The sequence below is a fragment of the Zalophus californianus genome, chromosome 6, assembly GCF_009762305.2.
Source record: "Zalophus californianus isolate mZalCal1 chromosome 6, mZalCal1.pri.v2, whole genome shotgun sequence".
Classification (NCBI taxonomy): Eukaryota; Metazoa; Chordata; class Mammalia; order Carnivora; family Otariidae; genus Zalophus; species Zalophus californianus.
Genome location: NC_045600.1, coordinates 108665389 through 108736573, shown reverse-complemented (window position 1 = coordinate 108736573; position 71185 = coordinate 108665389). Strand labels below are relative to the sequence as shown.

General features: G+C 50.2%; 1 protein-coding gene and 2 long non-coding RNA genes across 3 annotated transcripts; all 3 read right to left on the bottom strand.

Moving 5' to 3' along the window:
• Positions 1-2634: 2634 nt before the first annotated feature.
• Positions 2635-4378, bottom strand: LOC113908594. The gene is made up of 3 exons (XR_003515538.1): positions 4287-4378; positions 3396-3532; positions 2635-2929 (listed from the first exon to the last, which is right to left on the bottom strand). It is a non-coding gene; the product is annotated as an uncharacterized LOC113908594 (long non-coding RNA).
• A 20625-nt stretch (positions 4379-25003) lies between these two features.
• LOC113910061 lies at positions 25004-32760 on the bottom strand. The gene is made up of 3 exons (XR_003515898.2): positions 32650-32760; positions 30851-31067; positions 25004-26957 (listed from the first exon to the last, which is right to left on the bottom strand). It is a non-coding gene; the product is annotated as an uncharacterized LOC113910061 (long non-coding RNA).
• A 4043-nt stretch (positions 32761-36803) lies between these two features.
• On the bottom strand, positions 36804-70107 carry NOX5 (NADPH oxidase 5). Its single transcript, XM_027569161.2, is given in 18 exon segments — positions 36804-36935; positions 37941-37985; positions 37987-38108; positions 42998-43085; positions 44901-45043; positions 47239-47398; positions 48958-49208; positions 50079-50130; positions 50132-50211; positions 50349-50517; positions 51800-51834; positions 51837-52005; positions 52007-52040; positions 60082-60125; positions 60127-60287; positions 64452-64599; positions 66432-66555; positions 70058-70107. Coding segments are annotated over 18 exon segments (2007 nt in total).
• Between the last annotated feature and the right edge of the window lie 1078 nt (positions 70108-71185).

The following is a 71185-nucleotide window of genomic DNA, read 5'->3' as shown; positions in this document are numbered from 1 at the left end:
CTCATTCAGCAAATGTTTATTGAGCACCTACTACGTGCCAGGCGCTCTCTTAGGCGTGGGGCATACGGCAGTGAACAAACAGGAGAATCTCTGCCCTCCTGGATCTTACATTCTAGAAGGGACAGGAGAGGCAGGCAATAAGCAGTGAACATAATAAGGAAATCATAGAGACTATTAGAAGGTGACCAGGGCTCTTTCTACCAACCAAGGCTAATGCTAAATAATTCCCTGTGATCCTGAGAATTAAGTATTGGGTAAAAAGCTAAAGAGAAAAGGAATGTGTGTGGGTGTGTCTGTGGGTGTGTGTGTTGGGGTGCAGAAGGAAGGTCAGTTAACAGTGTGGACATGGGTGCATTTTGTTCCTATGAAAATGGACATGAGACCACCTTACCCCTTCCTTCTTCTGGGTGTCCATCTCCCCACCACTGCTGGCTCTCGCTTTGCTAGGAAGCACCCCCCCATGCATCTACATTTCCCTCCTCATTCCCCATAGAAAATCTCCCACCCTGGGTGCCCATCGCAGCATGGTGCCCAGGTGAGCTTGGGTTTGGCCTGCCTAGCGTTCATTCCCCTTTCTTCCAAAAACAACATCCCAAGTTTTATTTGGAGACCACTCCCTCCCCCATTAGCTGCGGCCTTGGTAGGACTGTCACTCACAGCTCCGCCCTCCCCCAGCCAACAGATGCCTCTGGCCCCAGGCCCTCCTGGACCTGAGCCCCAAATGGAGTGACAGGAAGGTTTTAAAACCGAAGTCTGTTCATTCTGATGAAATGACTGTCCATTCCTTCCTGCTCCCAGGCCCTCAAAGCCCCCCTGTCCGTGTCCTTTCCAGTCATGTGTCTCACTTGTCCTTTCTTCCTGGAGCTGCTCCACCATCCTTCTGTACATCCCTTCTTGTTTACCACCCTGGGGCTTGGTCTCGGTTGCTTGCAGCCAGAGATCCCGCCCGGGGCTGACCGTGGCTGGCTGCCCCAGTACAAGCGGATATGGCTGCAGACCAGTGCTCTTGGTTGCAGCTGGGGAGCCTGGGGCTGGAAGCCCATGCCTTTGGGCCTCGATTTCCTCGCCAGTAAAATGAGGACAATAATAGCCGGGTCCCCACCAGACGGGGAGGCGTGTGCCTGTGAAAGCGCCGGGCGGCCCCATCCCTCCGGTGCTCTGCCTGACCTCTCAGGCAAGTCCGGGAGGAGATGGAGTGAAGTGGCTGCAGCGGGTCCCCACACAGGTTGCTATGGGAACCCCAGCCACATGTGCAGCGTCCTGGGGGGCGCCCGCAGCTTTTGAGCCTTTTGGAGCAAAAAGGCCCAGCTGTTCCCATCGCCCTGGGTCCCAGCTCGGCTCAGTTCACAGGACTCGGAACAGAGCAGCTGTTCAGCTTGGGGAGACGGGAGGAGGATGGGGACTCCAGGCAGCTCTCAGCTTCAGTCTCAGGGGAGGCTGGTCCGGAGGAGGAGCCGCACTGGGCTCCGAAGTCTCAGACTGCACACAAGCCTTAAGAAGCCATGTCGTTGATCCATCCCGCCGCGAGCCATCAAGTGAGTCAGTTCTGGGAGCCCGCACTCAACTGAGGGGGCAGTGAGGGGGACGAGGATCAGAAAACAGTCGTGGGAAGGACTCGGCGGAAATAAAAATAGAAACTGGCCACAGCAAGCTCGGCTATTATTTATGGAGCGCCCACCCCGCGTTAGCCGCTCAGCCTACTTCTCTCCATACGGCCCGAGAGCCGCACGGTGGACGGCCAGGCGCCCTCAGCACACTCTTTTCACCGGCTGGGGGCGGAGCCACCGCGCATGCCCGAGATCACCTAGCCAGGGTGATCCCCCAGCTAGGGTGATCGGACCCGCTCACAGGCCAATTCCCTCGCTCGCTCCCACCCAGAAACTCGCTGAGCACCCCGTACATTTGGGGCAGGGTACCGGCCATGCTTGGAGTTGCGCGGGAGAAGCCCAGGCGCACGCAGATGACGGTGACGCTGGTGAGGCCAAGGAAAAGGCCTGTGAAAGCAGTGGGGCAGGACGGTGGCGGTGCCTTGAACGGCAGGGTGAAGTGGGCAGATGTGGCTGACCTGGGCCTGGGAGGGTGGCCGAGTGGTGGTCCAGCAACGGAACCGAGGGAAGCCGGGAGGAGGGCACGGTGCGTGGGGCGCGGGGCGCGGGCGCCAGGGTGCAGCACGGTGCATGCGGGGCAGCTTCCCGCAGGAGCCCCTCAGCTGGGGCGCCAGCTCATGCCAGGGGCGAAAGGCAGATCGCAAAGGGCCTGATGTGGGATGCCCGATGATTTGAACTACGGCTGGTGGGAAAGGGGAGGCCTCGGAGGGGTTTTAAAGCAGTGATGTGATCAGATCCGCCTGATGCCCAGACACCCCCTGCTCTTGTGTGTCCAATGAACCAGAGTGGGCCAGAATAGAAGAGGGTGGGGATCCAGCCGGGACACCGTTGCTGCTGTCCAGTGGCCCAGGCAGGGACTCAAGGGAACTAGGGCTGTGGTAGGTGGGGAAGAGGGACAGTCAGGTGCCACATTCAGAGATGGAACCAAGAGAGCCCCGGTGGCAAAAAGCTGAGGACTAAATTATGTTCTTTGCCAGAACCCTCTGGGCGTGTCTCTGGGGTGTTTGTGTTTGTGTGTGTCTGTTGACATACCTGCCGGGGGTATGCATGCCTGCCAACACGTGCACGTGAGCCTGCTCTCCGGATGCGCGCTGGGGCCATGCACGCAAGGGACCGCGTGTGTGACTTCTCTGTGCTCTCAGGCACGTCAGCGTGACTGTACCTGTGAAGTCCGTTGTGCTCTGGGCTCAGGGCAGGATTCTGTATGCCAGGCGTCCCCAGGGACTCAAGTTTTACAGGCTCCCACTGCTAACCTGAGCTGCATCTTCCATCCCCATTTGATGCTGCCACATGAACCCCAAGGCAGTTCTTCAAAGGGAGCACTGGGGGTGGAATAAAGAAGGCAAACATCAGGGTTAAAATTGTAAACTAACCCTGCTCCTGCTCCAGCCCTGGCCCAGGGACCTTCCCCTATAGACAGGCTTTGATTGCACAACTGCCTTTTCCCCAGGCCAGGATAAGGGCCTTCTGGGAACAGAGTGATGGGCAGGGCTGGTGGAGGGAGAGAGCTGCCGCTCCCACCCAGCAGGTCCCCTCGCCTGTGTGCAAGAGCCTGCCAGTGGGGACTGAACAGAGGAGCGCTCCCTCCTTCCTTCCTGTCCTCCTCTTTCCTGTCTCCTCCCCGCCCCTCCCCTCCCCTCCCCTTGGCTTCCCTTCCCTCCCTGAACAACATTTCCAGAAGACTCCAAGGCTTCACACTGACTCCCATCTGGGTACTTTTTCTGGTATTTAGTGATGGTGCGATGGTGGGCAAGGGCTCCCCCCATTTTAAAAGGTAGCCACTCTCACCTCACAGAGTTGTTAGAGTTATGTAAATGCAGGCACAAATGAACAGCACGGTGCCAGGCTCCCCAGAAGAATGCAACAAATGGTAGCCATCCATTTGTACAGTGGATCAATAAGGCATCTCCCCATCAAAATGGCTCCTACCGGTAGCAGACACGGGCAGATAAACAAATAGTGCAATGAGAGATTTATAAAAGGCGGGGTGCTATGGTGCTTGAAGGGGGCTCAGAAGAGTAAGGGCCACTCTTCCTAGGAAAGGTACAGGATTGGGGAGAGCTTCCTGGAAGAGGTGACTCCTGAGTCATAAAGGCTAGCTGGATTTCACCCAGTGAGGCCCAGGGGAGGGCGTGCAGGCCGAGGAGAGGATTTTGCTGAGATGTGGAGGGTGCCTCCAGGTCTCTTGGTCTGTGTGGGAAGCTGGCCACAGGCTGAAATGCCAGGCAGGTCTGTGAGTCATGAGTGCCTCTGGGAGAATTTCACCAGGAGTGCTGGGCTGAGGGGCCTCAGGAAAACCTTTCTAGGCCATAACACTGTTTTCACTCAGGTGGTGGGCAGCCTGTGTGGCTGCCCCCATGCCCCTTCCCAGATCTGCTGGAAGGGCTGTGGCAGGTGGCCTTCAGCAGTCAGCTGCTGCAGGGCTGCCTTGGGCAGGAGAGGGGAGCCGCTCCCCAGCTCCCACCCCTTCCCCCGCAGCCTAAGGCCACGGGCGTTTAAGGGTCAGGCCGTTGCAGCCCCAGTCAGGACAACTCTGAGGGGCTGCCCTAGCTCCAGGACTTCCCCGAGAGGTCAGCTGCGGCTGCCCAGCTGCACGGTGACCTCTCCCTCGCCCCCCCTCCCATTGCTGTGGATTCCGGGGGCCTCCCTAACCCATGATCTGCTGCTAACACCACTCACCTCCATCTGAGTCTGCTGCCCAGCCTTTGGCCCGAATGTTGTCTTTGCATCCTTCTTTCCTCCACCCGCCTCTTTGTCCAGTAACCTTCTTTTCTGTTGAAGGAACACATGCATACAGAAAGGTGCAGAACGTACCAAATGATGGACAACTCAAATCCTTGCGAAGTGAACGTGGCCTGTAATGTGTTGTCCGGCCCCGCCGGAGTCCCTTTGTGCCTCTCTCCTTCCCAAAGGCCACCACTGTCCCGGCTTCCAACACCGGAGGTAGATTTCAAGTTTGCTTGTTCTTGAACTTGAAATTAACGGAATCACATGTGCTCTTACGTGGCTGGCTTCTTGCAGGCACTGTTACGTGTGTGAGATCCATGGTGTTGCCGGTGCCAGTAGCTGGTTCATCCCCCCTGCTGCTCACATTCCCCAGGTCTACATTGCCATACTTCGTTTACTCATTCACTGCCTGGAGTATTTGGGTAGTTTCCAGTTTGTGACTATTACAAATAACTCTACGGTGGACATTAGTGTCCCTGACTCTCGTGTTTTATGAACAGATTTCTGTTAGGTATACACCCAGGCTCAGGATTTCGGGGGTAGGTATGAGTATGTTCATCCTTAGTGACACTCATGAACTGTTTTCCAAAGGGGCTATAGTGCCTTACTCTTGCCCCAGCAGGGTGTGAGGGTTCCCGTTACTCCACATCCTCACCAAAACTTGATATTACCTGTCTTTTTAATTTCCACTGTGGCGTATAGTTGTCATTTCAGTTTCCTTGATGGCTAATGAGGTCGAGCATCTTTTCATGCTTATTGGCCATTTGGACACCCTCCTTTGTGAAATGGCTGTTCTAAGTCTTTTGCTTATACAGTTACTGGTTTGGGGTTTTTTGGGGTTTTTTGCCTTATTGATTCATAGGAGCTCTTTATATAGTCTGTACATAAGTCTTCTGTCAGATCCCCATGTCCCTTTTTTTTTTTTTTTGAAGATTCTGTTTATTTGTCAGAGAGAGAGAGAGCACAGCAGGGGGAGCGGCAGGCAGAGGGAGAAGCAGGCTCCCTGCGGACTAGGGAGCCCAATGCAGGGCTCAATCCCAGGACCCTGGGATCATGACCTGAGCCGAAGCCAGACGCTTAACCGATTCACCCGGGTGTCCCTCCCCATGTCCCTTGAGAGTCAAATATTCCCAAGAGAGGGGTAAGGGGATGGGGTGCGGGGAAGGAGGGGGAGGAGGAGGGGTGAGGCCCAGCATCAGCAACACCTGAGTGGTACCAAATTTCTTTCTCCCCTCTCTGGGCCTGGAAAGCCCTTCCAGAAAGGAGGCCTCCTCGGTGAGGCTGCATTTCCCTTCCTCCTACCAGTCTTGTTTCAGCTGGGAGAAGCTGACATACAAAAGAGGAGTCATGGAAGAGCCAGCAGCAAAGAGCTGGAATTTCCACTGTAGGGGAGAGGGTCCAGGGGAAGAGTTAGACCTCTCCCCTCCTTTTGGGTCTGCACAAGTGGTGAGCGTCTACTGGGCGGAGGAGATGGGAAGGACAGCAGGAGCTCCCAGGCTCAGGCAGCCTGGAAGGAGCCCCCTTCCAGAGAGATCAGCCCTGAGCCCAGGAGGCATGGGAGCCCAAGGGGATTAGAGAAGGAGATGAGAAGGAAAAACCAGGGGGCCAGAAGGTCTTGGGGAGAGATGTGTCCCCCCACTGTACAGGATTCTATCTTCTTCGTCCCCAGATGCCTGGTCCTGAGCACAGGTGGTGCTGTGTGCTGGCCCAGGAGAAAATAAGGGATGGTGGAACTTTCTGAGAAGAAGCTCTGGGAGGGGAGGGCCTGGGGGTGCTCATTCGTGTGTGTTGAATGAATGAAGTTCACAATGCGATGTAAACAGTAACAGCACCACTTCTTGAGCATCTCCCATTTGCCAGGCACGTTTCCTTACTAGCAGCTCGCGTGGTACAATGAGCACCTCCAGTCTGCCACTGGGGATAAATAACTTGCCCAAGGTCACTAGGCTGGAATTCCTACCCAGGCCTGCCAGACTCTGAAGTCTCTGTGCTTCCGCCTAAGCCACGCAGCTTCTTACTAGGTGAGCCGAGAGGGCAGTTTACCAAGGTGTTCCCAGTTCCCACCTGTTCCGTTCCTGGTGCAGCACAGAGAGCTTGGAGGCTGGTGGGCGGGGCTCTGGGAAAAGGGGCGGGGGTAACGGGGAAATCACAGCCTCTCCTCTCAGGGGGCCCAGGATCTCTCTTAGGCCTGCCTACCTCCCTCCACCCTCCTCCCTCCCTCCCTCCCTCCTCCTTCCTCCCTCCCTCCCTCTCTTCCCCCCTCCTCCCTCTCTCCCCCCTTCCTTCCCCTCTCTCCCCTTCCTCCCTCTCCCTCCCCCCTCCTCCCTCTCCCTCCCTCCCTTCTTCCTCCCTCCCTCCTTCTCCCCCTCCTCCTTCCTTCCTCCCTCCTCCCTCCCTTCCCTCTCTCCCTCCCTTCCACAAACACTTACTGAGCCCTACTGTATGCTAGGCCCTGTGCAAGGGCCAAAGTGAAGAAAGCAGGCATAAGACCCTGCCTTTGTGCAGCTTACGCTCCAGGGGTGAAGACTGGAGACAGTCATTCATCAGATGACTGTGTCATCACAGACGGAGGTGGGGGTGGCTGGATTCACATGTGTTTTGCTCCTCCTGCTGCAGATGTTCTCCCAGCAGGGGAGGGAGCCCAGTGTCTGTGAGTTCTATTCCCAGAGGCCTCTGTGTTGCTGGGTGAGCCAGCCCTAGGCTGCTGTTGCCAAGCACTCAGAAGACATCCCTCCCCTTCCTGGCTTTTGTTTTGTGAAAACACATTTTCAGGGGAATTATGCTGCATTGTCTGAGAGGGGAGGGCTTGGAGGGGGTGAGGTGGAAGCAGCTGGAGTAGAGAATTGGGTGTTTTTCCCAATCTTCAGAAAAGGGTCAGGCTTGGCCCTGGGGAGGGTGCTCTGGGGGACCTTAGAAGGGACTTGTCAGCCTACCTGTCCCACAAGTTCCCAACCCTGGCAGAGATGTAAATAATCCCTCATCCCACAAATGCTTAGCAGGGACATCGTGGAGCTTCCAATCTTCAGGGTCTAGGAAATCGTGCACTGCCTTACCTGGGGTGTCCAGAGCATACCGGAGACTGGCGCAGCTAGCCTGAAGGGCCCATATTCCATAAGGCTCCCGAGACCCTTGCTTGAGTGGGGAGGAGCCTCAGTGTCAGCTGAGGTGGGGTTTCCCACCCTCCCGACCACCCAACCCCCATTCCTCACCTGGATCTCCCCAGTTCATGTTCAAACTCCTGGCCTCCAAACTTTCATATTTTTGTCTGACTCCAGTGTTGACCTCAAGCCAGAATCCATATCTGCTTTTCTAGCATCTTTCCCCAAACCTGGGGCCTAGACCGGGGGCGACACTGTGGGAGGAGGCGGGGAGGATACTCTTCATGGGGAATTTATAAGGATTAAATGAGATAATCCACGTACAGCATTTCGTACAGTGCCTGGTACAAGGAAAGTGCCTGATGAACATTAGCTATTGTTATTAACGACCTCTCCAAACAGAGCAGAAAGTGGAACACAGGCTCAGAGGCGTGTAGGAGCATGGCACATTCAGATCATTCAATGACAAACCACTGGTGCGGTACCGGGCTCGTGGGACACTATCAGATATAGGAAAGTGACCCAGGATCTAGAACACGTATGTGATCACAGGCACCATGCCAAGGGGTTTGCGATTTCTTCCTGCACGCCATCGGAAGTACTGGTGTTTTATAAGCAGGAATGTGTATTTTCGAGAGCCCACTGGGCCACAGCGTGGAAGGTGGATCTGAGTGGGGAGAGACTCAAGGAGCTGCCGTTACATGCCATTGACCCTGGTTTATGAGGAAGGCACCTCGGCATCTGAGTGGCAACATAAGGAGAAAGGGAGTCTAACCTATTTTCCAGCGGCATCTTATTTTTTGTGAGTAAGCAACTATAGAATGTTAATTGTAGTCAAGGAAGTGATACAGCAGGAGAGAAAACAAAACAACAGACACCAGTAGAGAGATTGCAAGTGTGACTTTGTAGGTGACAATGATTCGGGGACACAGAAGCATCAAAGTTTCTGAAATCCTGACACCTTCCCTCCCATCCCATGTTCCACCCACTGACCTGAGACCTCCTCTTCAGCTTGTGCATTAATCAGGACTCCGTATTGCAAGCAGCAAAACAAACAAAGCCTTTGGTCAGAGGGGTTTAAACAGTAAAGAGAAGTTATTGACTTGCATAACTGAAAAGCCTAGAGGGGTTTGCCTTCAGGTGAAGCTTGATCTAGTGGCTCAAACAATGTCACCTAAGAACTGGTGGCTTGGGCGCCTGGGTGGCTCAGTTGGTTAAGCGACTGCCTTCGGCTCAGGTCATGATCCTGGAGTCCCGGGATTGAGTCCCGCATCGGGCTCCCTGCTCAGCAGGGAGTCTGCTTCTCCCTCTGACCCTCCTCCCTCTCATGTGCTCTCTCTCTCATTCTCTCCCTCAAATAAATAAAAAAAAAATCTTAAAAAAAAAAAAAGAACTGGTGGCTCTCTGTCCTGCTATCTAGATAATCTCCAGCCACCCCAGGCTTTCCCCTCACAATTATGAATGGCTACACCGGTACCTTACTTCACATCCTAACTACTCTTTCCAAAGGGTGGGAGTGGGGGGGGGGCGGGTCTCTGTTCTGGTAGAAGAATTCCTCTTTCTAAGAATAGCTGCGCTGTCCACCCCTCACTGACATCCACGTCTCCCTGCTTCCCATTGGCCTTGAGAGCTTATATGGCCCTCCCTAAACCAAGCCTGGTGGGGCCTGGGAGACACACTGCCTAAGGACTGGCCCTGCTCACTCAAACCCTAGGAAAGAATGACACAAGAGGAAGGCTGGGGGCACCTGAGTGGCTCAGCCAGTTAAGCATCTGACTTCCGGTCAGGTCATGATCTCAGAGTCCTGGGATCGAGCCCCGAGTCTGGCTCTGCGCTCAGCGCAGAGTCTGATTGTCCCTCTCCCTCTACTTCTCCCCCTGCTCATGTGCATGCTCTCTCTCTCAAGTAAATACATAAAATCTTTAAAAAGTGGGGTATGGACATGGGCCACCATGACATTGTTTCTCCATGTGCCCTTACCCTCTGGGACCACTCCTCCTAGACTTTGGGGCTCCTCCTCTTTTCCCCATCCTTAATGCATAGGGTCCTCGCAGGGCTGTCTTTGTTCTTCTCTCTCCTGAGCTGTCACCCTCTGCCCCTCCCCCACCCACCCATGTGTTGCCTCCTGCACCCACACTGCCGGTCCAGGGGTCACTCCTGCACCATGACGCCACAGGTCCAACCACCTAATGGCCTCTCACCCTCAGAGGTGCTGCTGGGGCCTGAAACCCCACATATCTAACACCTAACTCATCCTCACCCCCACCCTCCAAACCACAAGCCCCCAAAACTGCTTCCCTCCGTCTTCCCACCATCACCACTGAGCTGGAAACCCGGTCAGCCTTGACCCTCCCCGGCTCTGTCCCCCAGATGTAACCAAGCCCTGACTATAAATGGCTCTGGAATCCATCTACCTCTTTCTAGCCCCACTGCCCGTTCAGGGTAGGCGCTCAGGAAGTAAGGGGTGACTGACGGTTTCTATTTTAGCCAAGGCCCCACGCCGTGCTCTGCACAACCTCCTCTCTGCTCCTGTGACCACCCAAGTGGCCTTGCGGGGAGGGCAGGGTCTGTCTCGTCGTCACTCCTGCCTGACCAGAGCCCGGGACGGTGCCCGGTGCTTCAAGATCTCCCCAGAACGGTGTGCACTGAACGGATGAACGAACGGATGAGAGAGAAGAGAAGGGGGTGCTTCCTGGGGGGAAGAGGCAGCATCTCTGAAGGCCTGGGAAAGCAGGGGTGCTCGGGCTGCCTGTGTGGGCCTTGCTGCGGCTGTCAGGCGGGGGGCTGCCCAGCGCCCGGCGGTGGGACTGTACAGAACCTTCTGCGTGAGGCAGCCAGTGGAGTGGAGAATTCTGAAGATGCCGTGGATCTGCAGATCCTGCGATTCCCTTGGGCTCCGGACCGTTAGCCACTCTCAGCATCCCGAGCAGCTAAAAGTTGAATTGCTCCATTTCTTGTTTGAATCCCTCAGAAAACTAGCCCATCGAGGCAGGGGCTCTGGGAATAAAGCATGCTTGTTCAACCCTCGCCCTGGTCACCGGGCCATGGCATGTGGGTTAATGACACCTAGGAGTTCAGCAACTGCAGTGACAATAAAATGTGCACCAGGGAGAAGGCAACATGGACCCGCGTGGCTGTAAAAAGCTCGCACACTTGAAGAACCTTCTGTGCCTTGGCAGAGACAGCCCGCTGGTGGCAGACGCACAGATGTGGAGACAGACATGTGGCTTCGGGACTCTGGTTTTCTCTCTGAGGTCTCTGTCCTTTTGTAGACAAAAGCTCACTCTGCCCTCGCTCCTGCTGGACAGGGCCCTCCTTCAGCCCCTGACAGGCTTGGAAAGAAAGGCAAGGAAGGAGAACCCTTGGTTTCGTGGTGCTCCTGCCTGGGCCAGTCGCTGTGCTGGGCACCTCGCAAGCCTCATCTTATCCTGCATTCACAGGAACCCTGAAAACAAACATCCTCACCTTCCTCATGTTTCCAGACGAGAAGGCAAAGGCCCAGAGAGGTCCCCTGACTTGTCAGAGGCTGAATGGGGGGTGAGCGGCGAAACTGGGACCTGCATGCAGAGGTGTTCTTCCCACAGACTAGTCGCCAGGCTGACTCCACAACCGTGTTTAGATTGTAGGGTCTCTGTAAGCTGCATCACAGATGTCAGCCGCACAGGGGACTGCGGGTGTTCATACTTCCTTTGGCTCTGGCTCCGAGGAGAAGCCTGAGTAGTAAAACTTACACAGCGCCCTAGTGTTTCATGTTTGCAAGACAGTAAGACGCATGCACCAGGAGAGACTCTCTGCCTGATTTCGCCATGTGGGGCTCACCTTTCATTATGCTGCTTAAAACGAACTTCCTTTCTTCCTCCCTTTCTTTTCTTTCTTTTTCTCTTTCCATCTTTTTCTCTTTCTTTTTCTTTCTCTCTTTCTCTCTCTTTCTCTCTCTCTCCCTCCCTCCTTTCCTGCTTTTTTCCTTTCTTTCTTCTTTTCTTCCTTTCTTTTAATATGGAGAGGTTCCAAGAAGATAATCAAAAGTAAGTCTTTAAGCTTCCCGGTCAGATTAGCCTTTGCTGACACTAAAAAAAAAAAAAAAAAATCTATTGGGGCGCCTGGGTGGTGGCTCAGTTGGTTGAGCCTCTGACTCTTGGTTTTGGCTCAGGTCATGATCTCAAGGTCGTGAGACTGAGCCCTGTGTCAGACTCTGCGCTGGGCACGGAGCCTGCTTAAGATTTTCTCTCTCTCTCTCCCTCTGCCCACCACTGTCCCCATCTCTCTCTCTCAAAAAAAAACAAAAACAAAAACAAAAACAAAAAACCATTAACTAAACTGATTGTGGTAATCACTTCACAAATATATGTATCAGATCTTCATGTTGTACACTTAAAATGTATATAATATCTGACAATTATACCTCAATAAAACTGGGGGGAAAATCGAAGTATAAATTTTAAAAATTCAAACAGCAGGAAAACTTGCAAAATTAAGTACCACCCCCTTCTCTCCCTGTCCCAAAGTCCATCTTTGCTAACATTTTCTTGTGATTCCTTCAGGAAAAAGGAACATGAACAAATAAGACTCCATTTTGTGTGGAACGTGAGCGGGGTTACATGATACCCCCAAGATGTTCTGCACCTTGTTCTTTTTCACTCAGTAACACATCTGAGAGAATCTTCTCCCCTCTTTAGCACCAGGCCATCCACCTTCTTTTCCAGAACACATGGTGTTCATTTTCTTTGTTCATTTGAAAACCTGGTTTGGGGTCTTTTCCTTATCAAACACTTATAACTTATAGAAATCAGTTTTTGGTCAATTTTATGTGTTACAAATACATTTTCCCATTTTTCACTGTATAATCTCACATAAATGCTAACATTTGTTTCTAGAGGTAGCTCAAACGATTGCTTCACAAGGACCACGGGGAGGGCAGGAGGGGGCTGTATTTGTTTTCTACGGCTGCCATAAGACATTACCCCAAATGTAGTGGCTTAAAACCAGTTGAATTCACTGTCTGCGGTTGGCAGTCTAAAGTGGGTCATCGGGGCTCCTGGAGGCTCGGGGGGAAAACCCATCTCCTTGCCTCTTCTAGCTTCTGGGGCCCACCTTAATTTGCAGCTGCTTCCTCCATCCCCAAAACCAGCAGCATAGAATCTTCTCTCCTCCCCGGTTCGTTTCCATCCTTCCATCTCTTCTATTTGAGCCTACTGCTTCCTTTTATAAGGATCCCTGGGCTTACATTGGGCCCATCCGGACAATCCAAGATGACCTCCCCATCTCAAAATCTGTAATCACATTGGCAAAGACCCCTTTGCCATGTAAGGTGACATAGTCCCCAGTTCTAGGGATCAGGACATGGACATCTTTTGGCAGGCCGTTATTCAGGGAAGGGAGGAGGGGTGGGCAGAAGAGGTTGGTAGTATTGTCCCAAAGCATAGCCACCCCTCCTCCATCTCTGGCATTCTGGAACTTTCTACATGCACTGTGACCCAAGCCTCACTGCAGACCTCTTCTTCCAGCCCCACCTAAAAGGTGACTTCCTTGTTCTTCAAGGGCTGTCACATGACCATGTTTGTTTCTTACTCATTCCTGTCCCTCCCCCCCCCACCCCAATGGGGAATAGGGGCAGCTTCTGGACTCAAGGTCTTGTGCTAAGAAATTAACTCTTAACTCCTTGCCCGGCTGTATGCACCGGGAAGCCAAGGGCCAAGTCTTCAGCTCTTGTTTTGTACCCAAAATGCCTGGCCTGGCACCACCTGCCATCAGAGAGAAAAGGGAGGAAGAAAAACTGGAAGAGAGGGAGGGAGCTGCTTCTCTCAGCCCAGCGGGCCTCCTGCACAGTCCTGCACAAAGGCTCCCTCTCTCTTCCCTGAGGGCCTCTGCTCACCTGGGGCTCAGCTTGACTTCCCTCTCCCCTTGGGGGCCTGGAGTTTTCTAAGAGCCACCTGGGAGCAAAGACTCTGCGGGAGGACCGTGCCCTAGTTTCCATCTAGCTATCGTTGCCCTGTTTGCTCTCCAGCAGAACACTGGGGCCATCGCAAGGGCAACAGGGACACTTGGTATGAAGTCAGACCTCTTTCGGGGTCCCGCTGGGGGTGGAGGGGGGAGGAGGGCAAGGGGCGGTTTCTGGCATAGGGAAGGAGTTCAGATACTGTGTCTTGTTCAGGTACTTCCTCTCAGAGCCAGGGGGATGGACCGGATGGCCTCTTGGGGTCACTACCAGGGGATATGCGCTGACACACCCATAACCACTGTGTCCCCACCCCTGCAAACCCACCTGGGCCTCCTTCTCTGAAACCTCCAGACTTGAGACTTCCCTGGACAAATGGCCATGGACTTTTTTTCCCTCCTGATTTTAAAAATAGCACATACCTCTTATTATTAAAAAAAAAAAAATTGACAATTTCAGAAAAACAAAGCAGCTGCAAAGTTCAATACCCGTAATCCAGATATCCGGAAGGAACCATGGTTGACATTTTAGCTCTTTCCTTCCGATCTTACTCTGCGCATATATTTGCAATTCCTGTGAGAGGCTTCTTTCTAGAGTCTTCAGGGGAGGGGGTGCCTGGAGATTAACTGACTCCCTCCAGGTACCCCCAGTCGGGGGACGCTGTTCATGCCCCACCCTGCTTGATGTCTTTCTCCCTCTCCTCCCTTCCTGTTGCCCTGCTGACTGCTCATCTTTTCCTGCTCACCCCCTTCTGGGAATGGCCTCTCTTCCTGAAACAAGGAACTCTTGAATCCACTCCTGTGCCTCCCACATTCCATCCTCAGGCTCCGAATGACCGTGGCTTCTTCTCTACTGCCTCCAGAGGCTCCTACTCTAGAAGACAGTAGGTCTCTGCATGACGCACGCAGGGGATGAGGGAGGAACCCTGTTCTCCGGAGCGCAGGGATGGAGGGTAGGGGGTGGAGGGGTCCTTCTCCCAAACTGTAGCTGCTTCGCCCAACGACACGTCTACAATACAAGGTATCTTACTACCCCAAGACTAATTTCTTCCAGGAAAAAAGTCCCACAACCATACAAATAATATTTGACACACATAAGAAATTAATATTCTTCCTATTACTCTACTCGTAACTCTATTTCCTGTGAGCAAACACGCTGACCTTATTAGCCCAAATGAACATTTACCTCTTCTCTGTCAAGGTTAGATGACAAGATATCCTTCATTAACTTGACAAAAAAAGCATATTGCTTTAATTGCCTGGAAAGGAAATTGGGGGTGGGTATAGGGTGGTGGGGAGGGCGGGGGTGAAAAGTCTCTTTTCAGCCTATCACACACATATTTTTTTTAACATAGTTGAAATTATACAATTTTCTATCCTGCTTTTTTCACAATATGATAAACATCCTCCCAAGTTTTAAAAAATTCCCTAAAAACCCTGTCTTATATAAGCACCATTTTAAATGATTGTGTAACATCCCATTGTAGAACACAGCCTGGGATCTTTAGGGTTAGAAAGTCAACGTCCCAGGATTACTCTTGCTAAAGTAAATCCTTAAGAGCCCTAATAACTAGCTGGGGAATTGTTGGAGACTTTCGAAAGAAATCACTAATAGGGATCAGCTTACGTTAAATTGGAAATGTTGTTTTAGGATATCAAAGCTGTGTGCAGAAAGCATTGAGGCCAGACCTGCTGGAACCGTGTGAGCTGGGTCAAGAAACATATCCTAGGAGGAGCCAAGGTAAAGTATTTAAAAAAAAAAAAAAAAGATAAAAGACAAAAAAACCAAACCAGATACAAAAGGCACCCTACCTGGGTGTTTGTGTCAGTAGCCATCAATCGGTCCCCAGGGAGTAGAAGCAATGACATTTCGTCTTGGACACAGGCAGACAGCTGTATTCCTGGATGGGAATGAACAGAACAGCAGGGCAGCAAATGCCTAATTTTGAGCTCTGACCAGCGACCAGGTAGCTCTCAGTTCTCAACCCTGATTGAACATTAAGGGAAAACACAAAGGAAATGTCCAGGACTTAACTCATAATGATTAAAGAAAAAAAATCAGATTTTATTTTATTTTAGTCCGTGGAAAGCTCTCTGTTCGGCTTGCACACTTGAGATACTCTAGAAAGCCTCTCTGAAGGCGGGCGGTGGACTCCATGACCTCCAGTAGGTGGCGCATCTACCTCCACCAAGACTTGGCAGGAAATGCTGGGAGAGCAACAATTTTAGAGCCTTTTGTGCCCAGGTGTTTTAATTTTGCAAACCCTATTTTCAGGTCTCATCGTTAGGGAGACTTGGTTAGTAGGACCGGAATTGGGGGGATGACAAGGAATTCAGCTTCTGACCGCCTTAGGGTCTTCTCAGACATTTCCAGCAGTCCTGAGTTTTGTCCAGATATCTGCAGGGGACCTTCCAGGAAAGCAGTGGGCTGCTCACCGCCCCATTAGGACTTCTCTATGGCCTTCCCCGAGGGCCCAGTCCCAGCAGATGCAGCCCAGAACTGGGTGGAAAGCTGTGGAAGAGGAAGCTGTGTTCTATCACAAGCAGCTTCCGGCAGCAAGCCCTGAAACGGTCCCTCTCCACCTAAGCCATGTCCCCTGCCCGCAGTCAGATGTCCCATCAGCTGGTAGGAACCATCCACACTACCTCCTAATGCTGTCCTGGATCCATTTCTCTTCCTCCCCAACACCAGCTCCCCGATGCGGGAACCATCTCCTCCCTGGTCTACTGACCTCTGATCTTTCTGCCTTCCAGTCTGTTCCACAGGCCACAGCCAACGTGATCTTCGTCGTCTGAGAACTTCGGTTTCCAAGAGGGTGTCAAGTTGGCAATGCCCCTTTCTTTTACTGGCAACCATCTAAATCCATAGAGGAGTTGAGAAATAAAAGCACAAACTCCATTTTTGTAAAAGTAAAACCTAAGACACAAAATGGGTGGAAGAGTTGACCCAGAACAATGGCTCTTCCACAGAGGTGCTCGTAGGAGGAAGTGGTGTGGGGGCACCGGGCTGTAGAGTCTCAAGGACAGCTTGCAAAACATTCATCTAGAAGGTCAGGGGCACACCTGGGGGAGCAATGGAGAAAGCCTTCATTTGCAAGAGCAGGAAGCGGGTGCACACGCTGGTGGTGTCGGTTCCGCTGGGCCGGGGCTAACCATATTTGTAAGAAGTAGTCTGTCTCTGTGGCAAGAGGGGAGGAGAGACTTGGCCCTGGGAAGAGCCTCACCGTTGGTGAAGAGAATTCAAAGCTAAGAGCCCTTATATTGACCCCGGTCAACAGGAAAATTGAGCCCACCTGGAAGACAACCTTGGCCGCTCTCTGGCAGGAGGCCCAAGGGAAGGAAAAGAAAAAATCACCGACTTCATTCTTAAAGTCTAAAATCGGAAGGAGTAAAAGGGACGATAAATTCTGCTGAAAACTCAGCGAGAGACGGGAAGAGGAGGAAGGGTCCACAAATTACACAGAAATAAAGGGTCAGCGGGGAAACGAGACGTGAAGGAAGAAGACAAACTGTTTGTAGGCGCAATCAATCCTTCTGAAGGGCACCCAGGAGACTGATCATGTGCTTTGCCCCGAGGGAGGAGATGGGTGGGTGGGAGGAGGGCCGAGCTGGAAGGGAGAGTTTTCCCTTCACTCTCTTTTAAAATGTTGACTTGCATGAACATATTAGCTCTTCAGAAAGCATTCTAATCGGGCAATCCCCACAAGCCCTCAGCACGCAGGCACATTCACCACTCTGATTATGGTATTTACTCTTCTCCCTCAAAACCCTTGAAAGGCTCTCCTTTGCCGGTAGGATAAAGAGTGCACATCGCCAGATGGCTTAGTAGCGGGGCGATCATAGAATTTATTGCCCCACAGGGCAGTTTTGAGGTTGACAGGGAGTGCTACGTGTGTGACCCGAGGCCAAGGTCACCTACCTATGTGGCGGTCATGACCTGACCCTTGCTGCCCTCTCCCGCCTCACCCCTCAGCTCCCGCAAGCCCCGGGCAGGAGGGGGGATCCCTAAGCCTAGCCACGCTCCAGACCTCTCCACACAGGCTGCCCTGTATTCTCCCTCCTTCCCCCCTCTCCCCCCATTCTCTCTCCTTCCCACGCAGCCCCCCCCCGCCCCATCTTATTCTGCCCAACGCCCTTTGGGTCTGAATGTACCTCTCAACACTCACACATTTTACCACTTCTAAAAATGCATATTTCCCCCTCTACCTGTGCACATCTGAAATTAGCATAGGTCTTACCACCATTTCATCAGCAGCGTTTTTCCCGGAGGACCGTAAATTAATGGCACATCTTACAACAGAAGGCATCTTAGATTTGATGTCACATGTTGTCACTGTGGACTGTAACTGACTAGTTCCATGGCTAGCTTCCCACTAACTGGGACATCTTTGAGGGCAGTCCCGTGGGTGATTTTTCACTGAATCCTCAGTTGCACTTACTGGGAAACAGTAGCGACACAGTAAATAAATTCAGCAATGAGCCAGAAATTTTCAGAAAAAAAAAAAATTGGGTAGGGATAGGGGATTTGCTCTAGAAAACTTTTGGAAATTTATTCCCCCTGAACATTTCTGGTTTTCTTGGGGTCTTCAGATCTCCAAATACCCAAACTTGGTGATGGAATGAAGAAAATCAAGTTCCATATACAATACATCTTTATGTTTCTAACAGCAGGACTTTAGATCTATGCAGGAAAGTGAAATAAAAGTGAAAATATGTATATATTTCTATTTTCTTTCAGAGTTTCCACCTTATCCTTGCCTTGGTTCACAAGGTAGAAGTGACAAAGTGCAGAAGAACATATTCATTCATTCAACAAACATCCATGGAGTCCCCATGATGATTTGCCTGCACTTTGTTCTCAACTGAAAACACCACAGCAAATAAGACAAAGTCCCCTCCCTGTCAGAGCTTACAATCTAGTGATGGATGTGAAACAGTAACATACACACAAATAAAAATATAACACATCAGAAGTGGTGGTTATAATGACGATAATGTGAGCATACAGCATTTTGCTACATTTGGGGGTCCCCAAGCTTATCTGATCATAATGAGCACCAGGAAGCTCATTAAAAACAGAGTCATGGGCCCAGAGCCAGGCCCACTGATTTGAGATCCCCAGGGGAGAGACCTGGCAAAATTATTTGAAGGAATGCTCTGGTTGCTTCTTGTGATTACTGGATGCCTAGGCTGTATCGGAGGTTTTGAACTTTGGCTGCAAGATAAAATCACATAGAGAGCTTCAGAGTATATGACACCCAGTCCCTCCCCTAAAGATTGTGATTTAATCTCTCTGGGTGAGTTCTGACTTGTTTATTTATTTAAAAACTCACCTGGGGATGCTAGTGAGCTGCAGGGTTGAGAACCGAGGGCCATGGGGTCTTGGGGATGGTTGGAGATCAGAACCAGGAACTCGCTGCGCTCGGGCTATCCGCTGCCCACGCTGCCTAGGAGGGAAACATCAGGCTCCTCCACGCAGCTGCCCGCCTGTGTCCAAGGCTAAATGTCTTCAGATCTATACCCAGAGGCAGACTGATGGCCAACTGAAGTCCTGGGCCTTTTGCATCTGCTTTTATCCTTTTGCTTTGGCTCCTCCTTGGCTGTGCTTCCTGTACAGAGCCAAGTCCGAGAGGTGACCCCTACTGTAACATTTCAGCCATGCCTGGCCCCAAGACCTTCCGTGCACAGCTGTGACTACCTGGAGGCCACTTCCGCTCACCAAGCACAGACTGCTCCCCATTAGCGATTTCGTTGGAAAGTCCCCAGTGTATCCTTTCCATTAGTAACTTCATTTTGAAATCCCATCAAGTCTACCAGGTGCTATGCTTGGAACTCAACAGGCAAACACCTTCACAGCTCTCTCGAAAGAAAGAAAGAAAGAAAGAAAGAGAGAGAGAGAGAGAGAGAGAGAGAAAGAAAGAAAGAAAGAAAGAAAAAGAGAGAGAGAGAGAGAGAGAGAAAGAAAGAAAGAAAGAAAGAAAGAAAGAAAGAAAGAAAGAAAGAAAGAAAGAAAGAAAGAAAAAGAAAATGATTTCCTTTTTTAGCTCACAATTTCCAAAATCATTACATCCCTACACTTGGCCTCTGAGGGGAATTGAAGAGGGAGAGGAGAAGATCGGGGTCCCGGGACATCCAGGCGAGAGGCCCCTGGCTATTCTCTTTTCCTATGACTAGCCTCTGCGGTTAGTCCTGCTCTGACACGAAATGGAAGGGCAGACCCCACCTGGCCTTGGTTGGAGCTGGGTGACATCCGGGAGCCTCAGGGACTCCATCTGTGGGCGCTGCCGTAAGAATCGGGGGCGCCTGTAATGGAGGCAGCGGGCACTGCCCACTGCACCTAGTAGGCAGTCATGACTGTTACTCCCTCCCTCCGCCTTCTGGTATTTTTCTTCTAGAGAACTGATTGTGTCAGGACTTTTTTATGTCATTGCTCAATGAGCTGGAAACGGCAGCCCCGCTGATTAGAATGCTGGTTTGCAGGGAACAAGTCGGAGTGTTGACATTTGCAGAAAGCTTTCTTGCTAAACTTTAAACACTTGCAGATCTAATCCTGCTGCCTGTTAGTGATATTCCTATGGCTATGACGGGCACGCCGAGTTCAATCAGACACCCAGGGAAAGGGGAGGATAATTGGTTTCCTTTAGGGTTGCAGCTGAGTTAGGTGGATACCACATCCTTTTTCGCATGAAGGAAGCTAACTTGTATTGAGCGTTACCTGTATGGCACGTAGGAGGAACTCAATACATGTTGACAAGCTGAATGTGAAGGAATGATTAATTAATTGCATAGGCCAGGATGAACTGTGCATTTTTATCGGGTACTATTTATTTTGCTATGCACAAATGGCCAATTTCCAATATTGATGCGTTTGTTGGAGCACAAAATGGCCACCTGCTCACTCTGTTCTCGTATGGCCTTCTCTTGGGGCATGTTGGAGAGAGAACGTTCTCCGGCATCTCTTCTTAGAAGGACACTGGTCCTATTGGATCAGGGCCCCACCCTATGGTCTCATTTTACCTTATCACTCTTTATTCCAAATAGAGCCACACGGTTAGGGCTTCAACATATGAATTGGTGGGGGGCCAGGGGAGGGCACGCACACATGCAGACCACAGCGTGAGCCTCCAGGGCAGTAAGTCCTGCGAGTGAGAAACCCTGGAGACCCCTAACACAGACTGGCAAGGAAGCTGGGGCAGGGGCAGATGGGGTGAGGCTGCTGGAGGATTGGAAATGTGGGCTGGCTGGGAAAGTGGTGTGCAAGTTAGTTAGGTAGAGAGGGCAGGCGAGCCTGCCCGGCACTGGGAACTTCTCCGGAAAGGCCTGGAGACAGGGGTGAGCTGAGCCTCAGAGGAACTGGAAACTGGCTGGGGGTGGCGTGCTGGTGCAGGGAACTGGGAAGAGGCAAGGCGGAGAGAAGTGATGGAGACCCCAACAGGTCTTGTGCCACTTGCAGGGTCGTCCGGTGCCCAAGCTAGTGTGCTGGGAGGCCGGGGGCAAAACATGTCGTTGCCCTGGAAATAATCTGATGGGGAAAAAAAATCAGCTCTTTGTAAAGTGTTATTTGTGTATTGCTTTTCCCTTTCAATTTCAGAGATGGAGGTAGTGGCCTCCTTCTGTGGGGCTTTGTCATGTTTCGGGCCTCTACAGGCTTCATGGGGCTCTGATGGTGAGTTCCCGAAGGCCAACAGGAGCTATGGAAGCGTTTACCCACACAGGGGAGGGGTAGTAAAAAAAGAGTCCAGCTTTCTCTTTGTTTCATCTCAGGGGCGCAAGGAAGTGGGTTCAGTGAGGCTGCCGGGATGAGGGGTCCAGCCTGCAGGGAGGGGGATGGAGGAGGAATACGGGGTTTGTCTGACGATCCCAGGTGTCCCAGTCCCCTTCTCCTGCAGAGGCCTAGGGAGGCTGGGGGGGGGGGGGGGGCGTTGGACAAGGGCGGTGACCAAGAGGCCAGATCCCAGGGCCGGAAGCCGGCTTCCTCGGTTTCCTCGCTGGCTGCAGCCACGACCTTGTAGGGGTGCAAACCGTCTCGGGCCTCTCTGTGCCCCCTCCTCCCGTCTCTGGTTTGTGCCCAAGGCCCCGACTGATTCTTCCCTAGGCCTTTATGCAGAAACTTCGTGGACTTCCCAAGCCTGGGGATTCCGGGGCAGCCGCTGTCCCCGCAGGGCACGGAACAGAGCACCCAAGGGAGCGAGAGTGCCCCATGCCCCTCCCTGCTGCAGGCTCACCAGCGCACCCCCTTCCCCCTTCTCCCCCAATGTCCCTCGGCCACTCTGCCTGGTCTGCGCCCTGCCCCTTTGGGTGTAGACACCCTCCCCACCCCTCTCCCCCTCCGTAGCTCAAACTCCACAAGGGGAGCGCAAGGGTCCAGGGGAAAGGAGGGATCAAATCAGGCAGTTCCCATTCTCTTGCTCCTCAGCAGACCGCCCTGAGCCCTAGGGCTGGCAGCCTCACCCAGCAAGTGCAAGGCCACGGAGATGCTTCCCTGCTTTTTTGAGCCAGGTCCTGTAGGGGAGACCCAGTGAGCTGTGAAATGCCTCTCCCTCTCCTCTGTCTGCTTCCTTCCAAGTCCTCCAACTGCCTGCCTCCCTTTCTCTTTTCATGATTTTCCTTGTTCCATCACACAGGGAATACACAAGCTCATTCTCATGGAAGACGTTGGAACAATACATGCTTGAGATCACAAAGCAAAATGTCAATATCAGAGCATACCTCCATCCCTGCCCCACCCCCCCAATTTCCCTTGCCTCCTCCCAGGTGGAATCACAGCCAGAGTCTGGGCTACACCATCTCATCCGTGTTCCTCAGGGAAGTTCCTGCATTCACACATACATGAATACACACGTCTGAGCATACACAAATATGGCTTTGTTACATCTATGCCTATGTGTGCACGTACATATCATTTTTGTTTTTGTTTTTTTAAGATTTTATTTATTTGAGAAAGAAAGAGAGTGAGTGAGAGAGAGCATGAGCAGGGGGAGCCCTAACCGTGTGGCTCTCATGCTCTCTCTCATCCCAACAGCTGCCTGTTCCAATCTGCGGATTTCTCTTGGTTTTTTAACCTCTCATTATTGACATCCGTGGTGTTTCTAACTTTTATTTTGCTATTACAAACAAGGACGTGATGACTATTATATTAGTTATCTATTGCTGCCTGGCACATTACCCCAAAACTCGGTGGCTTAAAACCATACTAAATATTTATTATCACTCCCAGTTTTTGCCAGTCAGGAAGCTGGGAGCTGCTTGGCTGGGTGGCTTCTGGCTCAGCATTTTTCACGAGGCTGCAGTGAATGGGTGTTGACTGGGGCGGGAGGGGACACTCATTCACAGGGCTGGCAAATGGGTGTTGGCCGTTGGAGGTGAGCCTCAGTTTCTCCCCCGTGTGGGCCTCTCCACAAGGCTGACTGGGTGTCCTCACCACACGGTGGCTGGTTTCCCCAGCGGCAGTTATTCAGGAGGGAACCAAGCAGAAGGAGCCATGCCTCTTACAACCTAAGCTCACAAGTCACACGTTGTCACTTGGGCCACGTTCTGTTCCTCAGAAACAGGTCACTAAGTCCAGCAGTTCTAGAGGGAGGAGTGCAAAGGATTTGTGAACATATCTTGAAACCATCAGTACTGCCCTTATACATAATCTTTGCACATTTATGTGAATGTATCCTTAGACCAGATTTCTAGAACTGGAATTACAGGATCAAGCGGTGTATGCACTTTTAATTTTGATCATTCCTGTTTGTGCCAGAAACTGTTCATCGTCCCCTACTATCCATTGTCTGTCTTTTCCTGCTTCACCAGACCTCCTGGGTTTGAGCTGGCTCGGCTCGGGAATGTACTTCCCAGCATCCCTTGCAGCTATGTGGAGCCATATCACTAAGTGCTGGACAATGACAGGTATCGTGTGAAACTGGGTCATGCCCTTACAGGAGGCTGTTGGCCTACTTCCTTCCCTGTGGAGAGAGTGGGGTGATACATGGAAAGACCCCATCCCTGGGCCCCCTCAGGGAGCCACCCTTCTTCCCAGGACTTCCTACCAGCTTAGACTTCCGGATGAGAGAGAAATGGAGTTAGACTACCTGCATTCATGTCCCATCTCTGCCACTTAACTCTGTTGACATGTCCATCCTGAGCTGTTGGCAACCCCGTGAGAACCTGCTGTGTCCGGAGCGCACCTCTGGGGGGCTGAGAGGGACAGCAGGCCAGGCTGGGCTACAGCCCTCCCCTGGAGAGCGGGGACAACTCCCAGGGCCACTGCCAAGACGGGATGAAGGCACCCGTGTATCGGATTGTGCCCACAGCACCTGGACGCCCCAGAGCCCCAGGTCGGACAGCTGGGATAACTAAAAAAAAGCCACAAAAGAAAATTTCCAGAACCACCACCCCCCCCATTTCCTCTCCAGTGACTTCCACAGACTTTAATACCCATCTCCCCAGAAAAAAATACCCTGCTTGTGTAAAAGATCTTCTAAATTCTTTCTCACTGAAGTCAAATTGGTGTCATTTTGTGCCCTTCTGCTGTCACATGGACACTTTGGTGGGGGACATACTGTGTTTGCCTAGGCCACGGGAATGAAAAGTCTGTGAAATTTCAGGTACCAGCGAAGCTAAGTGGGGGCACTTGGCCCACTTGGAGGTGCCTCGCTGATGCTGTCGAAATCATCATTTTTAGGGAGCGGGCCCCCGACCTCCTCTCTGCTCCCCCCCTTACGTCTCCTCCCTCACTTCTCTCCCTCCCGCTCCCTCTACGTCTTCTCCTGGCCTAAACGGCCCTCTGAGTCCCTGAGGACTCGATGTGATTACATTTCCATAGGCAGGTGTGTGTCTTGTTTAGTCACTTTAAAAATAAATCACAAAAATAAATAAATAAATAAATAAAAATTAACAAATGAACCACTTGGCCCCACAGTAGTCAACGCATCAATCTGTTGCTCTCCTCTGCTTTCCGGGAACGGATTGCTCAAAGCGCATATGACTGCTGGGTAAGGTGAGCGGGGAAGGATGAGGTGGGGTGGACTGAGTCCTTCCGCTCGCCCTCCATCTTCCCGCCCAATCAGACAGGGACCGGGCCGTGCCCACAATGATGCCCATCACGCAGCACATGCTGCGTTCTTGGGGCCGGTGACAGTGAGCTGCGTGAGAAATCAGGCTTGGGGAGGAGAGGCGAGGCTCGAATTTACTGACACCTGCTTTGTGCCAGGCCCTGTGCTTTCTTTTGTGTCTGTTCTCTTCTATGGGGGGATCGGGATCCTGGTGGTGGGACCCTGGGCAATTTCGCCTTTCAGGGCCTCTCTTGTTCAGACTAGAAACATTACCTCATTCTCTAGTGACTCCTTTCACTATGATGGAAGAGTCTGGGGGTTAGACAGACCTAGCTCACCACTGTGGGCAGATTGCTTAGCCTGTTTTCTCATCTCTAAAATGGGGATGGAAATCAGGATCGAACGAGATAATATATTTAAGACACCTTATAAATAGGCAGCTAAAAAAGGATGGCGTTTAATCTCTCCTTCATAACACACATAACATACTTCAGCATCTTCGAGATTTGATTATTTTTACAGGATGGGGTGGCAGTGTTTCAGGATGTGTGTGTGTGTGTGTGTGTGTGTGTGTGTGTGTGTGTGTGTGTGTCTTGATGAAAACAAGGAAGAACTGAGTCTTTGTGGAAATCTTGGCACTTTAGAAAACCAGACCCCTGACTCTATAAAATACTCCTGGGCATTCAGTCAGGGGGTGGTGGGTAGCAGAGATGTCCCCCTATGAACTGGTTCCGGTCTCACTCTGTGTGACCTCCTTCCATATCTGATCTGGGCTGGTCTGTGATTTGCTTTAACCCGTAAAATGTGGTGGGCACTGAGACAGTTCTGAGCCTAAGGCTTAAGAAGCCCTAGAAACTAACAATTTTGTGCTTTTGGGGGATGTGGAGCCAATATGTAAGAAATTTGGTCTCTCTGTGCTGGAGAGAGCATATTGAGAGAACACGTGGAAAAGAAGAAACTCTTAGAATATGTGGAGAGAGAGAGAGAGAGAGAGAGAAGTGCAACGATCCCTGTGTCCCCCAGAGCCCAGCCTTCCAGCCATGCCTGTAAGGCACCAGCCATGTGAGTGAGCCATCCTGGACGCTCCAGCCCAGTCCAACCCCACACGGCTGCGGTCCCAGGCGATACCATGTACAACGGAAGAACTGCCCAGCGGATCCCAATCACCTTCCAGTCTCATGAGAGATAATCACATGGTTGTCTTCAGCCATTAAATTTTGTGTATTATACAGCAATAGATAATTGAAACAGCGGGATTTTTAAGTCTCCACTATGTACCAAACCATGGACGCTCATTATGAGAGATATGCAGGCACTGCCCTTGGGAGCTTAGTATGGGCAAGGAGGTTGCACATGGGCAAGCATGAAGATTCGAGACATTTATTAATCCACACTCAAGTGCGTGCTTAGCAGCGTGAGGCACAGACTATGGATGATGGGGTTGGGAGCATAAAGCAGAAATACTTCCTAGAGAAAAGGAGTTTTGAGTTGGATTTTGAAGGAAAGAGCAGAAGACATTAGGTGACGTTTCAGAGAATGGGGGGTAAGACGTTGATAGCAGCATGGCAAGAAAATTGGGAGCACAGGAGAGGGAGCTGAGAAACCTAAAATCTGGTATTAGTTGGATATAAAAATAGGGAGGCTGAAAGGGGTCTTGCCAAGTTAGGTTCCAGGCCTGTAGTGGGAACCTGAGAAAAGCTGGTCCCCTCCCCTCCATGTTTGGTGGGGTTTTGACCTCTCCTACCTGGGAAGACCTGGGTCACGGGTGCCTCCTCAGCTCTGGGAATCAGGGCCAGAAGGTGATGGCTAACACCGAGAAACATTAACTCATCAACAGTGAGCCATCCTGCCCTTCCCTTGGGGAACAAGGGGGGCGCAAGCGCAAGTTGTAGGGAGAGGGGCGGGTGGTCCCTGCTTTAAGCCCAGAAAGGCCGAGAGGGTCCGGGCCCAGGTGGCTTCTCACAGCATCTCTTTTCAAATTTCAGGGTGGCACCTGAATTTGTGGGTCCACCCACCTTCCTCCATTTATAATTTTGGCCTACACTGTTACGAATTTTTGTAGGTATGGAGTGAAATCGGTTAGGAATCTGATTGTAAGGAACCCATCGCCCAACTAACAGTGCCCTAAGGGGTAAAGACATTCCCTCGATCCACAAAAAACTACTGAGAGCTGACCACGCACCAGGCACTGTTCTAGGAGCTGTGGTGAGACCTGAGAAAAGCGAACTTCCTATCCTGGAGAAGAAGCAGCTTAGGTGAGGGCAAGGACTTGACATTGCCTTGGATACCGGGGTTCCGTGCCTTTCTCCTCCAATCACTCCAGGTATTGGCTTCTGCTCATGGTCAGCGGATGGCTCCAGTTGTCCAGGAATCTCACTCAGTCAAGACGGGAAGCAGGAGACGGAGGTGGCACCAGACTTTGCTGTTCCTTTTCCCAGAAGAACAAAAGCTTTCCCGGAACCCCCGGCAGATTCTTGCTGCCCAGGGGAGCCCTGGTGTCCTCGTGTGCCTCAGAATTTTCATGACTCGTTAATCTGGTCGGGATTTATCACCTGGAGTTGCCCAGAACAAAGTCAGGGTTTAGTTTGCAAAGAAAAAGGGAGAAGAACATTGGGGTCAGGTGTCTTGTTCCCTCACTGTTCATGGGGTGGGTGGACACCCACTAAGGTAAACACTCCCTGGGCAAGGGTACTATTTCCAATCTTCAGTATAGAGAAACAATTTAAAAATGATGTTAGATACAATCCGAGGTCAAGCAAAAAGCCTTTATGTATTTACTACTGTTTACCAAGCTCTTTTCCAAGGGCTCTGTAGGGCACGTGAAGGGGGACGAAAGGCTCCAGCCTCAGGGACCGTTCAGACCAGCTGGAGGTGACACACACAGGCACATGGAACAGCCTCCCCCGTGAGAGAATGAGGAGGCTCTGGTGGGATCTGAATGCACAGACCTGAGGGAACAGAGGTTCAAGTACAGGCGATCCCTGCGTGAGACACCCTCACGGCCTTCCCTGCCCACGCCCCTCCCAGAGACCACAGCCTGCTCACAGCTCCCGAAGGGGTAGTCCCGGGACGTCTGGGCCCATCCCCACGCCAGCCACGGCTGATGGCACCAGACATGGGCCCCGAGCCAAAGGCAGACAATGGCTGGCGGCCAGGACGCGAGCCCAGCCACTCAGAAACTCTCTCTCAAGGATCTGGGGTGTCAGCGGCCCGGAGATTACGGCCCCCTGCGCGAAGGGGTCTCCATACCAGAAGGGGCCGGGCGCAGGGACCTGCCGGCAGAGGCCACTCGGGTCCTTGAGAAGCGAAGGGCAGCCTCACTGCTGGCTTGGGTCCATCCCCTCCCGGGATTGGAGCTTGCCTGTGCCATCCTGACCATCAACTTTCCTTTTGCTAGGGCTGGCTTGAGTGGCCTTTGTGTCTCGGCTTGAATGGTTTTGGTGTGGGAAGTCTTTGCCCTCACCCCTCACCGCTCACCCCTTCATCGCCTCTTCAGTGCTGCCCAATCCATCCTCCCCGCCTCCGCCTTGGTCCGGGTCCTCTTCCCCCACCTGGGCTCCCTGCATTTGCTCTCCCGCCTCCATTTCATTTACAAATGTGGAGGCTGATCTTTCTTATGGCCCTGTCATGCCCTTGCTCTAAATCTTGGAGTGGCTCCTCAGGGCTCCGCTTCCAGGCCCGGTTCCATCGCTGCACTCCTCCCCCCTCCACTCCCCCCCGCCCCCCCCACTCCCCCCGCCCCCCCCCACTCCCCCCGCCCCCCCCATCCTCCACCACGCAGAGATACACAGTCCCACCTCCGAGCCTCCGCGCATGCTCGGACTTGTACCCTGAAGAGCCGCTTGCCTCCACCCCTGTTTCCCACTCCCCCTTCAAGACCAAGGCCAGGGGTCATTTCACCCCACCCTGACCTCGGCCCCCTCCTCCTTTGGCCATCAGAGCACTTTATGAGGCTCTCCGCAGGCATCTGCTTCATCGTACTGGCACCACACGCGCTGTCCTCCTGCCTGCCCCTGTACCGGGCACAAGGCCCGCATTCAGCAAACACTTGTCAAGTGAATGAATGAATGAATGAATGGAGCGATTTTCCAAATGGTGGACTAGTAGGCCTCTGCTGATTCGATAGGGTTTTGTTGGCGGAGTAGGGCGGGAGGAGGGGGCTTTCCTTCCTGGGAGATTAGCCTCAGTCCAGCCCGGGTGGGGGGCCAGGTTCTTTTTGAGACCCTCCGACCTCCTAAAGCCCACCCCATCTCCCTGCTCCCCTGGGGACATGGGGCCAGGCTATTTGAAACTGGCCCTCTTGTCCTCAGCACTGAATTGAAACCCCCGAGAGAATTTTGCTGTTTTTCTTCTTCTGGAGAAGAAGAGCACAAAGCTAAAGAGCAGGGGCTGCGAAGTGTGGCTCAGATTTGATAAACAGGCAGGAAATTTCAGAAGCAATCCGGGGAGAAAAGAACATACATTACTCCCGGAATTCACAATGCAGCGCTAATGAGCTGGAGGAGCCATGATTTGATCTGGTCCTGCCTCCTACCGCCTAGGACGAGTGGGTTTGGGATGGGATGCAGGAGGGGCACTGCAGCAGTAGCCACACGGCCTGGCCCAGGCTTCCCCCCGAGGTGGGGGAGGGCGGTGGTTTTTTGCTGTCCCCCGGGCGCCTGGTGGTCCTCCGTGGGACAGGAGGGTGCTTATTAGGCCTCCAGATATGGCTGGTCATAAAGGACCTAAAGACAAGGGACAACAGGTGTCTCCTGATGGCAGGGGCGGAACCTGGAAGAGGGTCCTCACCAGAACCCAACCAAGCTGGCACCTTGATCTTGGACCCCCCAGCCTCCAGAACTGAGAGCAATAAATTGTGTTGTTTATAAGCCACCCAGTCTATGCTGTTTTGTCATAGCGGCCCAAAGAGAGTAAGACAGAAATAACCAACATTTATTGAAATGTAACTACATGCATGGCACTGTTTTAAGCACCTCGCACACATTAACTCCTTGAATCCTTACCATTGTCCTATCTAATAGGTTCCATTATTATTTTGTCCCCATTTTACAGATGAGTAAACTGAGAGCAGAGACCTTGACCCTTCTGTCCATTGTTGAACTCCAGCACCCAGAATGGTAGGAATTCAACAAGCTCGTCTGCTTCACGGCACCAAAATGCCCTCTGATGTGGAGCCTGGGGGCCAACAACCTCCCCTGGGACACGGACTGAGGCTCTCATGCCCCTCCCCACCACCCTCCCTTCACCCACGATTATTTTCCAAGGCCAGCGATTTGCAACAGTTTCTCATAGAGAGAAATCAGATTTAGGTTTTGCCTCCAAGTAGATTATAATGACAATTTAATAAGCAGGGATAACCTATGGGCAAAAATTATGGCAAAGTAGTAAGTAGTAGTAAGTAAGAATCACAAAGAGAAGCAAACAATGTGCTGTAATAATTTCCTCATTCATTCATTCACTCCCTCAAGGAGCGTTCATCGGGCTCAGCCCTGGGATGCAGGGATGAGAGTGACTTAGGCTCCCCTTCTGGTGGGAGGAGGCAGTGACTGCCCCGTCCAGGGTAGCAGAGGCCGGGGTCATGCTGCTGAGGAGAGCAGGCTCCTGGCCAGAGGCTTGTGCACCCCACCCCACCCATCTCTCTCCTCTCTGCCCTGCGGGTGCTTCCACCAGAGCTGGCCTGGCCCGGAGTGCAGCCTTCGGGGCTCTGGCCTCTGCCGAGAAAAGCAGGTCGGTGGACCTTGTCCCGGACCTTTGGGTTGGTTGACCCCCTTCAGCGCCCCTCTGGCCTCCCTCCCTCCCTCCCCCTGTGATGGCTGCCAGAGGACCCCAGGCACCTGCTCACTCACGCAGAGACAGCTCCAGACAGCACGGCCACTCCCCCCACTGACCGGGCGATTGATGGGGCTCCTTTGAATAATAACTTGGCAAAATCACTCTCTCTTTTTTTTTGCTCTCCCTATTTCTGATTCATTTGCTCTTTCTAAGTCATCCATCTCTTTCGAGTTACAGGAAGAGAGAGGAAGAGGAGAATGAGGTGTCACAGGTGCAAGGGACCTCAAGCCCCACCGCCGAGTCTCACAGCGGGGCTGGAGACGTGAGCGCCTCTGCCTCTCAGACGTGTCTATTACACCTGACCTCCCCGTGGGAGAAAAGCCAGCGTGGCTGGTGGGGGAGGTGGGGGACGCAGGAGCCTTTCTGAAGGCAGCCGCCTGCTCTACTCACAGGAGAGGTCCTGACTGCCTGCAGGGATATTCGGGTTTTCCCACCCTCGATGGGGAGCAGCAATGCCGGTAGGGAAAGGAAGGAGAGATGGGGGCTCCAGGGAGTCCTGTCAGCTTACCAACGCCTTTGCTGATCACCTGCTACGTACCAGGGGCCGAGAGACAGACAGACAGAGTCTGTTCCTGCCCTCAAGGGGTCCCCAGGCTAGTAAATAGGTAAGTACCTGCAGAAGATGCCCGAGCAGAAGTCGGTCCCGAGCCATCATATGGAGGAGGCTGTTTATTCTGTGACGAGAGGGACCAGGCAAGGCCATCTTCACAGATGGGCTGGAGATGAAATGTTCTGAAACCTCAACCTGAAGGTGGGGAAGGGTGCTCCACATGTCAGGCACCATGGAGGCCAGGGCTTGAAGATGCTCTGTCTGGGAGGAGCTCTGTTACCTGGTATTTTTAGAGCACAGAGAGGGAGATGGGCATTGGCAAGACGCAAGAAGTCGGGAAGGGCCAGTAATAACGTGGTTGCAGATCGTAACTGAGTGCTTAGCTTATGGGGGAGGTCTGTGTGCCCGTCTCAGGGCTTGGATGATAGCAAAGGGACAGTTATCCAACAGGAAGATGTGTGATTAGATCTGCAACAGTTGGGGGGGGGGGTTGGCTGGGAGAGGCTGGAGGCAGGGAGACCAGCCAGGAGGCTACTGCAAAGTCCAGGCGAAAGGCAGTTGAAGGACTGAACCTGGGCAGGGCCAAGGAGGAGGGAATGGATGTGAGAAACGCATAGGATGTCATGTTGACAGAGCTTGGTGATTGGCTGGGGGAGGAAGATGGGGAAGATAGAAGAGTCAATGCTGCCTCCCGGTGCCACCAGCTGAAACAGGGACCACAGGGGCAGAAACATTCATGACACACGGCCAAGCCCCTGCCAGGTGGTAGCGTTATTCCAGTCCCAGAGACACAGAGACAAATAATTCATTTCTCTTGAATGCTCTTCAGGGGCGTTTAAAGACAAGCTTGATTTATATATGAAAACTCGAATCCCACCACATTTGGGTGCATCTCAGAACTTCTTTACCAAAAAAATGTGCCCTTTTCACGCCTGCCCCCTAGAAACTCACTACCTATTTTTCTTTTTTTGTTTTCTCCAGCAAGCTACCCTCACCCAGCTGGGCTGATTCAAGATGGCCCCGTTTGTCCGTGGGCAGGAGCCCTTTGGGGCCATTGTCATGGGGCTCTGGTTGGGAGGCTGGAAGCTGCCTGCGGAGTCAACTCTCCTTCCAGCCATCTCCGCCATTGAGCTTGAGTATTTCTTCCCCTGGGATGGATTTCCCCATAAAATAAATGTCTTGTCTGAATTAATCTTCTTTTTAAAAGGAGAGAGTCATCATATTGTAAAGACAGATCATAAAAAGATGCATCAATCTGTCGGGAAGGCTGGTTACGATGAGTGTTTGTTTAGCAGAAATAGTGCCCCCCTCCCGTGCACCTCCTCCCGGCACCCCTGGTACACCCCCCCCCCCCGCCCCGGCTCCGCGGGCTCCCCCGGCCCCCGGCATCTGGCCTGCGAGGCTGCGCAGCCCCATGCAGGCAGCTTCTCCTGCGCAGGGCCCCTGCCGTCTGTGCGCACCGGCTTTACTCCTGAGACCGGCTAGGGCCCGCAGGTTGGCACACTGAATCCCGCAGGCTGCAACCTCCCTTTTCAGAAGAGGCCCGGCAGCGCCCCCCCCCTCGCTGGACGCGCCGGTCCCACTGCCCAGCCGCGGCCCGAACACTTCCATTTGGGAGCTAATCGGTATTCAGGATCGTAAGGACACCTCAATTCCTCCATTTTGTTTATTCTCGGAAAACAAAACAAAACAAAACAAAACCATATAGGCCTAACCTAAGAACATAGATTAAGAAGTAAAACAATCACACAAGAACTCCTGAAGGGCCAGGTGTAAAATTTCTATGCCATAATGTGAAACGTTACATGGCTGCTACGTGAATGCATGAGAGGAAAGAGGAACGCGCGAGAGTCCTCCCTTACCTCCTCCTCCGCGGGCCCCTGCGAGCGTTTGGTGTGTCGCCTGTCTTCCCACGCGTTTCCGCCGATTTAGCCCTTGCCCCATACGCATGCGCAGTTTGTTTTGGGGTTACGTGAAGTTCATTTTTCTTTTACTTAACATCCTTTAAAAAAATAAAACTATAAAACCTACAGATATTTATCGTAAAAACTTCGAACTTTAGGGAGGGGTAGAAGATAAAAAGAAAAAGAAATAACAACAAAGCGGCCCCCAGACAAGATTGTCCCTCCGGTCCTACTCCCCAAACAGGTGAAAAACATGCATTTTTTGCGTATCTTTCAAGAAAGGAGTATGCATATCCTAGCATTTTAAAATACTCATCCTTAGGGGCGCCTGGGTGGCTCAGTCGGTTGGGCGATGGCCTTCGGCTCAGGTCGTGGCCCTGGAGTCCCGGGATCGAGTCCCGCGTCGGGCTCCCTGCTCAGCGGGGAGTCTGCTTCTCCCTCTGACCCTCCCCCCTCTCGTGTGCGCTCTCTCTCTCTCTTTCTCTCTCATTCTGTCTCAAATAAATAAATAAAATCTTTAAAAAAATACTCATCCTTAATCTGCTCATCTTATAGATGAGGAGGTGACAGCTCAGAGAGGCCCCAGGGCAGATCCAAGGTCACACAGCTGACTGCGACAGACGCAAATGTGGAAGCCCATGCCCTGACTTCAGAGGGCACAGGCCCTTTCTCTGCGCGTCTCCAAGGTGTTCGCCCAGCGCCACTCGTCTCTGATCCCGCCCCAATCTTGACCCTGTCTGCCAGGCTGGTGGCACCTCGCACTATTGCCGCTGTCACCCTCCCCTCCCCGGAATGCCCGTTGGCTCTCGGTGTATTAATAGACTGCACTTGTGCGTCTCCTTCGTCCGGGTGGGCCTGTCTCACCGCTTCACGAGCACCTGCTGTCTCTGCCCGAGCTGTTGTCCTCAGAGCAGAGAAGCCTTGCGGACCCTGGCGAGGGGATGCCTTCAGTGGGCTCGAGTTCGCGCCTCTGTTACCCTTATATGCAGAGGACCCGTCCTCCCCAAGGATCATGCCAGTTGAGGAAGCCCTTGGCCTTGTGGGCGTCGACACGCGGCGTAGGCCTCTTGCTGTTCCCTCCGCTAGATTCTGGGGCCGCGGGCCTGGCCTTGGGGAGCTGACGGCGTGGGGAGCTCACCGCCACATAATCCACCCTTTATCTGTAGTTAGCCTGGGTTCCTTCTGTTCTTTTTCTGTGTGCCTGCCTCAGCCCTCTTAGACCGGCAAACGTCTAAGGAGAGTCAGCCATTTTGTTGATGGGACGATGGCCCCCATCTGGACATCCAGGCCACATCCAGATGGACACACCACCTATGATGATAGGCCACGGTGGTAGAGCCCCGGGGCAGAGCATGGACCTACAAACTCTCCCCCAGCCAGGCCTCTTCTGACCTTACAGATGGAAACGTGGGAAGCCCCAGGACCTAGACAGTGGGTCCCAGGAAGGGAGGGGTATGTGGGGAGGGCGTGGCCGGGAGAGGGTCTGTGTGTGCATCTGTGTGTTGGTGTTAGGGGCCGGCAGCTAGAGGAACTCTGCTCTTGAAAATTAATTCTCTCGACTTCACACATCCCACGTTTGGGCCTGGAGGTGTTGCCTGGAGCTTCGGGGGTGGGGTGGCGGGGGGGGGGGGGGTGCAGTCTCCTCCCGCCTGCCTTGGATTCACTGCCACTCAGGAACCAGTCTCCTTCCCAGCAAACAAAACCTCCAAGATCTCTGATTCCGCAGCGCCCTCCAGTGGGCAACTGGAGTATGTCTGGAGAGAAAGCCTTAGGACTCACCGGGTCTTAAGTCAAACATGTGGGCCCTTAATGGATTTTAGAATTTATATAAAATTTTAAAAATTAAAAAAAAGATTTTATATTCATATTCTTCCAACTGTTCCCACCCTCTGCGTGATATAAAATTCTAGATGAACAGAGACAGACAGAGAAGTCCTATGCTAAACAGACTCTGCTCTGCCAACTTTCCAAATGACTGGCACATTCCCATTGCATACCCCAACCCTGAGTCAGAACACCCCCTTAGTTAACTTCTCCACTGCAAAGAGTGACAGTCTCCCCCAAAGGCTTCACAAGTCTGATGAAGGGGGGAAAACCAAATCGGCAGGGGCAAATGGGTTCCAAGCCTGTGTGACCACAAGATGATAACGCGACTCCTCCATGTGAGTTGTGTGCCTACCCCAGGCTCGCTGGGAACAGAACCTGGCCATGTGTAGAAGGCCCCCAACACCAGGTCTCCCAGATGTGCGGGCTCCGAGTGTGGAGGGGCTCAGTGAGGCCCAGCTCCCCTCCTCCCCGCCCTCTGCACCCAGCCCTTCCTCCGGCTCCTCCTGCCTCCGCTGTCCTGCCTCTGTCCCCAAGGAGCACTCCGCCCTCTCCCCCAGGGCGCCCTTACACTCCATTGGCCACCTTCCCCTTCTCTCACTGCTGCTTTGTGAAGAGAACTTTCCCCACTGACTTTTGTTTTGTTGTCACCCACAGGATGCTTCCATCTGCCCTCTCCGCTCAGCCTGTGCACACCACCCAGCTCCTCCCTTGGATGCCCAGCTCTTTAGAAGGGGTGTCATCATCACGGCTGTAACCCAGCTTCTTCACCTGTTCTCCCTCTGGGTCTTCCAATCCGCACAAAAGAAAGGCACAACTGCAATTCCGTGGGTAAGTGCCTGATTGGAACCCTGGAAGGCGGGTTGGGGAGGGGTGTCTTAGACTCTCACAGAGGACAGAGAACTAGCCTGACAGGCTGCAACGTGGAGGATGCCCAGGACCTGAACGGTTCACAGGGGCTGGCGGTGCGGGGTAGGTGGAAACCCCCAGCTCCGATCTGAGGGGGCGAGGCCAGCCCTCCTTCCCCTGCCCTCCACAACACGTCTCATAGGAGAGCTTCGGCATTTGCTGCCTCTGCCAGGTACTCCGGCCGCACGGTGACAGATGTGACAGAGGCTGCCTAGGAAGAAGATGCTGAGACCCAGAGAGCCATGCGGGGATGGAAGATGCGTGTCCTGAGCCCTGATGCTGATGTCTCATTCTACTCTCACAACTGTGACCGGGTGATGTCATCAGGGCCATTTTTCAGATGAAGAATCAGACTCGGGAGAGGAGGCCAGGGCTGCATCACGGTGGCGTGGCTCAACTGAGCTTCAAGTAACAACGTGCATGGTTTCCAGGCACTCGGCCTTTCTGTGTCCCCCTCAGATGGACACACACACACACACACACACACACACACACACACACACACACACACACTGTCTCCCCCCTATTTCTCTGATGACTCGGTGCATGGGGAGAAAGGAGAAACCAACATGTGGAGCCAGGAAGGGATACTGAGGGACATGAACAGGGGAGAGGCAGAGAGAGGCAGAGGGAGAGGGGCAGGGGGTGGGGGGAGGAAAAGGGACACAGACAACTAGGGGGACAGTGACAGAGAGACAAGTAGGAAATGTGCTGCTTATCTATTCCGAAAAGGATGGATTTTGAATAAAATACATCTTCCGGGTCTCCTCCCCAGGACTTCACAAACAGAATTTCTGGGAATGGGACCCAGGAGTCTGCATGGAAAGAAAGCTCCTCTGAACGGCAAAGCATGCTCTGAAGTGCATCACAAAAACAAGGTGGGTTGATGGACGGAGAGAGGGCTGGATGGATAATATGCAGGAAAGCAAATATAGCAAAACGCTGACAGAGGAATCCAGCAAGTGGGTAACCCTGTCCACTGTACAATTCTTTCAGCTGTCTGTAGGTTTGAAAATTTTCATAATAAAATGTTGGGATAAAATCCCAAATGATGTGATGATTAGGCAGGTGTGGGACCACCGCTGTGGGGGAAGGCTCCCTCAGGGGACTTTTGGAGGGGCAGTGGCCTGGGGAGCCGCCTCCACACCCCCTTCCGGAGCCGCGGGCCTCTGGCCTGGTCAGTTTCTCAGCAATCCCAGAATGCACAGCAGCACCACGCAGGCCACCGCCCTTTCCCCTGGGTCCTTGAAGGAAGTCCATCTGCTCTGGGTGTGGAGCAGGACTAGGTGGGTCCTCTGAGGCTGGCCTCTGTGGGGCATGGGAGAAATGTGATCGAGTTGGCTGGCAGTGTGGGTTGGGCAGAACTGGGAGAGACGAGGCTAAAAGTTCTCTTGGAAGAATTTGAAGCCAAACTGCTCACAGTGGCCCTTGAGCACCTTGGCCAGGACTGGGGAGCCACAGAAGAAGACCTGCACCTTGCCCTTCTTCTCAGCAGCCACTTTCTGGAGCATCTGGAGCCCACACGGGGTCGGAGAGAGCAGAGGGAGGGGAGTGAGCCTGTGGACCCGCTCAGGGACACACCCAGCTAGAGCTGAAAACATAACGGGTCGGCAGCGATGTCCCTCTGTCCCCATGAGGAACTCCAAGGCACAGGTGCTTAGCTTCAGAGCAAAGGGTCCAACATGCAGCCATTCTTTTGGGGGGCCATTGGCTCAACCCCTAACCTGACCCAGACACCAGGAAGGGGCTGGACCAGAAGGCCCAGGCCCTCCACTCCTGGAGCACGTCTGCGGGGAGACTGCAGTGTTGGGGGACAGGGATAGGGCCCTGTGGGCACGCTGAACCCCAACTGTCTGGACATCCTGCTAGTCCTCCAGCAGGCACGTGCCTCCACTGAAATGTCTCTTTCCTAAAGTCTGACTGTTCCCCCAGCGAAGACCCTTTCCCACCCCAAATTCTGCTTACGGAGGCCATTGTGGAAAGCCCTCCTTGGTGCCCAAGCACCAGTGGTGTCCTGTTCCCTCACTATCTGGGCATGATTATCGCCCACAGATTGAAAAGCAGTACCTTCTGGCACCTCACTCAAATTGCACTCCGATTGGTAAGTACTCAGGGGGAAAAATAATTTAAAAACCAATCTGAGAAATAAAATAGAAAGACCGCAAACTTTTGTGCCTTTGGGCCTCAGTCTTTCCATTTGTACCAGGAAGGACAGGACCTGCTGCCTCCCCAAGACCCCGTCTACTCAGGCCTTCTGACCCCGGTTCATAGGGAGTCAGGGCTGGGGGGAGGCCTAGGAGGTCAAATTGGCTAAATTCTTCTCTGAACAGTTGGGGAAACCGAGCCCAAAGTTGGAACAAGGGGAGCCAGTCATGGCACCAGTGACCCCAGTTGGACCCTGGATGCTGGCCTCGTGCCCAGTTGCTAGCTGCTTGGCCCTAACCTGCCCAGCCACTGCCTTAGGCTCTCAGCCCCACTGGTCCCTGCAGGCGGCCGGGGCTCTCGCTAGCCTTTACCTTGCTCCAGTCAGGCCGCCCAGGCTGGGTGCATGTCTGGAGGCCCTGTGATGGAGTCCTTCGTCTCCTTCTCGGCCAGGAGGTCAAGGGCCATCTGCAGGCTACTGACCTTCATGTCATGCTTGCCCAGTGCAGAGGTCATGTACATATGCAGCTCCATGAAGGGGCCTGGGTGGTGGGAGGCAAAGGTGGCATGGAGGGGCTCACGCCCACGATAGGCACAGGGCATGATGTCAGCCCCTTGCCCCCAGGGCTCGGAGAGAGACCACGGGTGCTCAGAACTCACACCTTTGGCCCACCAGTGCTTTAGAAAGGAAAGCTGGCGCACTGATGGGGCGGAGTGGGCTCTGCGCCAGGCGCACACCGCGACTATATCCACTGTCTGGCCTGCACTATGGCTACTACAGGTATTGCTACTACCACTGTTACTACTATTGCTACTACTGCTACTACTACTATTGCTACTACCACTATTACTACTACTGCTACTATGACTATTGCTACTACCACTATTACTACTGCTACTACTACTGCTGCTACTACAGCTACTACTACTATTGCTACTACCACTATTACTACTACTGCTATTATTGCTGCTATGACTATTACTACTACTGCTACTACAGCTACTACTACAACTATTGCAACTACTATTGCTACTACAGGTATTGCTACTACCACTATTACTACTACTACCACTATTGCTACTATTGCTACTACAAGTATTGCTACTACCACTATTACTACTACTGCTACTATGACTATTGCTACTACCACTATTACTACTACTGCTATTATTGCTGCTATGACTATTACTACTACTGCTACTACAGCTACTACTACAACTATTGCAACTACTATTGCTACTACAGGTATTGCTACTACCACTATTACTACTACTACCACTATTGCTACTATTGCTACTACAAGTATTGCTACTACCACTATTACTACTACTGCTACTATGACTATTGCTACTACCACTATTACTACTACTGCTATTATTGCTGCTATGACTATTACTACTACTGCTACTACAGCTACTACTACAACTATTGCAACTACTATTGCTACTACAGGTATTGCTACTACCACTATTACTACTACTACCACTATTGCTACTATTGCTACTACAAGTATTGCTACTACCACTATTACTACTGCTACTACTACTACTGCTGCTGCTACTACGGCTACTACTACTATTGCTACTACTGCTATACTACCATTACTACTTCTACTGCTACTACAGCTACTGCTACTACTACTATTGCTACTACAGGTATTGCTACTACTGCTACTACTACTACGATTGCTACTATAGCTACTACTACAACTACTATTGCTGCTACTACCACTGCTACTACTATCGCCACTATTACAGGTGCTACTGCTGCTGCTTACTTTCCTGAGCAGTTATTAAGCTCCAATCACTGCTCTAGGTGCTGCACAGATGAGTTCATTGAATCCTCATGACAACCCTATGAGGTGGGTACTGTTACATCCCTATTTTTCACATAAGGAAATCGAAGCAAAGCAGTTCAATAATGTCCCCAAGTTTTGAGAGCTATTATGGTATAGAATAAAGATTCAAACTCAAACAGAATGTTTGAAGCTTAAGCTGTAGAAATTAAAAGCGGGAAGCCATACATTCTTGAACTCAAACCTTGGTAAATAATTAAAGTTGAAACCAGAAGTCACGGGTTTCTGTTGCAGTTAATGAAAAACCCTGGAAGAAATTTGAGGTAATAAAGTTGTTGACTCAAGTGGCCTTGAGAAGGCAAAGCACCAGGTTTGTTGTTATCCTTTGTTTACACAGATTAGGAAGAAGCAAATAGCAAATATTTATATACCAGCGACCAGGAAATTTAAATGAAATCTAAACTTCCCCCCTAGCTTGTCATCATAAAATTGTGTTTCTAATAAATTAATATACATAAAAGCATTGAGAACGAAGTTGAAGCTCTATAAACATTTGCTATAATTGTTATTTACCAGAAAGGGTGAGGAGCTTTATTGCAACATTCTAAAGTTTACCAATTCTGTGTCAAACACTGTTGACTTGTGCTTTAGGGCTTTGAACGTTTGTTATAATAAACTACATCTGTTTGAATGTTTCTTATAAAAAACTGCATTTGAGGGGCACCTGGGTGGCTCAGTCGTTAAGCGTCTGTCTTCGGCTCAGGTCATGATCCCAGGGTCCTGGGATCGAGCCCCGCATCGGGCTCCCTGCTCGGCGGGGAGCCTGCTCCTCCCTCTCCCACTCCCCCTGCTTGTGTTCCATCTCTCACTGTCTCTCTCTCTGTGTCAAATAAATAAATAAAATCTTAAGAAAAAAACCCACGTTTGATTACTTGAACTTATAAACTATTTATCATAGGAATTTTAATTCACTTATGGCAGCCTTAGGATAATTAAAACAGCCAAAGAAGATCTGGTTCCATTGAATTCAACCAGTATAAAACCTCCCCACCAATTCTCCAAAGTTATTCCTCCTCATATTATTATTCCATAAGTAAAACAAAACAATGATTCTAACAGATTAACTTTAAAACACAGGATAAAAACCTCAGTATTCCATAAAGATGTCTTGTGAAGACTCCGATGAACCCAGAGAAACACGCTATCGCATAGACTAAGCCTTGGCTTAGCACAAAATGTAGGCAGCAACCTTTAGCGGTGGGCAGGGGGAGACCGTGGGGCTGGAGGAGGACATTCACAACATTCATATAAAAGAAGGGACCAAACAGGAAAATAATTCGTACATGCTAAGTTGTTTAACCTGTACCTTAGACCATTCTGTACCCTTGTCGACTGCCACCTCATCTGGAAAAATACTGAGCATTCACCCCACAATCAATACCTATGCTTCCTCACCTGTTCATCTCTACTAGCAGATTATGTACATTAAAAATTTATGTCGGAGGGGCGCCTGGGTGGCTCAGTCAGTTGAGTGTCCAACTCTTGGTTTCGGCTCATGTCGTGATCTCAGGGTCGTGAGATCGAGCCCTGTGTCGGGCTCCATGCTCAGCGGGGCGTCTGCTTGAGAGTCTCTCCCTGTGCCCCTTCCCCTGCTTGCACGCTTTCTCTCCCTCTCAAAAAATAAATAAATCTTAAAAAAAACGATCTCGGAGGAAAAAGAGTCATATTTACTTTCTCACCTTAAACAACTAGAAAAATGGACAAAATATATGAAACAATGGTTTCAGACTCACGTGATCAAGCAGCACAGGACTGTAGTCACTGAGAGAGGGAAACAGATGAAGTGAGCCCAGCTCACTGCCTGATGCTGGTCTCACTGCGTTGAGAAGACACAAGGCAGTCAGTCACAAAACTGAGGGAAGGGAACTGCAAGCAAAAAGAGCAAGTGGAACAAGAAGAGAAAGAGGAAGGGAGGAAGGGAGGAAGGGAGGCAGGGAGGGAGAAAGGGAGCTCCCTAGCTCCAAAAATCTGCATCAAGTTTCTGTAAAGTCTTTGGCTGAGTGTGAACCAATACATAGAGGAAAGAAAATTACCAGAACACACTAGGCTAAACAGTACTGGGAGCTTGAACAGAGCTGGGAAGAGTTTGTGCTTCCATCAACAAGAGTGGAGAGAACTTGTAATGTTCAGGGCGGTGGGTAGCGCCTGCAGAGGTGTCGCCCCACATAACACCTACTCCGCACTCACCCTGACGAAAGTTAAAAGCCAGTCTTGAAAGGATCCCAATTCCCCTAAGTAACACAACTGCGCACCGGAACAAGGTACAGTACTGGGTAAAGAAATACCACAAAATCCAGAACACACAACATGCAGTTCACAATGCCTGACATCCAATAAAATCATCAGGCGTGCAGAGAAGTAGGAGAATATGTTCCATAACTAGGAGAAAATTAGTCACTGGAAGCAGATCAAGAAATGAGAGAGATGATGGACGTAGACAAACATATCACAACACATACTAAAAGTGTGGTTGAGAGAATGTAAAAATAAGAGAGAGCAGATAGGATGTGAAGACATAGAAGAGACCCAAATGGAACCTCTAGAGAAGAAAAATACACCACCACAAATGAAAAATGGATAGGATTAACAGCTATTCTAGGTCTTTTGATTTTCCAAAAGAATCAGCTTCAGTATCTATTTTTATTTATTTTTTAAAAAGATTTATTTATTTATTTGAGAGAGCGAGGGAGAGAACATGAGTGGAGGGAGGGGCAGGGAGAGAATCTCAAGCAGACTCCCCACTGAGCATGGAGCCTGATGCAGGACTCGGTGTCACAACCCTGAGATCATGACCTGAGCAGAAATCAATTAACTGTTGCTAGTAAATAGGAATAAAACTGATTGTGACCTAATATCCTATACCTTGTGGAACTCACTATGAGATTGATTGAAATGAAGAGCTAAAACTGCAAAACTTCTAGGAGAAAATACTCATGACCTTGGGTGAGGCAAAGATTTTAGACAGGACACAAAAGGATGAAGAATGAAAGAAAAAATCTGATAAATGGGACATAACTGAAATTTCAAAATGTTGTCCTTAAAAGACAGTTTAAGAAAATGAAAAGACAAACCACAGACTGGGAGAATGTATTTGTCAAATGTGCAGCTGACAGTGGATCTGTTTTCAGAATACACAAGGAACTCTTACAACTTAATAAAAAAAGGCAAACATCTAGATTTAAGGAGTAGACAAAATATTTGAACAGACGCTTTACAAATGCACAAACAGCAAATAGGAACATGAAAATATGCTCAGCATCATTAGTTGTTAGGGAAATGCAAATTAAGAGCACACTGAGATACTGCTACATATCCACTAGAATGGCTAAAACGTAAGACACTGCCAATATCAAATGTTGGCAAAGGCTCTGCAGAGCAACTGGAACGCTCGTCCATTATTGATGGAAACACAGAAATTGAGAAACCAGTTTGGCATCTCCTTATAAAGTTAAACTTAACACTGTGGACATAGACAAACATATCACAACAAATACTAAAAGTGTGGTTGAGAGAATGTAAAAATAAAAGAGAGCTCCCCACCGCACCGGAGCCCCTTCCTTTGTCCTGCTGCTTACCAGGCCTTAGGTCCCCCTGCTGTGGAGTTCCCTTGGGCCCGCAGGAGGTCAGCTCCATGGTGATGTCCCTGCCGAAGGCCACTGCTCCCTGTACTGAGGTTCCCAAATGGATAGGCTGGCACGGCAAACTGTTTAGTTTCAAAGTGGAAATTGCTTTGTTATTTAAATCATGCAATCAATATGTGTTAGTTTGTAAAGATTCCCATGTTACAGGGCTTGAAAGAATAAAGTGAAAAAAGTACCCTGAATAAAGTGGAATAGCTTCTCTAAACATTTTTCGATGTCCTTCCAGACTTTTACTTACACACACAGACACACACACACACTTACATAAATGAAACATACCGCTTTTTAACCTGCTTTTCCACTTAGTACATCTGGACTAGCTTTTCATGCTAACACATATACATTACATAATCATTTTGAGGGACTTACTATTCCATGATAAGCGTAATTTATTTAGCTACACCCCTATTGTTGGGTATTTCGAGTATTTCCATTTTCTCATTATTGTTAACAACAACCACCATATATAAAATAGCACCTTTCCTGTCTCTATCCCTCTACCCTGACTTATTTTCCTTCATAGCATTTATTTTCACTTGACACATTATGCATGTATTTTGTTTGTTTATTGTCTATCTCTCCCTCCAGAAGTTAAGCAGAGACTGCGTCAATTTTGCTGATAGATCTCCAGCATCTAGAACCGTCCTTGGAAAACCGTAGGTGCTGTGCTCAATAAATTGCTAAATGAATGAATGAACAAGGAGATTAATGCACTTCCTGTGCAACTATCCAATTAACTTCTTAGGACAAAGCCCTAAAAATGGAAATGCTGGGCCAGTGGGTCCACATATTTAGGATGCTGACGCATGTGGCCAGACTGCCTTCCAGAAAGATTGTGCCAACTTACTCTTTGGCGGTGGTGCCTAAGGTCCCAAAGAAACACAGCCTTTAGTGTATCTACCCACTGATTCCTGGGGTGCAGGACTCGGCTGGTTTGGAGAGCCAGCTTCCTCCGTCCCCTGAGTAAGAGCAGAGAACGCCCTGCTTGTTTCTACCTACCCCTTCATTTTCCAAAGCTTTGCATCTTTCTAGGGGGATGCCTGCCTCTGGTCTGGCCTGGCAGGATTCTGCCTGGTTTTCTCCCGTGGACTTTAAATTCCACAAGGGCGTGGCAGGGCAGAGCCAGGCCCAGGACTTCTTTTCCTTTGACCCTGGGCAGGCTTTCCCCCATGTTAACATGTCTCCCAGCTGAGTGGTACAGTCTACTAGCTTTGTGTCCAGGCACTTTCAGCCTCCTTTGTCTATTCTTACTGTGATCTCGCTGTATTCCTCCCAAATCTCCCAGAGCCTGTATTCATTCCAGACACTGGCAACTTGTCAGCTTTGTGGGTTTCATCAGGGCTCAGAAGATAACAATGCTACCACCGAAGCTGCTGACGGGGATGATGAAGGGTCCACGGGACCCTGCTGACCGGTCAGCTCAGTAGTTTACCTGCATTCATTCCATTGTTGGTCCTTAAAAGAATCGTGTGAGAAAGGGAGGCCAAGGATGGGAACCACCTCCAGGTGGCTGATGAATAAGCTAAAGCTCAGTGAGGCTAAAGGATGTACAAAGTTAGAATGTGCTGGAGCGGAGACATGGAGGTGGGTTTTTCTGATCTCAATTTCCTCGCTCTTTCCATTGTCCCTCAGCTTCTAAAGGAGGACATGCGACTGGGGAGGACCTGGCATGGTCAGGCTCTTGGATCACATAGTTCACAGCTGCCTCACCCCCTGTGCAGCCATCTAGCCAGTGTATACAGCCATTGTTCAACGATGGATGCTCACCAGCTGCCAGCACAGGGTCCCTGTTGGGTCTGTCTCCACGGTGGACCCTTCCTCCCCTGAAGCCACCTACCTGGGCCTTCCTCTGGCTCTTCCTCATCCTCAACCTTCTTGACAGCTGTTTGCAGCCACCGTCCATGGGGCATGATGTCTCGAAGGACTCATACAGCCTGTCTGTCCACTGGCCTTCGGACTGGACGTGTAGCCAGATGGTGTCTGAGCAAGAGACAGGGCATGGGCACAGGGGTTCAGCACGGGTTCCTCCAGTGGGGAGCAGGCCTGTCTCACCTGACGGACTGGAGCTGGGCATTAACTGCTCAAGTCCCAGACTAAATGTCCTTCCTCAGGCCCAAACCAGAGTCACAGCCCTGGGACTGGGAAATCTGATCTCTCCAGTGTGAGATCCATGAAGTCAACTTAAGCCTACAAAGTAAGGGTTCAGTCTCCTCTGCCAAGACAGGGGTCAGAGTGGCTCTGAGCACCCTAGGAGCTCCGGGGGTGCAGGCCCTGCCTCCTCCATGACGCCAGGGTCTCACCATGGCAAGGACCACTACATTCAACCAGGTGCTTGTCAATGGCTCTGCCCACTGTAGGTGTTCAGTCTGTGGTGGGACCAATGGCTTTTGTTGTGCCCAGTGCCTAGGACCTAACAGGTGCTTACTCAGGTTCTCTGTGGAGTGGATGACTGGTAGAAGGTGGTTTGGGGTGGCTTCTCTGCTGAAGGGTACCTACCAGAGAGAATCCACAACATTAGAGCAAGGAGACTCAGGGCCCAGCAGACAGGCAGATTCCAAGCTGAGACCCTGAAGAAACCCCTTGGAGAAGGGGTCCAATTGATGACACCTCCCTATAGTGCACACAGTCATTATAATCATACTAGTATCAGTATACTGGAACACAATGCAGCCACAGAGGCAAGTTCTTGTTTTAAAAGAACAGACATGCAAAAGCCTTCAGGACATACTGTGCACGGAGAAAAAATGGGCTGCAAAACAGCATGAACAGTACGATCCCGTGTATGCAAAATTCTCTCTATACCTATAGAACCACGAAGAAATATTAATACAGGGGCACCTGGGTGGCTCGGTCGGTTCAGCGTCTGCCTTCGGCTCAGGTCATTATCTCAGGGTCCTGGGATCGAGCCGCGCATCGGGCTCCCTGCTCAGCAGGGAGTCTGCTTCTCCCTCTCCTTCTGCCTGCCACTCCCCCTGCTTGTGTGCGCGTGTACGCTCTCTCTCTCTCTGACAAATAAATAAATAAAATCTTTAAAAATATATTAAGACAGATCACCAAAAGACTGACAATGGCTTTCTTTGGATGGAATTATTTGAGGGATCTTAATTTTCTTCTGTACATATCTCTATACTGTCTGAATTTTCTGAGAACAGATGTCTTCTTGAGAAACAGAACAGGGAAGAAAAATAGGAAGAAAACAACATTGCTCCTCCTGCCACCACCCCCACCTCTGCCCCGCCGTACATCCGAGCCACCACTCAGGTGACTCCAGGGCAGGCGGTGAGCAGCCTCATGTGGGGAGCCCTTGCCTTGGGCCTGCACCCTGAACTGTGGGAGCTGGGGTTCCCTGGGAGGCATCCCGAGTGGAACTAAAGCTTTTAGTAGGGATGAATCAGAGAAAACAAAAAGCAGGACCCTTCGCCCCTCATGAAGTTGAGCAAGGGTCTTGCTGTCATAGGTCATGCAAGGAATTCCTGCCAGAAGTACCACTTAAGGTGGAAAGGCCGATCTCTGGCCTAGGAAGAGGGCAGAGGTCCAGGAGCTGGCTCCAACAACAGCCCAGGACCAGAAGGCAGGCACATATGGGGCTGGGGGCCAGAGGTCCCCTGGGCGGGGGGCGGGTCAGCTGAGCAGTTCTGTGGGTGCTGGGGAGCCAGAGAGAAATGGGAGTGGTCCAGGGATGGGGAAGAAGGATTCGAGGGATTCTGCTGCCTCGGGGCTCCACAGGGATCCTGCTCACAGGGACAGGGGAAGATGCCCGGCCCTCATGGGATCCTCACGGCAGCTGGTCCAGCCCAGACCTCCCCAGTCAGGAAGTGTTCAGGCATCTGCTTCCTGGTTTCGGAGTGGAGGGCAACTTTGGGTCTCTAGTCTTTTTTTTTTTTAAGATTTTATTTATTTATTTGAGAGAGAGAGAATGAGAGATAGAGAGCACGAGAGGGAAGAGGGTCAGAGGGAGAAGCAGACTCCCCGCCGAGCAGGGAGCCCGATGTCGGACTCGATCCCGGGACTCCAGGTTCACGACCTGAGCCGAAGGCAGTCGCTTAACCAACTGAGCCACCCAGGCACCCGGGTCTCTGGTCTTGTTCACTCCCGTGTTCCTGGTTCCCAGCCTGTGCCCAACACCCGGCAGAACCCCGTAAGTACGTGCCGAGCGCAGGGAGGGGTGGGCGTACCTTTCTGCTCCAGAGCGCTGCTGATAGTGAAGGGATGCCACTTGTAGAGCGCAATGCTGGGGACGTTCAGGTACAAGTAGTCACCTGGTCTGTAGTGGAAGAGAGGGGGCCTCTCGATGAGGAGGTGGGTGACCCGGGGAGAGAAGAAGGTCAGGGTCATCTGTGCAGGCTCAAAGCTGCCAGGGGGCCCCCTGGGCAAGAGGGCAGAGGCCGGGCCATCCTCCTCGACCACCACCCTGGTGGGCCCTGGATGTGAGACCCTCCCGTGCCTGTGAGTGGGGCTCCCCCTGCACCCCTTTGCCAGGTGGGGGGTGGGAGGAAGGGAGAACTGAGATGCGTCTGAAGTGAGGCTCATGGCTTGATCCCACATCTTAGGATGTAAACACTGCTTTTCATGGCCCCTTCTCTGTAAAGCCCCCTGACTGCTCTAGCCCCTTGTATGGAACTTCTGTAGCATTTGGCTGGGATTCCAACCACGCACGGGCATCTCCCCTGGGAGAACGACATTTCCCCCGCCCCGGACCACAGCTTCACTCCACTGAGCACTCACTGGGTGCCAGAGCTGTGTGAAGTGCGGAAAATGTCATCTCTGTCCTCACAGCCATATTCTCTGAGACGGATGCCATTCATTCTCTACTTTAATGAACAGCTAAGGCTCAGGATGGCTAAGGAGCTTGCTCAAGGCCACCGGCGAGGTAACCATGAGATGTGAATCTCATCATGGCCGTCTGAGGCCAGAGCCTCAATATAAAGCACATCACTCTCCATGTCCTCACACTCAACTGCCCAGAGGTGAGCCCACCTGGAACTGCCTTCCCTTTCCCCACAGATGGCCCAGTCACTCAGACACCTGGGAGATGTCCTAGGCTCCCTCCTCTCTCCCACCCCCAAATGCAGCAGGTTACCTCTTGAGTCTGTCTGGGATATGCTGCCCCACCCCCACCCCACAGCCCCTGTTGAAGGTGAAGGCCGTCAGGAGCTCTCATCTGCGCATGTGCAACAGCCTCGTAAATAGTCCTCACCAAGCCATCTTCCAGAGCGATGTAGAAATCTAGCTGGAACACAGACCCGCCTAATACCACTGTCCCCTTCCCCCCCCCCCCTGCTCAGGGGTTCCCCGTTGCCTGCAGGGCAAGGAGCCTCTGGGCCCACCAGGCCCCCGCCCACCCCTTCTCCCTGCCATCTTGGCTCCAGCTGTGCCAAATTACCCACAGTCCCCAGGTACAATATACCCTCCCAAACTCGGTGCCTTTGCTGGTGCTGTTCCTGTTCCAGCAGTACCCTTCCTTGTCTTGTTTATCCAACAAACTCCCGCTCGTCTCTCAGAACCTGATGTGGCACCTCCTTCCTCCTTCGGGAGCCTTCTCTGACCTCTCAAGGATAGTTTTGTACCTCCTGACATTCTGCTCGCACCCGCACCGCCCTGCCCTGTAATGCAGGGGCCGAGCACGACAGTGCCTGAGCCATCGCTGTGTCTCTGCTACGTAGCACAGGGCTTGGCAGCTTGCAGGTTCTCAATATATGCTTCGTGAGCTGGTCTGTAGTGGTGTCCTGCCTACCTGTCATTCCTCTGCCTCAAGTGTCACTCCTGAAGGCCAGACCAGATCCTGGACTTTGCTCGTCCCCTCCACCATGCAGGGGCTACGCTAGTCCCCATTTCCTCGCGGGTCTAACGGGTATCTAGCTGCTGCGCCCTCCACCTTCAACTTCCCTTCGCACCTTGGAGGGGAGGAGATTGACTTCCACAATGCACAGGGCTGCCATGCGGGACACTGCTAGCCCGATGATCTTCTCCAAGAATAAGACGCCAGGGACCAGCAGCCACTTCCAGAAGTTGGGCCCGTGCAGAATGAGCAGAATCCACATGGGGAGGTAGGTCAAATGGGTCCAGTAGAACACCTGTGAGGGTGGAGAGGGAGGGGCTGGTAAGCTTCCAGGGCTCAAGACCTGGGGGCAGAACAGGGCCAGAGCTCAGGGCCATCCTCAAAGCCAGGGCAGCACCCAGAGCCTTGGTCATACACACCCTCTCCTGGGGACTGGGCTGGGTAGGAGGCTGGGGACGGAATTTTGGGGTTTCTTTATTCTGGGGGTTTGGCCCAGGGATCACGTAAGGGTTCCTGGTACTGGCAGCAAACATCTGAAACATCTGCCTAGGGATATTCTGGCCAGAGTGGAGTGCCCCCAAAGGGCTTATGAGCATCAGTGTCCCCATCACATTGACCCTTTCTCAGGGGAAAGAAAAGATGGTAATTTCCTGGGCATGGAGAAGAAAGAGCATGAATACTGGCTCTGCCCCTAGCCACAGGAGCGTGGGCTGGGAAATTACTTGTCTGAGCATCAGACTCCTCATTGGTCAAATGAGGATGCGGAGTCCCACATCAAAGGATTGCTGCTGGGGCTCTGTTTACGTCCATCTGATGTGACCAGATCAGCCCCCGGAGCTCCAAACCAAATCTGGGACCTCCTGCATCTTGAGGACACTACACAGAGGGGAGTGAAAATGGAACTAACATGTTGGGAGCATCTGTGTGCCAGATGAATAGGTAGGGGCTTCACATATGTTATCTCACTTAATTCCTAAAATAACTTCATAGGTAGAGAACCACAGGTCCACTTTATAATCTAATCCAATTTGGGCAGGGGGCAGGCCAGCAAAAAGGCAGAATCTTCCAGAGCAAAACATTTTCCACTTGGCAGACATAACACTACGACCCAACAGCAGACCCCAAATCACATGCACATGATATGCAGACCAGCCTGGGCACCTCCTGGGCTCTGGAGGAAATGAGAGGCGAGCCCAGCCTGGGAGAGCAAAGGGGCAAGGGGCCGCCCCTCCGGACACAGGAGCTGGAGCAGACAAGCACCGGTCGGGGAGGCCGAGCCATGGGTGGTGGACCCAGCTGATGCCAGGCCTGGTGGTGAGCAGCAGTTCCCAGAACAGGAAGGCGCTGGCCTCGGACTGAGCCTGGAGCGCTGGAGACCAGCACAAGACAAGCTCTTCCCTCTCCACTGTTCCTTCAGAGGCCCCACCCCTCCCCGTCAGATACCCACACGGGTAGAGACTTCCATCCAGACTGCTGGCTGATACAGGACACCCCTTCCCCACCCACTGGGCCTGCAGGACACACAGCTCACAATGTGGGCCACAGTGTGCACAAGGGAGAGCACAACCACCACGTAGCCCATGAGCTGGTGGAACTGGATGTTCCAGTCCAGCAGCAGGATCTGAGCCAGCCAGGTGGCCTGTGGCCACGTCAGGCAGCACCTGAACATCAGCACCTGGCTGGACACAGCAGCAGCAGAGAGCCCCCACCTGGTTCTCTCTTTCTCGGCCCATTCTCCTTTCCCCAGCAGCTGTCTCCCCGCCTCCCTCTGAGCGGGCTGTGCCCCCCCCCAAGGGGCCCCTTCACCATCTCCCCTGCCCCCAAGCCTTCGCTGCTCCCCTAGGTCCACAGCCGAGATGTGCAAAGCAGGGTCTCCGGAATTGGGGCAGGAAGAGAAAATGTTACAGAATGACTGCTGGTATTACTTTTGCCTAAACACATGAGAAGCACAGAGCTTTTGCTAACATTTAATATCCGTGTCGACACGGTGCCCTCATTTAATCTGTATGTCAGACAGGCACGTGTTATGTCTAGTTCTCAAGGTGTCCTGGAGGAAGACCGGGTTTTCCAAAGGGGCTTTGGAGGAGGGCTCCCTCCTTGCTCATTTGCTTTCAGTATATGTGTGCCCAGATACATAGACTTGCAGATGACATTTGTCTGGTTTTAACCAAGTTAAACTACCTCTCACAGAAAAGACAAGATTTCCTGTGAAGAAAGTGCTGATTGAAAACAGTGTTAATAAAGCAAGTGACCAAGCAAATGAGTTATGGGTCTCCGACTCTTGGTATGTAGCCAGTTCTGAGGATAAAAATAAAACCCACATAAGAGGCTGACATTATCAAGAAGAGTATCTGAACTAAAGATGTACATCCCTGACCGTTCAGGATGACTCTTGCCTTATAGGGTGCTATAATGATAATAGGGCATGTATATCATTATAAGTAAATGAGCACATATTGGGTCATTGGAAGGGTTTTTCATTTTCTGTTTCTGTTTTGTTTTAATTGTAGCAGCGCACAATCAAACACGCTTGGAGACCTCACTCCCTGGCCCGGAGCATCTGTTCTGACTCATCAGCCTGGCATTCAAGGGCTTCTACTGTGTTCTCTGTCTGCTGGGAGTCCCGCACGGGAGCCACGCCACCTGCCCTGGGGCCACCACAGGTTGTTGTGAACAGCAAATGGAAAGGGCTTAGCACGGTGACTGTACATAGTTAAGTGCGCAAAATTGCCGGCTGTGTTTTACAGGCTGTGTGACTATGGACAAGTCACTGCCCCTCTCTGGGCCTCAGTGTCCACCGAGTATTGATCGACGCAGCTGACGTCTGAGGTACCCTTCTGCCCTGGCACTCCGGGAGTCCACGTGTGGGTCCCTTCGGCTATGAGGAACCTGCGTCAGCATCCCGCCACCCCCCCCACCCCCGCCCACTTCCCAGCATCGTGCCCGCGGAGTCCTACCGCGATGAAGCTACAGTCGACGTTGAGGCACTGGCACAGCCTTTGGCCACCATGACGCAGGGGCCGGGGGCCCGGTGCGCACTGGCCACCAGCGCGAAGAGCAACACGTGGAGGCCCGCGTCGGCGGCCAGACAGAGCAGGTGGCTGCGGTGGTTGGACCAATAGGCAGAGGTCAGAGGGCGGGCACGGTGCCGGCGCGGTTGGGCGGCGGGGGGCAGGGGGCATCAGCCTGTGGGTAGCGCTGCGAGAGAGGGGCTCTGCTCAGAGGCACGGGCCAGGTGGGCTGCCGAGGGGGCAATCCGCTTGGGGTGTGGCGGGCAGCACCCGAGTGGGAACCTAGAGACCCCACGCCCACCATAACCCACCAACTTTCAGGAGCCTCGGGGCAAGCGGCTGGCTTCCCTTTCTAGAAGGAAACAGAGAGGTCAAGCAACTTGCTCAGAGTCATACAGCTAGGCAAGGCCAAGATGGAACTCCCATCTGTCTGATGACATAATCACGGCTGTTTCTATTACTTCCCTTACTTACCAAATGTAGGGGGGGAGGGAAAGGCAATCGAAAAGGATGGAAAAACCTGAGATGTGTTGTGGTAAATAACCCACAAGTAAGCTAATACACAAAAAGAATAAACTACAGGGGGGCGGAGCAAGATGGCGGAGGAGTAGGAGACCTAGATTTTGTCTGGTCTCAGGAATTCAGCTGAATAGGGATCAAACCATTCTGAACACCTACGAACTCAACAGGAGATCGAACAGGAGAGTAGCAACAACTCTCTGAACAGAGAAGCGACCACTTACTGGAAGGTAGGACGTGCGGAGAAGTGAATCCGAGGCGATATTCGGGAGGATAAACGGCGGGGGAGGGGCCTCCGCCGGCCGCTTCTGGCAAGTGCTAGAGCCGCGGAGCACAAAATCGGACCTTTTAGAAGTTGGCTCGGCGGAGGGACGTCGCTGCAGTGGCTAAGCGGGGGGTGGAATCCTCCCGGGACAGTGTGGTCTCAGGACCCTTGGGGTCACAGAGAGACCGGGGGTGCCTGAGTGCGGCAGAGCTCCCAGGTGTCGGGGCGGGGAAGCCGGCTGCAGATACGGAGCAGAGTCGCGGGCTCTCAGCTCGGGGTTGCCATAAACTGTGATCTGCGGCCCAGTCGGGGCACGGCTCCCCCAGCAAGGACCCAACAAGCAGCAGATCCGGGGAGACTCCCCTTCCTTCCCGGGGAGGAGCGGTGCGGGAACGCACTGCAGGGATCTGCTGGATTTGGAGACTCCGAGCGGGGTCGGGTGCCAGAGATAGCAACGCTCGATCACAGGCCGGGTGAGCATGGAGAGCGGCCGGAGACCGGGGACACGGGAGTGACTGCTTTTCTCTGGGGGCGCACTGAGGAGTGGGGCCCTGAGTTCTCGGCTCCTCCGGGCGGAGACTGGGAGGCCGCCATTTTCGCCCTGGTCCTCCAAAGCTGTGCCGAGAGCTTGCAGGGAACAAAAGCTCCTGAGAGCAAACTGGAGCAGCTTCCTTAGCCCGGACCGACAAGGGCGGGGCAATTCCGCCTCCGGCAAAGACATTTGGAAACCACAGCAACAGGCCCCTCCCCCAGAAGATCAACACAAACAGCCAGCAAGCCAAGACCAAGTTGATCGATCAAGGAGAATAGGAGAACTCCAGCGCTAGGGGAATACTGCACATAGATTCATGGCTTCTTTTTTTTTTTTTTTTTTTTTTTTTTTTACCATGATTCATTATTTCATCAAAGTTAATTTTTGTTGACTTTTTTTTATTTTTCTTTTTCCCTTTTTCAACCAACATCTTATAAATCCCTTTTTTTTAAAAAAAAAAATTTTTTTTTTTCATTTTTAGAGTCATATTTTATCCCTTCATAGTAGTTATCCTTGTTTTTGGCATATATGTATAAGTTGTTCTCTCTTTAAAATTTTGAGGTACAGTTTCTTCTAACAGATCAAAATATACCCTAAATCACTAGTGTATGGCTTTGTTCTAGTCTCCTGCCTGATCACATTCTCTCCCTTTTTCCTTTTTTTTTTTTTTTCCTTAAATCTTCTTTCTTTTTTCAAACAACTTATCTTACCAAGTCCTTTTATAAAATCTTTTATAATTTTCATCTTTACAGTCATCTTCCATCCCTTCATTGTATCAACCCTTATTTTGTACATATATGTCTTTCTTCCTTTAAAATTTTAGGAGGCACTTTTTTCTAACAGACCAAAATACGCCCAAAATCTAGTGTGTGGCACTGATCTATGCACTAGCCTGATCATATTTGATCATATTCTGCCTTTTTTGAATTGTTTTGTTTTTGTTTTTATCTTTTTTTTCTTTTTTTTTTCTTTTTCTCTTTCTTTTTTCTTTCTTTCCCTTTCTTTTCCCCTGGTTTCAGGTCTTTTCTGATTTGTATACAGTATATTTGCTGGGGACGTAGTAAACCTGTTAGCCTTTTGTTCTCTCATTCATCTATTCTCCTCTGGACAAAATGACAAGACGAAAGAAATCACCTCAGCAAAAAGAACAAGAGGTAGTACCGTCAGCCAGGGACCTACTCAATACGGACATTAGTACGATGTCGGACCTAGAGTTCAGAATCATGACTTTAAAGATACTAGCTGGGCTTGAAAAAAGCGTGGAAGTTATTAGAGAAACCCTTTCTGGAGAAATAAAAGAACTAAAATCTAACCAAATCGAAATCAAAAAGGCTATTGATGAGGTGCAATCAAAAATGGGGGCACTAAATGCTAGGATAAATGAGGCAGAAGAGAGAATCAGCGATATAGAAGACCAAATGATAGAAAATAAAGAGGCTGAGAAAAAGAGAGAGAAACAACTACAGGATCACGAGGGCAGAATTCGAGAGATAAGTGATATGATAAGACGAAACAACATTAGAATAATTGGGATCCCAGAAGAAGAAGAGAGAGAGAGAGGGGCAGAAGGTATATTGGAGCAAATTATAGCAGAGAACTTCCCTAATGTGAGGAAGGAAACAGGCATTAAAATCCAGGAGGCACAGAGAACCCCTCTCAAAATCAATAAAAATAGGTCAACACCCCGACATCTAATAGTAAAACTTACGAGTCTCAGAGACAAAGAGAAAATCCTGAAAGCAGCTCGGGAGAAGAGATATGTAACCTACAATGGTAGAAACATTAGATTGGCAACAGACCTATCCACAGAGACCTGGCAGGCCAGAAAGGACTGGCAAGATATCTTCAGAGCACTAAACGAGAAAAATATGCAGCCAAGAATACTATATCCAGCTAGGCTATCATTGAAAATAGAAGGAGAGATCAAAAGCTTCCAGAACAAACAAAAACTAAAAGAATTTGCAAACACGAAACCAGCCCTCCAAGAAATATTGAGAGGGGTCCTCTAAGCAAAGAGAGAACCTAAAAGCAGCAAAGAGCAGAAACGAACACAGACAACAGACAGTTAACAGTCACCTTACAGGTAATACAATGGCAGTAAATTCATACCTTTCAATAGTTACCCTGAATGTAAATGGGCTAAATGCCCCAATCAAAAGACACAGGCTATCAGATTGGATTAAAAAACAAGACCCATCAATATGCTGTCTGCAAGAGACTCATTTTACACCCAAAGACACCCCCAGATTGAAAGTGAGGGGGTGGAAAACCATTTACCATGCTAATGGACACCAAAAGAAAGCTGGGGTGGCAATCCTTATATCAGACAAACTAGATTTTAAAACAAAGACTGTAATAAGAGATGAGGAAGGACACTATATCCTACTTAAAGGGTCTATCCAACAAGAAGATCTAACAATTGTAAATATCTATGCCCCGAACATGGGAGCAGCCAATTATATAAGCCAATTAATAACAAAAGCAAAGAAACACATTGACAACAATACAATAATAGTGGGGGATTTTAACACCCCCCTGACTGAAATGGACAGATCATCTAAGCAAAAGATCAACAAGGAAATAAAGATGTTAAATGACACACTGGACCAAATGGACTTCACAGACATATTCAGAACATTCCATCCCAAAGCAACGGAATACACATTCTTCTCTAGTGCCCATGGAACATTCTCCAGAATTGATCACATCCTAGGTCACAAATCAGGTCTCAATCGGTACCAAAAGATTGGGATCATTCCCTGCATATTTTCAGACCACAATGCTTTGAAACTAGAACTCAACCACAAGAGGAAAGTCGGAAAGAACTCAAATACATGGAGGCTAAAGAGCATCCTACTAAAGAATGAATGGGTCAACCAAGAAATTAAAGAAGAATTAAAAAAATTCATGGAAACCAATGAAAATGAAAACACAACTGTTCAAAATCTTTGGGATACAGCAAAGGCAGTCCTGAGAGGAAAGTATATAGCAATACAAGCCTTTCTCAAGAAACAAGAAAGGTCTCAAATACACAACCTAACCCTACATCTAAAGGAGCTGGAGAAAGAACAGCAAAGAAAGCCTAAACCCAGCAGGAGAAGAGAAATCATAAAGATCAGAGCAGAAATCAATGAACTAGAAACCAAAAGAACAGTAGAACAGATCAACGAAACTAGGAGCTGGTTCTTTGAAAGAATTAACAAGATTGATAAACCCCTGGCCAGACTGATCAAAAAGAAAAGAGAAATGACCCAAATCAACAAAATCATGAATGAAAGAGGAGAGATCACAAGCAACACCAAAGAAATACAAACAATTATAAGAACATATTATGAGCAACTCTATGCCAGCAAATTAGATAACCTGGAAGAAATGGGTGCATTCCTAGAGATGTATCAACTACCAAAATTGAACCAGGAAGAAATAGAAAACCTGAACAGACCTATAACCACTACGGAAATTGAAACAGTCATCAAAAATCTCCCAAGAAACAAAAGCCCAGGGCCAGATGGCTTCCCAGGGGAATTCTATCAGACATTTCAAGAAGAATTAATACCTATTCTCCTGAAACTGTTCCAAAAAATAGAAATGGAAGGGAAACTTCCAAACTCATTTTATGAGGCCAGCATTACCTTGATCCCAAAACCAGACAAAGACCCCATCAAAAAAGAGAATTACAGACCAATATCCTTGATGAACATGGATGCAAAAATTCTCACCAAAATACTAGCCAATAGGATCCAACAGTACATTAAAAGGATTATTCACCACGACCAAGTGGGATTTATTCCTGGGCTGCAAGGCTGGTTCAACATCCGCAAATCAATCAACGTGATACAATACATTAACAAAAGAAAGAACAAGAATCATATGATCCTCTCAATAGATGCAGAAAAAGCATTTGACAAAGTACAACATCCTTTCTTGATCAAAACTCTTCAGAGTATAGGGATAGAGGGTACATACCTCAATATCATAAAAGCCATCTACGAAAAACCTACAGCGAATATCATTCTCAATGGGGAAAGGCTGAGAGCTTTTCCCCTAAGGTCAGGAACGCGGCAGGGATGTCCACTCTCACCACTGCTATTCAACATAGTATTAGAAGTCCTAGCCACAGCAATCAGACAACAAAAAGAAATCAAAGGCATCCAAATCGGCAAAGAGGAAGTCAAACTCTCACTCTTTGCAGATGATATGATACTTTATGTGGAAAACCCAAAAGACTCCACCCCAAAACTGCTAGAACTCATACAGGAATTCAGTAAAGTAGCAGGATATAAAATCAATGCACAGAAATCAGTGGCATTCCTATACACCAACAACAAGACAGAAGAGAGACAAATCAAGGAGTCTATCCCATTTACAATTGCACCCAAAACCATTAGATACCTAGGAATAAATCTAACCAAAGAGGCAAAGGATCTGTACTCAGAAAACTATAAAATACTCAGGAAAGAAATTGAAGAAGACACAAAGAAATGGAAAAACGTTCCATGCTCATGGATTGGGAGAATCAACATTGTGAAGATGTCAATGCTACCTAGAGCAATCTACACATTCAATGCAATCCCCATCAAAATACCATCCACTTTTTTCAAAGAAATGGAACAAATAATCCTAAAATTTGTATGGAACCAGAAGAGACCCAGAATAGCCAGAGGAATACTGAAAAAGAAAAGCAAAGCTGGTGGCATCACAATTCCGGACTTCCAGCTCTATTACAAAGCTGTCATCATCAAGACAGTATGGTACTGGCACAAAAACAGACACATAGATCAATGGAACAGAATTGAGAGCCCAGAAATGGACCCTCAACTCTATGGTCAACTTATTTTTGACAAAGCAGGAAAGAATGTCCAATGGCAAAAAGACAGTCTCTTCAACAAATGGTGTTGGGAAAATTGGACAGCCACATGCAGAAGAATGAAACTGGACCATTTCCTTACACCACACACAAAAATAGACTCCAAATGGTTGAAAGACTTAAACGTGAGACAGGAGTCCATCCAAATCCTAAAGGAGAACACAGGTAGCAACCTTTTCGACCTTAGCCGCAGCAACTTCTTCCTAGAAACATCGCCAAAGGCACGGGAAGCCAGGGCAAAAATGAACTATTGGGATTTCATCAAGATAAAAAGCTTCTGCACAGCAAAAGAAACAGTCCACAAAACCAAAAGACAACCGACAGAATGGGAGAAAATATTTGCAAATGACGTATCAGATAAAGGGCTAGTATCCAAAATCTATAAAGAACTTATCAAACTCAACACTCAAAGAACAAATAATCCAATCAAGAAATGGGCAGAAGACATGAACAGACATTTCTCCAAAGAAGACATCCAAATGGCCAACAGGCACATGAAAAAGTGCTCAACATCGCTTGGCATCAGGGAAATCCAAATCAAAACCTCAATGAGATACCACCTCACACCCGTCAGAATGGCTAAAATTAACAAGTCAGGGAACGACAGATGTTGGCGGGGATGTGGAGAAAGGGGAACCCTCCTACACTGTTGGTGGGAATGCAAGCTGGTGCAACCCCTCTGGAAAACAGTATGGAGGTTCCTCAAACAGTTAAAATTAGAGCTACCGTTCGATCCAGCAATTGCACTACTGGGTATTTACCACAAAGATACAAATGTAGGGACCCGAAGGGGTACATGTACCCCAATGTTTATAGCAGCAATGTCCACCATAGCCAAACTGTGGAAAGAGCCAAGATGCCCATCGACAGATGAATGGATAAAGAAGATGTGGTATATATACACAATGGAATATTATGCAGCCATCAAAAGGAATGAGATCTTGCCATTTGCAACGACGTGGATGGAACTGGAGGGTGTTATGCTGAGTGAAATAAGTCAATCAGAGAAAGACATGTATCACATGACCTCACTGATATGAGGAATTCTTAATCTCAGGAAAGAAACTGAGTGTTACTGGAGTGGTTGGGGGTGGGAGGGATGGGGTGGCTGGATGATAGATATTGGGGAGGGTATGTGCTACGGTGAGCGCTGTGAATTGTGCAAGACTGTTGAATCACAGATCTGTACTTCTGAAACAAATAATGCAACATATTTTAAGAAAAAAGAAAAAGAAGAAGATAACAGGAGAGGAAGAAAAGGGGAGTATGTCAGAGGGGGAGACGAACCATGAGAGATGATGGACTCTGAAAAACAAACTGAGGGTTCTAGAGGGGAGGGGGGTAGGGGGATGGGTTAGCCTGGTGATGGGTATTGAGGAGGGCACGTTCTGCATGGAGCACTGGGTGTTATGAACAAACAATGAATCATGGAACACTGCACCAAAAACTAATGATGTAATATATGGTGATTAACATAACAATAAAAATTAAAAAAAAAAAAAAAAAAAAAAAAAAAAGAATAAACTACAAAAGCGGGCCTTTTCAGAGCTTGGAGTCAGACAAACTTGGGTGTGTCGTTACACCCCGTCTATTTTATTTTCCTCCATAGCTCTGTTCAATTTAGCACTTCTCTAGTTTATGCATTTGTTTATCGGCATAAATTACTTATAAATTAACAGTGCCTCCTGCTCGACCAAGTTGAATAAATGTCTGCCTCTGCTAATTATTTGTGTGATCCTAGGTAAGTTACTTGGGGTGAGGTAACTAATTTCCTTTTGCGCGTTGCTATAAAATGCACTGGTATATTTGTAAAAATGCCCAGCCCACTGTAGGTGCTTAGCACTGTGAAGTTGATTCTGAAAAGACACTGTAAAGCGGAGACATGACCATAGCTCCCCGCAGAACAGACCTTTGTCCCCTATGAGAAAGCGGGCGAGGCCGGGGGCGGGGCGGGGTTGAGGGATCCTCGGAGCTTACCCGCCACTCTGCGCACCTGGAATCTAACCTCTACACGGTTGGTGCCCACGCCAGAGACAGGGCCGCACCTGATGGTCAGGTTCTCCATGACCCCGGGGAAGCGCTGTAGCTCGGTTCCGAAGGGGGTCGAAGGTGCTGGCGCGGTTGCAGTCCTTGTTGGCCGACTCCAAGAGCTCCAGTAGCTGGTCCAGCTTCTCGTCCGGCCGCGAGATGGCGCTCTCGCACACGCACGACTGCTGCACGGTGCACAACTCATCCACGATGGAGCCGCTGCCTGTCCCAAGTGGGGATGAAGCCGAGTGGGGGCCTTCCCCGGACCCCACTCTCTACCTGCAGATTCCGCCGTGCCCAACCATTTCATGGAGTGGTGAACTTTCCCTATTCGCCCACCTCCAGTTTTCTGCCAACCACGTCCCTTTCGGGGTATAGACCAGGCAATCAAAGTACATAATATCCCCAGCTCAGAAACCTTCCATGGCTCCCTACTGCCCAGCTCAGTGGAGATAAACTCCTCCCCAAGCATAGAGAATCTTAGCTTTAGTACATGCCTTTCTCCAGAATCTGCAGCCTCGTCTCTTAAGTACTGAGCTTCCAAGACCATCTGCACAGAAGACACACTTGCTTGGGGCCCTGGGTGGCTGTATCAGTTAAGCATCTGACTTGTGATTTTGGCTTAGGTCATGATCTTAGGGTTGTGGGATCGAGCCCCTTGTTGGGCCCACGCTGAGCTTGGAACCTGCTTGAGATTCTCTCCCTCCTTCTCCCTCCCTCTCCCTCTGCCCCTCTCCCCACTGGAGCTCGCTCTCTCTCCAAAAAAAAAAGGGGGGGGGGAGTGGGGGAGAAGATACACTTGCTTAATCTGTAAGGAGCTACATGCCCAGAGCCTCAATTATCCAGAGGCAAATTGTACAGGGGTTGGTGGTGAGGGAAAGTTCCCTGTTGTTCTCTAACTTGTAGCAGATCTTGCTTTTCCATGTTGTCCTGGGAGGTCAGAGCTGGGCCCCCAGGTCCAGTCATGTGGTCTTACATGAACATGAGTGACTAAAGGTGTGATGGGTCAAGGAAGCCAAATCTACCCATCAAGATGAGATTTGGGCCATTTTTTCTGTGTATTTTTCCACTCTGCATGAGCAGCAGGGCCCATGATTAATGAACTCTTGGCCTGATTTGGATGCAGACACACATAAGGTAGCTTCATGTTTCTGCCCCTTACTAACTGTGATGATGGGCTGTAAGTCCTTCGGAGTGGCAAACCTTACTTTGCTCATCTATAAAATGGGGATAATTCCCCCCTTTCAGAACTGGCTCAAGGATAACAATTATAAAGCACTTACTGCAGTATCTGGAAGAAGGTAGCTGCATATAAATGGAAAGCCTTATTGGTATTTTGATCATCATAAAAGCCCAAGCCAAAGTCTGTAATCACATGACAGTGCAGAATCTAAGGTACCACTCTCCAGTCACGCCTCCTGTCCTTCAGCATTCCCAGTCAAGAGCCACCATGCAACAGGTTTCTAACTGCATCGAGAGTCCCTCCCCTGCTGCCTTCACACCCTCTCATCCATCCGGCTTTATTCTCTCCTTGGCTAGTTTCAAATCCAGGGTCCCCCTTCGCTATTATCCTCATACACACATTCCTCTTCCTTGGCCTGCTGTCCTCTATTCCAGTGACCTAAACGTATCCCATCCCTGAGTTAATCTAGCCACCTGTTCTTTCCCTTCCTGCACCAGGGCAGCTGATAGAACATTCTTGAAGAAAAGCTTTCAAGAGAGCAGGAAGCTTTGATCCCCAGCCACAGCAAGGCCTTCAACTTGCCTGGCAACTTTCTCCTGCTTCTCTTGTAAGGTCACTCTCCTACTGCCTGCAAGGACCACTTCTCACCTCCGTGTGCATCCACTCCCCGCCTGGCTCTCAGAGAAAACAGAAGCCACTGGAAGGGAATGCCCTCTAGTTCCTCCCATAAAACTACAAATCTCCTTCCACCTGCCCTGTTCTGCCTTCCTCCCCACCACTGCCTGCAAGGAGAAGGTGAGTGTGCTCTTTTTCTTGTCACAAACCAGCCTCTCAGGAGTGAGCAAAGTTTGGTGGTCAGGAAGCAGTCAGTAAGGACTGTCCCATGCAGACTGGGGCGGGGTGGTCTGAGAAAGATGTTCAGGAAGCGGGTGTGGCCAACTGCCTGTGTACTAGGGGAAGGGGGCCAATTTGGGGAATGGGTTCCGGGAATGAGGTCTGGCTAGATTGAGTCAGGTGGAACTGGGAGCTAACGAAACCCCATAGGACAGAGGGCCCTGCCCAGGAGCAGGCCTGCAGCTAGGCTGAGCTTTTCAGGATGCAAATCCAGCCCAGTGACCTCTCTGCTCAACACTCTTCAGTGGCTCCCCGTGGCTAATTGTACTGAGACCAAACCTTGGCCACCAAGGCCTGTCCAGTCTGGCCTCACCCATCATCCCCGTCTCACTGGGTGCCTCTCTCCAACTGGAGTGCTCCTTCCTCTGATGACTCCAGGCACTCAGCGATGCTTGATGCCCCACAGTTGCCAAAGAAAAGAACAGAAAAGAAAAAAAGTGGTGGGAATGGGGAGACAATGAAATTCTCCATTGTGGTAATGGGGTTTGAATAACCAGTAATAAATAACTGCTAGCACTTATAAAGGTGTGGTGGGCACTGTTCTGAGTCTACATAAGCTAACAAATTTAATCCTATCAGCCTCATGAGTGTAGACTGTTATTATAACCATTACTCGCATATGAGAGGTAGAGAAACTGAGGCACAAAGAAGTTAAGTGACTTGCCCCAGGCTCCGTGATTACTAATAAGTGGTGGAGCTGAACTTTGGCAGCCTGACCTCCAGGTCAGAGATCTGAACTCCTAGGCTGTGCTGCACAGGACACAGGGTCACATATGTACAAAGGGTGGGATGGGACATGGTCACAGAAATTGATGCTGTAAACACACTGAGTTACCAATTCATACACACTAGGGTGGCTACTATTGTTTTTTAAAGATTTTATATATTTATTTGAAAGAGAGAGAGAAAACAAGAGAAAGAGCATGACCAGAAGGGGAGGGTCAGAGGAGAAGCAGACTCCCTGCTGAGCAGGGAGCCCAATGTAGGGCTTGATCCCAGGACCCTGGGATCATGACCTGAGCCAAAGGCAGACGTTTAACCGACTCAGTAGGGGGGTACTATTAAAAAAGAGAAACAGAAATAACAAGTCAAATGAGTGATTGGCACAGGATGTGGAGAAACTGGAACCTGTGCGTTGCTGGTGGGAAGGGAAAATGGTATAACCTTGTGGAAGAATACGGCATTCCTTGAATGATTAAAAATAGAACTACCATATGATCCGGTAATTCCACATCTGGGTATTTACCCCAAAGAATGGAAAGCAGGGTTCCAAAGACCCACACTTGTGTTCACAGCAGCATTATCCGCAGTAGTCAGGAGGTGGAAACAACCCAAACGTCCACTGACGGATGGATAAACAAAATATGGTATCATACAATGAAATATTGTCCAGCCTTAAAAAAAGAACTAAATCCTGTCACGTGATACGACATGGTGAACCTTAAAGACATTATGCTAAGTAAAATAAGCCAGATACAAAAGGGCAAGTATTACATGATTCCACTCATATGAGATACCTAGAGTAGTCAAATTCTTAGAGACAAAAAGGAGAGAGTGGTTGCCAGGAGCTGGGGAGGGCAGAATAGGAGCTGGCGTTGAGAACAGGAGCTAGTGTTGAGTGGGTATAGAGTTTCAGTTTGTAAAGATGAAAAAGTTCTGTGGGTGGATGGTGGTGATGGTTGCCCAACAATGTGAATTCACTTAATGCTGTTACACTGACACTTAAAAAAACAGTTAAAGTGGTAAATTTAATGTTATGTATACTTTGCTACAGTAAAAATGAGGTTAGAAAGCAATATAGTCTTACACGAACAAGTGTTTATATCGTTTAGCAAGAAAAGGCAGTATGTATGGTGTAATCCCATTTAAAAAAAATGTGTGGGGCTGTGTACAGAGAAACAGAGACAGAGAGATCAATTAGAAGGCAGTATAGAAAACTGTTACGGGTGATTTTGGCTTTCTTCTTTAAACCATTCTGTATTGCCTAAAATGTTCTCAGTGGACATATGTTATCATAATAAGGAAAAAGAAATAAAGCAATTTCTTTTTTCAAACTTTCAAAAGAAGTTCAGGCTTCTGGTGATCGAATCAAGGGCATTTGTCTCCTGGGCCAGAGTGGCGCCTTCTCCCACGTCTCCACAGAAGGGAGGCAGTGGTCAGACAGAGAGATGGGGCGCGGGCACGCAGAGGGGGCGAGCCATCAGCCTGGTCTAGAGAAGACAGTCACTGAGGTGGGCGGATCCCTTTGCCCCTCCCACTGAGGCCGCCCCCGCCCGCCCGCCCGCCCGTCAGTCCCTCCGGAGCCCTTACCATCCACGTACACCTGGAAGAGGAATTTGAGTTTATCCATGGGGTTGCCGTGGATGAGCAGGGTCAGCGCCTCCAGCAGCTCCTGGAGGGTGATGGTGCCGCCTCCATCGGGGTCAAACAGGGTGAAGAATGTCTTGGCAAAGAAGGACTGTGGCCAGAAAAGGGCGGGAGATGGGCACAGTGTAGCCTCGGCGCTTGGGCTTTGGAGGCCCGCAGGGTGTGCGCGCATGCGCTGTGGGGTGGGGGGCCTCACGCAGGCCCCCAGTGCTTGCGCACCGGGTGTGATCGCCCCGCTTGGCCACACCAGGGGGTGGTGTCCCCGGCCCCTCCTGTTGGCCTAGAGCAAGTTTGGACTTCCGTGGAAGAAAGGTTCAGATCCCAGCAGTGAAGCTGGGCTTGTGTCCGGGCCTCAGGACCCCTGCTTGCCCCTCACCCTTGGTCATTTGTACAGGCTCTCTGTCCCCTACATGCCCGTCACCCCCATCAGCCTTGCAGTCCAGACCCCTCAACATGCAAATTGCAGGCTCCCCCTGCAGGCTCCTGCCAGGTCCTGTCTCACCCGCCTTGGAATGAACACAAGGGACAAGCGAACCAGGAAGTTCTTAGAGGGTAGATGGCACTTGAGCACCTGGATCGTCCCGGGACTTATTGTTGAGGCTCCTTGCGCTTACACTTCAGGCTGATTCTTAAGCTCCTATTCACTCACTCTATTCATTCATTCATTCACTCATTCATTCATTCATTCATCCATTCATTCAGCAATCATGTCCTGCACTGCCCCGACTTGCCAGGCCTGGTGTTAGGCCCCCAGCACAGAAATTAAGACAGGCGGGGTCAGTGCCCCAGCTATGCCGGCCCGGGAGGCTCCCCTCAAGGCAGGGAGAGGGGCCCGCAGGGCTTCATGTCTGACCTAAGAAATCATGAGGAGTTCACAAGCAGGAAGTGGGGACCGAAGTCTGCTGTAGACACTCACCCTTCTTCGGCTCTCCTCTTTCTTTCCTGGATCCCTGGATCCCTTTATCACTCTCTAACATCCGGAGTGGTCTCTATCTTAAGGTATATTACAGCGTCCTGTTAAGAGTGTATTGGGAGGCCTGGGTGGCTCAGTTGGTTAAGCATCTGCCTTCAGCTCAGGTCATCATCACAGGGTCCTGGGATCCAGCCCAAGTCAGACTCCCTGCTCAGCAGGAAGTCAGCTTCTCCCTCCCCCTCCATCCCCCCTGCTCATGCTCTCTCTCTCAAATAAATAAAATCTTCAGAAAAAAAAAAAAAAAAGACTAATGTATTGTTAGGCAGAATGTCTTTTTTTCCTTCCCCATGTTTACTATGGAAGGAGGCATGGCATTTAGAGTTCTTAGCAGTATCCCTGCTACCAGCAAGTGAGGGGCCCTCTGATCCAAATAGGGACATGCAAATGCTCATTGGCTCGCCCCTATCAAGGACGCAGGCCACCACCAGATGCCAGCCCATGAAACGTGTGGGGAGAAGTTAACATTTGCAGCCTCACTCCCCCCATGTCTCTGCGGATGTCTCCCCTGTTTGTGGGACATGCAGGCTCCTCCAGGAATGGGCAGAGAACTTACGAAATGAGAGCGGGTTTGGAAATGGGGTGGGAGTTTCATGGATATAAATCATTGAGAAGCTTATTTCTTGGAAGGAGACTTACAGACATCATAGCGTCAACTCTGCCCATGAGGCTAGTGGAAAATATGAGGCCAAAAACATTTCTTGAGATCTGGCAAGCTCCTGATACCCAACTTTACATGTTGTTTTGAAGACCCCAGGAGGCACGGCTACCAGAGAGATGGGAGGGCATCAGGAACAGAGACTGAAACGCTCAGATCCTGCTTAGAGGTGGGGCCGGAAGCCCTGAGGAAGCCCCGGGGGCGATCTTTCCCTCCTTGTGAGGTACTGTGTCCCTGAGAGCCAGATTGCTCCTCTGTTATGAACGCAGGGCCCACTTCCGGAGTGGACACTTGCCTCGTTCACATTCAGGGCTGCTTTGAATTGTTGCAGGTTGATCTCCCAGTCTTTTCCCACAATGCTCTCAAACTGGTGTGTCACCCACTGAATCCACGTGGCATCTTCCTCAGTACTCATGGCACTGGAAGAAAAGGAGACAGGTTTATGGGTTTGGGGTGGCCAAGGGCTCCTGGTGGTTCCAGGATGTGTGCCTTTTTCTAACTAGGGCCTCGGCCTTCCATAGGTTGGATCAGCTTTGCCCATGGGAGAGGAGTCTCCCCAAGACTGCTTCTTCTTTACGTCCCTAAGTACCTGTCTCTTTCTTCCATCTGGCATCAGTCAGCCTGGACTCATGGCTCTTTAGGTTCTGGAATGATAGGGTCGCAGTGAGATGGAGCCCAAATTGTGGACCTGAATTCAGAGAGTGGCACACTCTGGGAATGCTATTAACATGATGACAATATTCCCCACCTCACATTTACAGAGCTCTTCACTGTTTTCCAGATACTTCCCACCCACGACTTTGTTTGGTCTCTGTCACAACCTGGTGGGTCATGATGTTTTATAGGGAGGAAATAGATTCAGAGAAGATGAGTATTTTAGCGAAATTTATTCAGCCAGTGAGAGAGAGAGTGTGTTCAAATCCAAGGCCAGTGTGTTTTCCATCATGCCCCAGAGCCTCCACCCTCTACTTGAACACTTCTAGAACAAGCCACACCAGGACTCAGACCTCGGGTCTTGATTTTCTGGGCCCAGGGCATATTCTATGATGTTCTAAGGCTATCAGCGAACTGACACCCTCCCAGACGAGCTAACTACATAATGACCTGAACAGAGGTTAGTGATAAATGAGGACACCACTTTCTGTGGCATCAGAACCCAACAAACCAAAAATGAAGCTGTGAGTGAGGATTTATAGGATCTATTACCATAAACTTCTCTCTGAGAGAATGACTTTGCCTGTATCCCATGAGTTCAATAGAACATTAAATGATTTAGCTACAATCAGTCCTCATTATTTGTAGATTCCATATTCACGAATTCACCTGTTTGTTGAAACTTGTTAGTAACCCCCAATCCAATACTTGCAGCATTTTCCCAGACACTGTGGACATGAGCAAAGCAGTGATCAGTTTGAGTTGCCTGATGTACAGGTTCCGAGCTAAGGTTGAATAAGGGGACCCTCTGCCTTCTTGTTTCAGCTCTCATACTGAGAACGAGTGTCCTTTGCATGATCTACTGAGTGCTGCAAGTTTTGAATTTTTGTGCTTTTTGTTGGTTATTTTGCTCTTTATTTTTTTCATTCTTAAAAAAAGTGGTTGTTTTTTTTTTTTTTTGAGTGTGGTTGACACACAATGTTATGCTAGTTTCAGGTATATCTGTAATTAGGCTGTGCTCATTGCAAGTGTAGCTACCATCTATTACCAGGCAACACTGTTACCATATCACTGATTATAGTCCCCACGCTGTACCAGTGATTCTGCTGTTTAAAATGGCCCCAGGAGTGGTGTTGAAATGCCGACTAGTGTTCCTGAGCACAAAAAGGCTGTGACATGCCTTACAGGAAAAATATGTGTATTAGGTAAGCTTTGTTCAGCCGTTGACCATGAGTTCTATGTTAACAAATCAACAATTTATATTTTTAAAGGAGTCTTTAAAAGAATCACACATAAAACAAGATTATATATTGACTGTTTGATAAAAAACACTTTGTGACTAGATGTTGGCAGGAACCTAACCCTGTATTTTCCTGAGGTGCAAAGGCTCAGAATTCCCTAATTCGTTGTTTGAAATGAATTTAGAGGACATAATTGCCATGAATAATGAGAATCAACTGTATTTATACATAAAAATTAAGAATAAACAAGCTAACTTCCACTTAAGAAACCAGGAAAAAAATAATAAAATACACACATCTATCTAGAGATAGACTATTAAATATAAAATCTGAAATTCAGGAACTAGAAAACTAAAAAAGGTCAAAATAATACATTTATTTTTGATAATGGCAATAGTTTCACAGATGTATCCATATTTTAAAAACTCATCAAATTGTTCATTTTAAGTATGCAGTTTATTGTTTATCAATTATGCTCCAATGCAGTGAAAAAAGAAGTTGGGTCTCTGAAAAGTGTACGTAGAAAAGCACAATTAAAGAAAACAAGTGGAAAAAATACAACATTAATATTGAGAAAGGCAATAAAAACAGAGGGGCTACAGACATATGAGCGTCTGGTGCAAATGTTTGGTGAATTCAGGGAAATGGGTTGATTTCAAGAAGATGTAACAATCTTAACGGTCCAAAAATCATTTCAGAAATGAGAAAGGCAGTGAAATGTCAGCCCCAGCTTGTTTTTGTAGCCGAGTCCTATCCAGTCTTCAAAGACTAGGCCCAGTGTCAAACTATCTCCGATGGTTTAAAAAAATAATGGTCAGACTCCCAGTTTATTTGACCAAGCTAGCTTTACCCAATCCCGATGTAGAAAGCATGCAAGAAAAGGAAAATTCTAGACAAATGTAACTGGTAGAGATGCAACACTTGAACTAGAATATAACCAAGTTAAATTCTGGAATTTACTTCAAAAAATAATAATCCACATTTATCAGGAAGGACTTCTTCCAGATATACAAGGATAGTTCACTATGAAGAAATCTGTCAACCACCCCCTGCTGTCCAACGGTGCAGAGGTTGGAAGACTAGCAGCCCCCAGGCTGTGATACCTGCCTGTCAGAGACAGGGAGAGCTTGCTAAAATGCCCACTCTGGCTCACCAGTTTTGGGGTGGGACCCAGGAATCTGCACATTTAACGAGCACCCTGGATGTTGGCGACCCATGCCGGCTGGTCCACGCTCTCACCTAGAAGTTAAACAGCCCCACTTACTTTACCTCTCGGGATCCACAGGAAGTCATTCCACAAAGAAGAGAGAACTCTGGGAAGTAGGCTGCGTGCAAGTGCTAACCCAGGGAAGGTGGGGATGGGGTATCTGGTGTGCACTTCCCTCTTCTAGGAAATGTTAGTGTTTCGGGCCTACAGAAGGAGAAGAAATTCTGGGAAGCTGGTGGAGAAGAGGCTGGAACAGCTGGCAGGAAGAAGGGAGGGTGGGATGGGTGGGAAAGAGAAGGTAGCACCAAAGGAGAGAGAACTCCTCAATGAGGAGCTAGGAATCTTCAGATTTCAGAGCTCTGGGGAAACAATGTGCTCAGCAGAGGCCAGAATTTTCCTCAGGAGACCAGGAGTTTAGGTCCAGGCTTGCTTGGCCCTAACTGATCACTGGCCCCACTGCACTCTGGTTTGCTCATCTGCAACACGTTACAAACATCCCTCCAACAGGGGCTGCTATGAGGATCACATGAGATGCTATTTGGGAATGTGCAACTGACAAGCTCTGTACAAATGCTAGATATTGTCATTACTCTGACTAGGCCAATTCCTGATTTTACAGATGTGAAAACGGGCCCAGAGACGTCAGGTGACTTGCCCAAGGTTGCACAGCTTGCTAGTAACCGTGCAAGAGGGGAGCTCAGGTCTCCTGACTTCTGTCCCAGGCAGACAGTCATCCTTTGTAGCTCCCTCACCAAAGGCAAAGAACTCTTGCCTTTCCCTTGTCGCTGGCATGGAAAGCTAGAGAAATGAGCCACTCACCCTCTGCAGCTTTCAGGGTCTGGCTGGGCTGGGTCTTCTGGCCTGCTCATCCTTTCTCCTGTCTTCTAGACCACAGGTCCCAGAGAGGCTGTGGTCTGTACAGCAGCGTGCGTCGTGAAGCCCACAGTTCACCTCACCCCAGCTCCTCCTCTTCCTGACTCTCCTAAAGAGCTGCTCACACCCACAGCCCCTCAGTCATCCATGTACTGGCTAGTGGCCGACTTGATCCAGAGAAATCCCCACAAGGAGCCTGGTGCAAGGGTGGGGCAAGGATTTCACTGGAAAGATGTTGGCTCTCTTCCATCCGGCTGGATACCTTCCCCTTCCATTTCCCCTCCTTCAAGGAGACCAGCAGGTAGGAAATCTAGAAATATACTGTGAAAAAAAGATCACCATCAAGTTGGAGCAGGCTCTGCTCAGCCCTTAATGGGCCAAGTGAGACTTCATCAATCCCAGTGACATTGATTACCAACAGAAATGTTGAAGCACTTACTCTGAGCCATGCACTGTGTTAGGGACTTTACACAGAGTGTTCAATTAAATACAAGACACAGCCCTGTTTGGTGGGTATTATTATCATCACTGCACCAAAGGTGAAAGAGGGGCCCTGAAAGGTGAGTAACATGTCCAGATGGCTTGGCAGGCATTCAGCCATGTTGGGCTGACTTTGGAGACTGCATTTAATGACACGGGGAGCAAAGCTCAGTCCCAACGAATCGAGTAAAATATATTGGACTGGTCCTGTGAAGAGGTTCCCAGTTCAAGGGACCTGGGGAGGGAGGGAAGTCAGTGAGCCCTTCTGGCCAAAAATCTAAGAGAAATTATACAGATGCTTAGATAAGGTCACATTGCAACTAAAATTCAAAGTGCTTTTTACTTTTTGTCCTGCCTGGCAAGACATCAGCCGAGGCTGATAACCCTGGACGTCTGTTGCAGATTTGGACCCCCGACGGGTGATTTTAGATGTCTCTTGCTAATTTCCAAAATGAGGGAAATAATAACTGTTTTGTTTTATCTTAAAGCAGGCAAGTTGGTAGAAGAAATTTCTTCGATTATGTGGCCCCTGGTGGGGTACTTTCAAGGACTCCTTGGATTGTAGTTCTGTCTGGACTCCAGAGTCATCAGGGG